This window comes from Carassius gibelio, chromosome B3, assembly GCF_023724105.1.
Source record: "Carassius gibelio isolate Cgi1373 ecotype wild population from Czech Republic chromosome B3, carGib1.2-hapl.c, whole genome shotgun sequence".
In the NCBI taxonomy this organism is placed as follows: Eukaryota; Metazoa; Chordata; class Actinopteri; order Cypriniformes; family Cyprinidae; genus Carassius; species Carassius gibelio.
In genome coordinates, this window is record NC_068398.1 from 846666 (window position 1) to 918376 (window position 71711).

General features: G+C 42.0%; 3 protein-coding genes and 1 non-coding gene across 15 annotated transcripts in view; 2 read left to right on the plus strand and 2 right to left on the minus strand.

Annotated features, from left to right (window-relative positions):
• Nucleotides 1-5910: 5910 nt before the first annotated feature.
• On the minus strand, nt 5911-30595 carry LOC127952182 (E3 ubiquitin-protein ligase TRIM35-like). The gene is made up of 6 exons (XM_052550575.1): nt 29967-30595; nt 27037-27132; nt 26571-26801; nt 26462-26484; nt 26270-26391; nt 5911-6971 (listed from the first exon to the last, which is right to left on the minus strand). Exons 1-6 carry the CDS (start codon nt 30360-30362, stop codon nt 6481-6483), a joined length of 1359 nt encoding a protein of 452 aa, XP_052406535.1. The 5' UTR covers nt 30363-30595; the 3' UTR covers nt 5911-6480.
• Nucleotides 30596-57716: 27121 nt separating this feature from the next.
• Nucleotides 57717-66320, minus strand: LOC127952184 (polymerase delta-interacting protein 3-like). 4 transcript variants are annotated; one of them, XM_052550580.1, is made up of 10 exons: nt 66174-66320; nt 65579-65687; nt 65186-65511; nt 65035-65085; nt 64854-64943; nt 59547-59732; nt 58453-58530; nt 58240-58369; nt 58075-58141; nt 57717-57993 (listed from the first exon to the last, which is right to left on the minus strand). In XM_052550580.1, exons 1-10 carry the CDS (start codon nt 66240-66242, stop codon nt 57795-57797), a joined length of 1305 nt encoding a protein of 434 aa, XP_052406540.1. In that variant the 5' UTR covers nt 66243-66320; the 3' UTR covers nt 57717-57794. The 4 variants fall into 4 exon arrangements, with proteins under 4 accessions (XP_052406540.1, XP_052406539.1, XP_052406537.1 ...); XM_052550579.1 differs by having other exon boundaries at nt 65035-65082; nt 65579-65709; nt 66175-66309; XM_052550577.1 differs by having other exon boundaries at nt 65579-65709; nt 66175-66307.
• A 4904-nt stretch (nt 66321-71224) lies between these two features.
• On the plus strand, nt 71225-71378 carry LOC127953956 (U12 minor spliceosomal RNA). The gene has a single exon (XR_008153383.1). It is a non-coding gene; the product is annotated as a U12 minor spliceosomal RNA (small nuclear RNA).
• Nucleotides 71379-71478: 100 nt separating this feature from the next.
• Nucleotides 71479-71711, plus strand: part of fam234b (family with sequence similarity 234 member B) — a 76385-nt gene continuing 76152 nt past the window's right edge. For 2 of the 9 annotated variants that reach the window (XM_052550509.1, XM_052550512.1), the window contains exon 1: nt 71495-71711. This exon is cut by the window's right edge and continues 171 nt beyond it. The gene's annotated coding sequence lies outside the window, so the exon portion shown is untranslated. The other 7 variants (XM_052550505.1, XM_052550504.1, XM_052550511.1 and 4 more) reach the window with 7 other exon arrangements.

Genomic DNA, 71711 nt, shown 5'->3' on the forward strand with positions numbered 1-71711 from the left:
CTTATTGTAAAATACCAATCACTCAGAGAGAGTTCTCTACTGTTATTGGTTCAGTCCCTTCTCCATCAGCTGCTCAGTTTGGTCAGGAGACCAGCTCTAGGAAGAGTCCTGGTGGCTTCAAACTTCTACTGTATGGGTGACAGAGACTACATGCTGCTTTTATTTTTATTTCCTGATCTCTTCTCCTGATGTGTGGCTTGAGGCAAACCTGTTTCTGAACTCTTCAGGCCGTTCTTCTGACCCCAGGGCTTGGTTTTTGGTTCACCATTACGGTGCATGAAGTGTAGATTGATGCAGGAACAGAAAGCCATTTAAAGCTGTTTCAAGTTCAAGTTCAAGTCTGCTTTATTGTCAATTTCCACATGTACAGTACATACATACAGAGAATCGAAATTGCGTTACTCTCAAACCCCGGTGCATACAGTTAACATTAACATTAAAGCCAAAAAAAAAAAAATAACTAGATCAAATATAAAATGTAGATACAACTATACAATAAGGGAATGATATAAAAAAAGACATATAATAAAATTAGAAATAAAGTAAAATAAAGCAGCGCAAGGCAAATGACAGATATAGTGCAAATCAATGAAGTGAACAACAGTGCAGTTAAAAGATTTTTTAGTGCAAAAAAAATCACTTATTAAAAATATCTTATTAAGTCTGGTTAAAGTGACAAGTGACCAAGAGCAGTTATTTAACTGACTGATGAGGTAGTGGAATGACGTCAGTTCCATGCCGAATGAGGTAGTGAGCATACCAATGCTGCACAAGTGACTAATGCAAGCCATCACATAATAATTAGTGTGAGTGGAGGGGGGGGGGGGGGGTGGGTGGGTGGGTGGGGTTCATAGTTCAGTGGTGCCTGGGGAAAAAGAGGGGAGGGGGGGCAGGTTCGGGAGGGAGTTCAGCTTCCTGACAGCCTGGTGGATGAAGCTGTCCTTCAGTCTGCTGGTCCTGGCCTGGAGACTCCGCAGTCTCCTCCCTGATGGTAGCAGGCTGAAGAAGCCGTGTGATGGGTGGGTGGGATCACCTGCAATGCAGAGGGCTTTACGGGTGAGACGGGTTCCATAAATATCTTGGAGGGAGGGGAGAGAGACACCAATGATCTTCTCAGCTGCTCTCACTATGCGTTGCAGAGTCTTTCGGCAGGACGCGTTGCAGGTGCCATACCACACAGTGATGCAGCTCGTCAGGATGCTCTCGATGGTCCCTCTGTAGAAGGTGTACATGATGGGGGGGTGGGGCTCTGGCTCTCCTCAGTTTGCGGAGGAAGTAGAGACGCTGTTGTGATTTCTTGGCCAGTGCTGCGGTGTTTTCGCAGGAGAGGTCCTCTGTGATTTGCACACCAAGGAACTTGGTGCTGCTCACTCTCTCCACAGTAGCACCGTTGATGGTCAGAGGAACGTGCTGAGTGTGTGTTCTCCTGAGGTCTACAACAATCTCCTTTGTCTTCTTCACGTTCAGAGACAGATTGTTGTCACTGCACCACTTGGCCAGGCGGCTCACCTCACTCCTGTAGTTTATCTCATCTTTGTTGCTAATGAGACCCACCACAGTCGTGTCATCTGCAAACTTAATAAAGATGTTGGAGTTGTGTGACGGTGTGCAGTCATGGGTCAGCAGAGTGAAGAGGAGGGGGCTCAGCACACATCCTTGGGGGGCCCCAGTGTTCAGTGTGATGGTGCTGGATGTGTTGCTGCCGACCCGTACTGCCTGAGATCTTCCAGTCAGAGTCCAACAGCCAGTTGCACAGCGAAGTGTTGAGCCCCAGCTGACTCAGCTTGTAGATGAGCTGTTGAGGGATGCTTGTGTTGAATGCTGAACTGAAGTCTATGAACAGCATTCTGACATATGAGTCCTTTTTGTCCAGATGGGTGAGTGCTGAGTGGACGGCAGTGGCAATGGCATCATCGGTCGACCGGTTGGACCGATATGCAAACTGGAAGGGGTCCAGGGAGGGGGGGAGGGCAGACTTGTTGTGGTGCATGACTAGCCGTTCAAAGCACTTCATGAGAATGGGGGTAGGTTTCTTTGGGACTGGGATGATGGTGGTGGTTTTAAAACATGTGGGAACAACAGCCTGACTCAGTGATATGTTGAAAATGTCTGTGAAGACATCAGTGAGTTCTGCTGCACAGACTTTCAGTACATGCCCAGGGATGTTGTCTGGACCCTGAGCTTTGCATGCATTGATCCTGCTGAAGGATCTCCTCACGCTGTCTGGGGTCAGCGTCATCACCTGGTCGCCGGGAGGAGGTGGAGTCTTCTGTGCAGTGGTGCTGTTTTGTTGCTCAAAGCGAGCGAAGAAGGTGTTCAGCTCGTTCAGCAGAGAGATGTTGTTGTCACAGGTCCGTGGTGAGGGCTTGTAGTCCGTAATGGTCTGTATCCCCTGCCACAGGTTCCTAGTGTCTCTGCTGACGGGACAGGTTGGCCCTAGCTGTTCTCAGGCCCACCTCATCTCCAACTCTGAAGGCAGTGTTCCGTGTCTTCAGGAGTCTGTAGACCTCCCCTGTCATCCATGGCTTCTGATTGGCCCGGACAGTGATGGTTTTTGTGACCGTTAAATTATCAATACATTTATTGATGTAGGCAGTTACAGTCTCTGAGTACTCCTGGAAGTTAGTGGTGTTATTGCATGTGGCAGCCTGTTTAAACATGTCCCAGTCAGTTGTATTGAAGAAGTCCTGAAGAATCTCTGATGATCCTTCTGGCCACACTTTAATCTGTTTGTAAACTGGTTTGGCGCGTTTTTCCTCCCGCGACGAGAGCTCTGTCCGCTCGATAGCACGTCAGCTGGTCGAGCTGAATAGCACCATCTGGAACGCTGTTGCTGAGCCATGTTTCCGTAAACACAAAAACACAACAGTCTCTTACAGTCCTCTGAGTTGAGCGTAGTAAACGAATGTAGTCCAGTTTATTATCCAACGAGCGTACGTTAGCCAGTACGATGGTGGGGATAGATGGCTTGTGTGGGTTAGCCGTTAGCCTAGCCCGGATACCTCCACGCTTCCCCCTCTTCTGCTTCCTCTCACGCCGCTTGTGGCGCCTCCGCTGTGGGCGAGATGCAGTAGTGGGGGTCGGTGATGGTGAAGGCCTCCGTAGCAGATCGAGATCCCGCAGCTGTTCCTCGTGCGCGGAGTTTAACTGTAAAAATGCGGTCCTGCCGACATCGAGCAGAAACTCGCGACTTTATTTGCGCGTACAGACAGGTAGACGCGAAGACAACGTACAAAAACACTGCGACTCACAAGACAAAAAAACACGAAAACACCGTTCTGTCGGGACAGAGAGAAGCCGCTGCGCGTGAACGCGCCGCCATCTTGGTTATCTAACATAAGGAAGCAACATACCAATATTATTTCACGTTTAGACAGACTCTTTAGTGCTGCTTCACAATTTTATTCATAAAACAGCTTAATTGCTGAAGAACTGCATTATCTCCTCAACAAGGAGCTTGTAACATCATGATTTCTAATGCACTTAAAGCCACAGCTTCACTATTAATAGAGAAACACGACAAACCGGTGGTAATTCATACATTCACAGACTCTCTCTGTCTCGTAAATGAAACACAGTACACATGTGCAATACTATAATACTTTACTTCAGTTACACTTCTTTACACAAGAACAGTGCTCAGGGGTAACAAATGCTGAAAAATACTGTAATAATTGATAGTAAATACTTCAGTATTTTTTAACCATACTATAGTAAAGTGTATTATACTATCCTCTGAGTCTGTATCTGGTCAGTGTTCTTCTCAGTTTCTGATCTGACACTGTGTACAGATACTCTGTCATACTCTACTCTCTCTTTAGGGTCAAATAGCATTGCACTTCACTCTGTTGTTGTTGTGTTTGTAGTTCTGTTTGATTTGTGCAGTAATCTGACTGATTCTGATGTGATTCAGAGCATCAGTAGATGTTAGTGCAGCATCAGGACTGAAGCTCTGGATCAGCTGCTTTCTTTCCTCATCTCTTGGTGTTGCAGGGCTTTATAATGATATGATTGGTGGTGACTGAGTTTCAGGTGTTTCCAGAATTTAATTACCCCTTTTAGTATCTTCATGATTAGAGCATATTTGTCTAATTCTGCTCTGCATGCGTTATTTGTTGTATTCTGGTGCACGTGTAATATATTTGTACACAGTTCTGCATGCAGGGTCTCAGTTGGAAGGTTTTCCCATTTGGTGAAATCTTGATTTGGATTGGTCAGTGGACCCCACACCTCACTGCCATAGAGGACAATTCTTTTTTTTTTTATTGTTCTTTATTTTATTTATTGGACATGGACAATGCAAACAAACATAGTGTCAAAGCAAGCTTGTCACTGAAGTGCTGCATAAAAAGTTTATAGCAAATGCTAATTTTCAACTCCTGTCCCTGGTTGGGCTTTTAAACACAATACAATTTACATACTTAACCATTTCAGTTACAACAATATAACATAATATATAAACAACTCCCGTCCCTGGTTATACATAATAAAATTTACCCATGAAATTTACCCGTAAAATTTACATACTACTAGCATTCATAAAAAATGTGTACACCTTTGGTTTGTTTTTAAACAGTTCTTTAGCCTGGAAGTAAACACTTTAAAGTCCAGTACAGTCTTGATGTCAGATGGAAATGAGTTCTAAAGTTTAGAGCTCTTCACAGAGAAGGTCGTCGTTCCAAAGCTGGTCCTACATTATGGTATTTTACAGTCATGATTTGAGAAACCCCTAGTGAATCGAGTGCTGCTTTGTCTCTCAATAAATGAGCTTAGTGGCTCAGCTGCTAAATGATTAATGCACTTGTAAATTGGTTTTTCATCCATAATTTTTATTGTTCGGTTGAATACAGAACCTATGCATTTGCTTGCAGTGGGAGTGGCTTGAGCCCATGCTGTCATGCAGTACGATATATCAAAAACAATCATAGCAGGCCTGGTTCGGTATGAAGCTTCTTATCAATTTTAAACAGTTGAGATTACTTTGTATTGTTTTTAAAATTTTCTTTATATGCTTGTCAAATTTTAGTTGAGGAATCTTCAAAAGATTGTACAAAATATGAATTTAATTCATCAGCCATAATGGCACTATCAGTTACACTATTACCCATTCATGTTAAGTTCTGTAATCTTTTTGTGTTTATTTGATGTATTAGTCAGATTATTTAAATGCCTCCAAAGTGATTTTTTGTTGCCTTGAACACTATCAATTATATGAGTGTAATATGTCACTTTTGCTTTCCGCAGCTCAAATACGACTTTATTCCTTAAACTTCTGTAAGTCGGGAGATCAGTATTAAGTTTAGATCTTAAAGATGTTTTCAGAGGTAAATCTCGCTTTTTTGTGTGTTTTGTATTTCATTATTTATCCTGAGCACCGTGAAATCTTTTTGTTTAGATTTTATTTGCTTTGTAAATTTTTCCATTAGATTTGTAAGAGATGTGGTCATAGAATTACAACACTCCTCTCCATCGTCTAGTGTCATCGTTTGTTCCCAGTTTATGTTTTTAAGTTTTCTTTCAAATTGCACAATTCTACTTTTTGGAATAATGTATTGTGTTTTTCGATGAACAAGTTTACAGTTTCGTCAGTTTCCTGCAGCCGAATGTAAATGTGTTCTGCTGTAAACCATCTGATCTGTGAGGTGTGAAAGTGGTCAGTTTTCTTTGTTGAAGGGGTATGAAGTTTTGGATTTCCAATCCCTCGGGAAAAAGCTTTTGTGTAAAAGATGCTTATTGTAATCAGTTAAGAGAAAGGGTTGATAGTAAATGGAGGTTTATCTCTCTGTTCCCAAAGAAGTGACTCCTTCCTGGAGACTTTTATATAAACCCCAATACCAAAGAGAAGTGGAGGATCATACATCGTATAGTGGCCACTAATACTGAATACTGAATACATCCGCTTCATCACTGTTAATGTTTGACTTCATCTCACATCTTTAATAACATCCTCACAGAAAACCAACACAGATAACATCAGGAGCAGAACTGAGGAGCTAAGGCAAAACACAGGACTTCAACACTAGAAAACTGAAACAATCCAAACCAGAGAAACTAATGAATAATTAAATCAGGAAACAGAAACACGGGGAAACTAAACCCAAACAGAACATAACCATCATCTGAATAATGACGCGATATACTCTCTTCTGAAGATCTGCTTCATATCTGACATTAGGAACAAATTAATTCAGTTTCCAACACTGATGCTGTTATTTTCCTGTTTATTAATATAAAGCTGCTTTGAATTAAACTGAATTATATAAAGTTCTTTAGAAATAAAAGTGACTTGAATATTTAGTTTGAGAAACAAAGAAAAAATCAGGGTTTCCAGACATTTGACCACAGTTTAAAACCTAACAATCATGACAAACTTTTAATGTTTCAATCTGAAAATGAGACTGAAATCATGAAATCACACATTGTTAGTTTATACAAGTGATTATTAATATTTGTTGTGTAACTGACTCTAATCCTTTATCATCAACTACTGATCGATAAGATCCTCAGAGAGGAAGAACACCAGAAGAAAGGGAAGAGTGTGTGAGTGAAGGAGGTTGTGAATGTGTGTAGATGTGTGTTAGTTACAGGATCAGAGAATGACACTGTTCCTCTGTCATAGTCCAGATTCACTCTCACACAATCAAGTTTACGTTTAACACAAACACCAGAACCTGGAGACCCTCCTAATGCACTATAGCATACACACCAGACATCAGTGTTACAGAAATCCCATCCCTTCCTCTGGTTTGATGCTGTAGTTACTCCAAGACTCCAGTATTGACTCTGTTTAACCTCCACATCCCAGCAGTGTGTTCCTGAGTTAAAACCCTCTGAACCCAGAACACAGGGATAAGAGTCAAATCTCTCTGGATTATCAGGAACAGATTGATAACCGCTGTATGTCACACTGGTCAGATCCTCAGACAGAACGAGACAAGGATGAGCCGTGTTTGGATCCAGAATCACAGGAGCTGATGACACACAATCAACAGATCATGATCAAGAGTGAACACAACACAGATGATTATGAATTATGAGACTCTCATCACTGTCAGTCATTCTCTGTCTGATTGATTCATCAAGACTGAACGTTCAGACAGAAACAGTGAGGGACACAAACTGAATTCAATTCAATTCAATTCAAGTTTATTTGTATAGCGCTTTTTACAAAATAAATCGTTACAAAGCAACTTTACAGAAAATTATGTTTCTACAATATTTAGTAGTAGCTAGTAGTTTGTGCACATTTGACAGGATTGTGCACATTTGACACAATAATCTTCCTGTTTTACCAAGGAACTGTGAGTAAAGACTATATCCTTTGGAAATATTTCACCCGAGCTCCAACAAGCGCGCCATCGTTGTGGTACCACAAAACTGAGCCTTATAAGTAGAAAAAAAAAACCCCGGGGTAATGTTCAGTTATTTTATTTGATAATAAGGACCTGTTGAAAGGGAAATTCACATGTTTCTGAAAATTTATATAAATACATTTTGAGTTGAACATTCAATCTTTGTGGTCTGATATTTAATTGTGTTCCATTGGTGTGATTCTTTTATTTTTATTTATTTATTTATTTGGCAAATAAGGGTTATAGTGTTTAAGTACATGTGCATGGGAGTTTTATGCTCACAAGGAAAAAAACAAAAGCAAATGCAGTATAGCTATATTTAAGCTAACCAGGCCTCTCTACACTCTAGCCAGAGTCAAATACCCAAAGGTTTTATTTTCTGTGTATACATTCTGATTTTATATTCTAGTAATCCCTCATCAATTCATTTCCCCATGCACATGATAAATCCCTAAAAAGTGAAATTGAGGAGGAGGGTTACATGTGGGGGCTCGTCCGGGATGTTGTTTACTGTTGTTTTATTTTTGTGAGCATGTTCTAAGAGAAATAGGAAAGTCTGTGTTAAATGAGGTAGCTTAAAAGCCCTATAGCCACTTGTGTTAAAGAGATTTTTTTAAGAGTTTTTTTATTATTATGTGTATGTAAAGCTAATATAACATGGAGTCAGAACAGATTATCAAATGCTGTGAAGACAAAGGTATTGATGCAAGGAAAGCATTTGTGCTTAGTAAGGTTTCTCTTGGTGTTACTGATGAGACTGTGTATAAGGTACTGGATGAGGCTAAAGTTTTCGGTCCCTGTAAAATAAGAGGACGGTGTATAGAACACGTCAGTAAAAGCCAGTTAGTTTTAGTCGAAACTATTAATGATATGAATAAGACTGACATACCTGAACAGTTACTAGCTGGAGATGAGTTTGGACCTTGGTTAGTGAATGTTACAGAGACCCAGAGTGTTCATGTAACTAGTGAAAGAGACTTCCAGTCCAAGTTGCTGTCATTCTTAGAAAATGAAGGGAAGACACTAGCTGATGTCTCATGCTTACTAACCTCTGCTTCTGCTCCACCCACCGCTCCAGACCTGAACACAAAGCTGGTGAATGCAATCTCCTCACTAGTTGAAAAATGTCAAGCCACTCCTGTGGATGGACCGGGCTATCGCAAGCTACGCATGTTCTCAGGTATGAAACCCACTCCACATGGAGAAGAGGAGTATGATGCTTGGGCGGAACAGACCACCCACATGTTAGATGAGTGGCAGTGTTCTGATGTTGTTAAGAGACAGAGAGTAGCTGAGAGTCTTAAAGGGCCAGCAGCCGATATTGTCAGAGGTTTGAGAGTCACTAATCCTCAGGCCACTGCCAATGACTACCCTAAAGCTCTTGAAACAGCTTTTGGAACCACAGACAGTGCAGCTGATCTCATGGTGAGGTTTCGTAATACATTCCAGCAAGACGGTGAGAAATTATCAGCCTACTTACTCAGATTAGACAAGCTATTGCATGAAGTCCATCGTAAAGGCGGAATTGAAGTGATTGACATGAACCGAGCACGCATTGATCAAGTTGCTAAAGGCTCTCTGCCTCATGACCTCGTAGCCCTTCGCATAAGACTGACTTACAAACTCAAGCCTCCTCCCAGCTTTACTGAATTGCTTTGGGAGGTAAGAGAAGAAGAGGAGATGATCCTTGAAAGACCGAATGTACAGAAAGTCACAGCTTTAGCTATTAGTAAGCGCGCAGAGTGTGCTTCAGCCTCAGTTGCACCTGTTTTGCCAGAGCCTGCGCCAGTCCTGCAAGATACTGCAATAGAGAGTCTAAGGAAAGAATTTCAAGGTCTCAAGACTGATGTTGCATGCCTCCTTTCTGCCTCTGTGACTGCATCGGCAAGTGTGGCACAGCAGGTAGACCAGAACCCTAGCCAAAAAGCTACTGGAAACTCATATGCACGAGTGAAGGAGAGAGCTCCCAAACCTCAGTATCGTGCTGATGTCTTCTGCTACAGATGTGGTGAAGATGGACATTTCCAGCGGGAGTGTCCAAACCCAGAAAATCTCAGAAAAGTTAACAAGCGTCTCTTGAAATTAAAACAGCCGATGGGAAACTTTCTAGGGGCTCAGTAGAGGAATGGCCTGACGCTCCGGAGAAGATACGTTCCACAAAGTGTCACACGCTACCAGAAAAGCAGGCTAACCTGCCAGAGGGTTTAGTTGGACCTAGCTCTATTGTCTCAGTACAAATTGAGGGCATTTACGCCAAAGCTTTACTTGATAGCGGGTCCCAAGTTACCTTACTGTATCGCTCCTTTTATGACAAGTATCTGAACCACATGCCTTTGATCCCTATTGAGTGCCTGGAGATTTGGGGCCTCAGTGCAAAGGAGTATCCATATAATGGTTACATGTGCTTGAAGCTTGAGTTTACTGGAGATGTAGTTGGAGTAGCTGAGACCATAGAAACACTTGTGCTTGTGTGTCCAGATCCGGTCATGACAGGGGATGTTTCCATTGTGGTTGGCACAAACACCTCTATAGTTTGAAAACTGTTCCATGCATGCAAAACACATGGAGGAGACAATTTTCTTAACACCCTGTCTGTTCATCCAGTAATAAAAGAAGCTTATGAGAAGTTTCGGGAAACTCCTGACGACACATCTGAGACAAAAAGAGGAACAATCTGGTTCACACGAGACAAGCCTTTCACTCTGCCACCTGGCTGTGTTGCCACAGTCGTTGGTATTCCAAAGTTTCCTGGAGGTCTCTCTAGCCAAGCTGTTCTTATAGACCATCCAGAGGAGGATTGTTTTCCTGAAGAGCTTCTAGTCATGCCTGTTGTTGAAAAGTCCACTGCTGTCCAATGTCGTCGCATCACAGTCACCATGAGAAATGTGTCCAGTCATACTGTGACATTAAAACGGGGAATTCCTATTGCTCATCTATTTCCTGTAGATGTAATAAATACAGTCCTTGAAAAGGAGGGCTCTAAGCTGCCAACACCTCAATTGTCCCCATCCTCTTTCAACTTTTGTGACTCCCTTGTGCCTCCTGAGTGGAAGGAGCGACTGTGTCAAAAGATGATGGAGAGAAAAGAGGTTTTCTCCTGCAGTGAGTTTGATGTGGGTTGTGCAAAGAGTACACAACACAGCATTCGTGTGACAGATGATAGACCTTTCAGAGAACGTTCTAGACGGTTACCACCAGGTGATTTGGAGGATGTGAGGAAGCATCTAAATGATCTCAAAGAGGCATGAATCATTTCAGACTCTAGAAGCCCCTATGCTTCTCCAATAGTTGTGGTCCGCAAGAAAAATGGCACCATTCGTATGTGTGTGGACTATAGGACGTTAAACAGGAGAACGATTACGGACCAGTATACAGTCCCTCGTGTGGAAGATGCTTTGTCCTGCCTAGGTGGTAGCCAGTGGTTTAGTGTGCTTGACCTCAGAAGTGGCTATTATCAGATCCCTTTAGCTGCTGCTGATAAAGAAAAGACAGCCTTCATTTGCCCAGCAGGGTTTTATCAGTTTGAGCGAATGCCACAGGGGATTTGTGGGGTCACGGCCACATTTCAACGAATTATGGAAAGGACTGTGGGTGATATGAACCTACTGGAAGTGCTGGTTTATCTGGATGACGTGATCGTTTTTGGGAGAACGTTAGAGGAACATGAGCAGCGCCTTCTTAAAGTCCTTGACAGATTGAAGGAAGAAGGATTAAAGATATCATTGGATAAATGTCAGTTCTGCTGCTCTTCTGTTACCTACCTTGGCCACATTGTGTCTAGAAATGGCATTGCTACAGACCCGGCAAAGATTGAGGCTGTGAAATCATGGCCTCGCCCAGAAAATATCACTGCTCTTCGTTCCTTCCTTGGTTTCTGTGGGTATTACAGACGTTTTGTAAAAGATTTCTCCCGAGTCTGTTATCCACTCAACCAGTTGCTTCAGGGTTGTATTGTGGCTGGAAAGAGAGGGAAAGGGGCAGATAAAAATAAAGACATCAAAGAGCAGAGGAAAGCACAAGTAGTCACAGCCACAAAAGATTGGTACCATCCTTCTGAGACTTTTGGGGCTAGGTGGGACAAGGACTGTGAGAAGGCTTTTGAGGCTTTGAAGAGAAGTCTTACAGAGGCACCTGTGCTGGCAATCGCCAACCCAAAACTGCCATATGTACTGCATGTTGATGCAAGCAGAGAAGGATTGGGAGGTGTCCTCTGGATCAGGATCAGGGAGAAGGTTTGCGCCCAGTTGCTTTTGTCAGCAGAAGCCTCTGTCCAGCAGAAAAGAACTATCCCACGCATAAGCTTGAGTTCCTGGCTTTGAAATGGGCTGTTGTCAACAAGTTGCATGATTATCTCTATAGAGTCAAATTTGAGGTTCATACTGATAACAATCCATTAACGTATGTCTTAACTACAGCTAAATTGGACGCTACAGGGCATCGATGGTTGGCAGAATTGTCAACATATGATTTTAGTCTGAAGTATCGGCCTGGAAAACATAACGTTGATGCGGATGCATTGTCACGCCGTCCTCATGCAATTCTCAATGCTTCTCATGAGGAGAAGGAGACACTGCTTGCCACCACAGTCAAAGCTGTCTGTCACATGTCCAAAGTCAGAGTACCTCACTGTCGCCAGTGCAGAGCTGTAGATCTCATTGGCTTATCAAAAGATGCAGTGCCCAGAGCTTATTGCAACTTGTCATTTCTGAATACTCAGCAGTTGCCCAAATTGAGCGCAGCAGAAATCTCAAATTCACAGCAGAAAGACCCGTGCATTGGAGAAGTGTGGCGTGCTATAATTCAGAGAAGTGCCAATCATGCCAACAAAGAGAAACATCCTGATGTGTCTCTGTTGTTAAAAGAGTGGGAGAAGCTAATTGTCAGAGACTCTGTGTTGTATAGAACGAGCCATCCACCAAACAAACCAGCTCGACAGCAGCTGTTGCTCCCACAAGAGTTCAGAACAACTGTGCTTCAGTCGTTGCATGACAAATCAGGCCATTTGGGGTTTGACAAGACATACGGCTTGATACGAGAGAGGTTTTACTGGGCACGCATGAAAGTTCAGATTGAAAGCTACTGTAAGAGCTGTCCAAGGTGTATTCAGAGAAAGACGCTGCCTAAGAGAGTTGCTGAGTTGTCACATCTTAACAGTGATGGACCGATGGATCTTGTCTGTATGGATTTTCTGACGATTGAGCCTGACTCCAGAAATATCTGTAATGTGCTCGTAGTTACAGATCATCACACGAGATATGCTCAAGCTTTTGCAACTAGGGATCAAAAGGCATCGACTGTCGCTAAGGTTCTATGGGAACAGTACTTTGTCCACTATGGTTTGCCAAGAAGGGTGCACTCAGATCAAGGCAGGGATTTCGAAAGTCGCCTTATCCATGAACTGTTGAGCATGCTTGGCATAAAAAAATCCAGAACCACTCCCTACCACCCTCAGGGTGATCCACAGCCTGAGCGTTTTAACAGAACTCTTCTTGACATGCTTGGAACTTTGGAAACACAAGACAAATGTAAATGGAGTAAACACCTCAGCCATCTTGTACATGCGTACAATTGTACAGTGAATGAGTCAACAGGCTATTCTCCATATTTTCTAATGTTTGGACGGGAAGCCAGGCTGCCAGTAGACGTGACATTCGGCGTCTCAATCCTACTTGAGGTATGTCAAAAACATGAAACGTGAGCTCCAGGCTGCCTATCAGTTGGCTGGGAGTATGGCAGAGAAGAAAAATGAAGGAAACAAGAAACGCTATGATCAGAGAGTTCGTTTCTGTACATTAGATTCCGGGGACAGGGTCTTGATCCGAAACCTAGGTTTACAAGGAAAGCACAAGCTTGCTGATCGGTGGAAAGATACTCCTTACGTTGTGGAGAGTCAACTGTCTGGCTTACCCGTGTTCAAACTGAAGCCAGAAAGTGGACATGGCACTGAAAAGATACTGCACCGCAATCACATTCTGCCGATAGGAAAGGAAGTGCAGCTGCAGCCTGAGATCAACAAGGAGCCCTCAAAACGAAGGAGAGCAAGCAGACGGCTCAAAGAAAAGAGAAAAGAGAACTACGATTCTCCTTGCTTACCAGCACCTGAACAGGATGATAAGATGGAGGGAACATCTGACTCTGAAGATGATGAGATGGGTGTATGGCATGATTATGTACCACGAGAGTTGCCAGGATCAGAATCTCAAAACATTGATCATGGTGAGCCTTTCGATCTGGATTTGGATCTGGCTGTTTTGACAAGTAACCCAGAAATAGATGAGACAGCTGAAGAACCTGCTGCAGTGGAGGAGGATGACCATTTGGTACAAAATGTGACTGAAGAAATTGTGAATCGAGAAAGAGACACTGAAATACAGACATCAGACGAAATAGCTGAGAGACTAGACAGTGTAACAGAAAGCTCTGACAAGACAACTCGACCTCAAAGACTAAAGAAAGCTCCAATCAGACTAACTTATGACTTGCTAGGGAACCCAACATCAGTGGCAGTTGGTACACATAGTGCTACCGTAGTTGAGATTAATGACAAGAAAGAGGTCTCATCTCCTATTAAGAGATACAAAAGTTTTCTTTACAAGTGGATATGTTAAAGAGACTGTTAATAATATGCCTGACACAATCTTTAGACAAAAAAAAAAAAGTTAATTTTTTTTTGTACCAGATATAGGGTGTTAGACATGTCATGAGGGCATGACCATTTTTTTTGTGGGGGGAGAATGTAGCACCCTGCAAAATTTTCATATTGTTTATTGTGTTCTGTTAACAGAACTGGGCCAGTTCAATTGTTCTTGGTGTGTAATATTTTTTTTTATTTGTTTGTTTGTTACAAGTATTTGATATTAATTCATATTTGTTATTGAGTTATACAATTGTAAGGGGTTGAAATATCCTCTTGTGACAGGATTAGCAAAGCCCGTCCTATTGGATTGGTTGCTATACACACTGATTATCCTATCACTGCGTAGTGATCACATATAAATATAGTGGTGAGGTGGTATGACATCATGAGACACGCCCCTTGTTGCTGCGTCATTTGTAGTTGGATCGTGTTGGATAAACCTTGCGGCTGGTGCTTGGTTGACGTGGTCTCTCTTAACGGGTAAGTGAATCTACCGAATGAATTTCATTAGTGCAAGCTTGAGGTTGTGACGATCCAATTTGTTTGTAGTCTAAAGCAAGCGGGAGGGAGCCTTTAATAGTCCAGATGTTCTGCCTGACGCTACATAGTTTGCCCCATTGTTTGCTGTTTTGCCGACCGAGTGAGCCCACGGGTGCGAGGAACATTTGCATGCCTAATCAGTTGGGCTTTGAGAGATCGCACGGATACAATTATCACGAATCGGAGTGCCTTGTCCCCCTTGTGCACTTATTTAAGTATTACGGTCTGGACATCTGACTCAGGTAGTATATTTTTAAAGCTAGAATACATTGATTTAGTTGTTGTTTTTGTTTATAATTAAATTTCATTTACAGGTAGACTTGTTGCGTCTGCAGGCAATTTTTAACTTCTTACTGTGGGGGGGCTTCGTGGGAAGTTTCGTCCAGAGGCGCTGTTGCTTTGCCGGTTCTTTAACATTGTTGTGTTTCCTTGTGTTCTGTTATTTGAGCAATGTTTGTAAAATGGTTGTTTTATTTTCTTTGTTTTGTTTAATGTTTTCTTTTGACTGATTTATTGTTTTGGTATTTTCTTTAACACTCTATTGTATTTTGGTTTATTTTGTGTATACAAGTGTTTTACTTTCCTCTTGTTTTTGCTTTGGTTGTATTATGTGATAGCTAAGGGTGTCCCAATATTTATTTGCTGTATGCCTCGGTTGAGAGTTATATCAGTGATTTGTCTACCCTCAAGTGTAACATCATCTTGTTGTTACAGGAGCTGAGTGCCGAAGGCGGGGTGGATTTTGGTGGTGGTGCTACTTCACGAGTGCTGTGTGTGTGTGTGTGTGTGTGTGTGTGTGCGCGTGTGTGTGTTTCCACACAGGTGTAACAAAAGTGTGCGGTGTTGTGGAAGCCTATTAGTGCCCTTATTCCCAGTTGTTACGCCTCGGCTCCTGCATCCTCTTCCTACAGTTTGAGGTTATTGGCCACCCATATCACATTCATTGAATTATTATTTTTTTTTCTTTTTGTTGCATAAAATTTTATTTTTAATAAAATTTCATAATTGTTTTACCCACGTCTTCTGCCAATTTATTGCACACGAACCTTTGTTGCCTACGGGCAAGGTATTATCTCTGGCACCGTGCCAGGGTGGCGTAGTCGCTCCATCTATTCTGACAACCCTCTGTGTCCTGCCACATTCTGGCGTAGTCGGCAGGGTTGTGCTCATTTGGGTGAAGACGTGGGTATTTAGTGGTGTTTGTGTTTTGTTTTTCTTAAAGTGATTGGAGTATTGTTTCTGTGTGTTCTATAGTTTTTTTTTTAGGCAAAGCGACAGCGTCTGCTGGATCGTGGTGAGCAGCATTCCCCTTTTTGGTAATATTATCCTTCCTGGTAAGTCGTGATTAGAAAAAATGGAGGAAGAACTTCGAGAACTTAGGGAATTAGTAGTCCAGTTGAAGGCAGACAATGAACGGTTGCGCCAGGAAAGCGCTATTGCATTGCCTGGCCCTAGTACCTCTCGTGTGCCCGATCTTGAGCCGGTTGTGCCTCCTCCAGTCGTTTCGGGTGCCAATCCATCCGAAAGATTTGTGTTTGTACCCCGTGACCGGAAGTGTCCCCGATTCAATGGTAGGTCTGGTATTGGCATCAATGAATGGATTGAGGAGGCACAGGCTTGTATTCGGGCTCGTCATTTGTCAATTGGGGAGCAGGCGTTTTTTTCTATTTGACCATTTAGAGGGGGAAGCTCGAGACGAGATCCGGTATCGTTCGGAGGTTGAACGAGGGGATCCCGAAAATATTTTTTCCGCTTTACGCGAAGTTTTTGGCTGCTCACAGTCCCACGTAGCACTGCAGGAGGCGTTCTTTTCCAGACGACAGTTAGAGGGGGAGAGTCTATTGGAGTTTTCGCTCGCTCTGATGGGTCTTATGGAAAAAGTAAAGCAGCGGTTTCCTGGGGCTGTTTTAAATGCTCCCATATTACTGCGTGACCAGTTTGTCGAGCATGTCGTCGATAATGCCCTCCGGCGCGAACTTAAGCAGTTAGTTCGCCGTCAACCAAATACCACGCTATTAGAAGTACGTAGTGAGGCGATCCGGTGGGAACAGGAGGGTTTGCCTGGGGCTGCGAGGGCTCGTAGCCAGTCTGTCCCATTTTCGTATGGGATTCAATATGGTGTCCAGGGGGGGCAACGTTCTGTTACAAATGAGTCTTCGTCGTCTGAATTGAGCGAATTACGAGACATGTTAAAAGCACAACAAAATCAGTTGAATCAGCTGACTCAAAGCTTTGCCCAATTACAAGGCGCGCGTTCACGTAGTCACTCTCCGCGCTACGGACCGGTGATTTGTAGGCGGTACCATCAACCTGGCCATTTTGCCAGGGAATGTAATTTATCACTGCCTGGCACTTTGACCTCTGGTTCTTTGTCTTCTGATCCCTCGCATTCTGATCCTACTGCGTCATCTGTAGCAAGAGGGCCACGTCATTCAAACCAGCCGTCGGGAAACTAGTGCCCGCCGGGCTGTTGAGCCACAGCTCGGCTGGGGTAATTAGGGGCTCGATGTCTCATTTAATGTCTGGTTGCCCACAATTAGTGGTTAAGATTGGGGGAGTAGGGGTGCCTTGTTTGATTGACACCGGCTCTATGGTGTCTACTATAACCGAGAGCTGTTTCTTAAGCCATTTTGAACCGTGGGGTCAAGAGCGTCTAAAACTTTGTCAATGGCTCCAACTACGGGCGGCTAATGGACTCGCCATTCCGTATCTTGGTTATATGGAATTGGATGTTGAATTGTGTGGTAAAATAGTGCCAGAGTGTGGGATATTGGTAGTAAAGGATCCACCTGGGGACGCGTGTGCTCAAGTCCCAGGAATACTGGGAATGAATGTGTTGAGCCGGTGTTACCGGGAACTGTTTGGTCAATATGGTCAAGCCTTGTTTGACTCTCCACCGGTAGTAGAGGTTCCTGATTTTGTGATGCAGGCTTTGCAACAGTGCCATAAAGGTACATGTCAGCCAGTACTTGGACAGGTAGGTAGAGTAAAGGTGCGAGGGCGTCATCAGTGTCGTATTCCAGGTGGCACCATGAAGATTGTGGCTGCCACCTGCTCTGAACAGTACTCTCAGGGTACAGTGCTATTTGAACCACTTGAGTCTGGACTCCCAGCCGGACTCTTAGCCTCGCCTGCACTGGTGCCATCAGTTCGAGGTACAGTCTACATTCCAGTTGTAAATGTAGGGTTGTTGGATGTGTTACTCTATCCAAATACAGTGCTGGGTTCCCTTCATGGTGTGTATGTTGTGAGTTTGCCTCCAGAGGTCACTGAAGTGAAGGAGACGGTTGCAATGGTAGGTGCCCAAGAGTGTGTGCTAGAACCTTCGCTACAGCAGCGGATTGATTCTGTTGATTTATCAGCCCTCGAGATTAAGGAGCAGGATGAGGTTAGGACCCTGTTGCAGAGGTATCAGTCTGTGTTTTCAGCCCATGACAGTGACTTGGGCTGTACTAACCTGATCTCTCATGATATTCCCCTTACAGATGACGTTCCGGTTCGGCAGCGGTACAGGCGCTTGCCACCCTCAGAATATGATGTGGTGAAAACGCACATTAACCAGCTGCTTGAAGCCCAGGTGATCAGAGAAAGCTGTAGCCCGTATGCCTCTCCTATCGTCCTTGTGAAAAAGAAAGATGGTAGTCTACGCATGTGCGTGGACTACCGTCAATTGAATTCAAAGACTAGGAAGGACGCATTCCCGCTGCCTCGCATTGAGGAAACTTTAGATGCATTGACCGGGGCCCGCTGGTTTTCCACTTTGGATTTGGCCAGCGGGTACAACCAAGTTCCAGTTACTGAGGGGGATAAGTCCAAAACTGCCTTCTGTACCCCATTTGGGTTATTTGAGTGGAACAGGATGCCGTTTGGGCTTTGTAATGCTCCCAGCACTTTCCAGCGGTTGATGGAGAGATTGTTTGGGGACCAGCAGCATCGGTCCTTGACGACATTGTGGTTTTTTCCTCCTCAATGACTCAACACCTGGAATGGCTGGAGGTGGTCTTGGGTCGATTGAAGTGGGAAGGTCTTAAAGCTAAGCTGGAGAAGTGTGTGTTTTTCCAAGAACAGGTGAAGTATTTGGGTCATGTGGTGTCCTCCCAGGGGGTAGCCACAGATCCAAGTAAAGTAGAGGTAGTGGCCAGTTGGGCCCGTCCGGCAAACGTTACAGAGCTCCGTTCTTTTCTAGGGTTTGCCAGCTATTACCGCCGCTTTGTGGAGGGGTTTGCCAAGTTGGCGGCCCCCTTGCATAAGCTGGTGGCAGAGTTTACTGGGGGCAAGCATAAAAAGGCAACGGGTCAAGGGTTTGCCAGTGCTTGGACCGAACAGTGTCAGGAGAGTTTTGACATTTTACGGGAGAAGCTTACCACTTCCCCTGTTCTGGCATTTGCTGACTTTTCCTTGCCCTTTATTCTTGAGATAGACGCAAGTTTTCGAGGGTTGGGTGCTGTTCTGTCTCAGGAACAAGGGGGAAAAGTTCGACCCATTTCTTTCGCAAGTCGTGGCCTGCGACCGACTGAGCGCAACTCTGCAAACTATAGCTCTATGAAATTAGAGTTTTTAGCACTCAAGTGGGCGATGACTGACAAATTCAGAGAGTATTTATTGGGACAGAAATGCATTGTTTTCACGGATAACAATCCTTTGAGCCATTTAGCATCAGCAAAGCTGGGGGCCACAGAACAGCGTTGGGCTGCCCAGCTTGCTGTTTTTGACTTTGAAATTCGGTACAGGCCCGGTAAGAGTAATAATAATGCCGATGCCCTTTCAAGGCAAGCTCCAACTGATAGTGGGGGAGTGGGGCAGTTGGTACCAGTCACCATGATTCCTGCATCAATCCAACAAGCTGCAGGAATAGAGCCTATGTATCAGGCAACACAAGCTGCCCTTAAAGTTTTCCCAGGCCATTCTATTGCTGATCTCAGGGCACTGCAGGAGGCTGATGCAGACATTGGGGGGATAGGTTGTTTTTGGCGCCGCAAAAACTTTCCAGGTCCAGATGAACGGAAGTTATGCTCTAAGAGTAGTTTGACATTACTCCGCCAGTGGGACCGACTGGTGGAACGAGAAGGAGTTCTGTATCGTCGGATCCTTCGCCCTGATGGAAGAGAGGAAGTCCTTCAAGTTCTTTTGCCAGCTGCGCTGAGACCTGATGTCTTGAGGTGGTTGCATCAGGAGCATGGACACCAGGGCATTGAACGCACGACCGAGTTGGTCCGGCAGCGGTGCTACTGGCCAGGTATGTCCAGTGAGGTAGCTAGATGGTGTAAGGAATGTGAACGTTGCCATTCCGCTAAAAATGTGCAGCCAGTGGCCTCTAGTTTTATGGGACACTTGTTGGCCTCTAGGCCAAACGAGATCTTGGCTGTTGATTTTACCGTGTTGGAGCCGACCAGTTTAGGGTTGGAGAATGTGTTGGTGCTCACAGATGTGTTTACCAAAAATACTCTGGCGGTTCCTACACGGGATCAGCGGGCGGAAACAGTAGCCCAAGTGTTAGTGGTGGAGTGGTTTTGTAAGTTTGGTGTCCCTGGTCGTATACATTCTGACCAGGGGCGCAACTTTGAATCTTCACTAATACAGCAGCTTTGTCATCTGTATGGGGTGGAGAAGTTGAGAACGACTCCCTACCACCCAGCAGGAAATGGCCAGTGTGAAAGGTTTAATAGGACTTTGCACAACCTTTTGCGCACTTTGCCTCCAAGTAAGCGGGATTGGGCTGCATGTCTTCCGCAAGTCCTGTTTAGTTATAATACAACCCCTTATCAATCAACCGGTGAGTCACCATACTATCTGATGTTCGGTCAAGAGCCTCGGTTACCCGTTGACTTCCTGTTAGGGAGGGTCGAGGGGATGGCGGCGGGAAAGGTGCATGAGTGGGTTGTAGAGCATCAAACTCGGTTGCAGGTGGCTTTTGAAGGAGCACGCAAACATTTGAGAGTCGCTGCGGAACGCCGTAAAGCAAGGCATGACTCATAAGTGCGAGATACACCACTGGAGGAGGGTCAACTGGTTTATCTCCGCGATTTTGGCGTGAGAGGTCGGTCAAAAATCCGGGACTTGTGGAGCCCAGTGGTGTATCAAGTGGTGAAAGCCCCAAAGAAGGGGGGTTCTGTTTACTCCATTGCCCCTGTGGACGATTTGGATAAGGTAAGGCAGGTACATCGTTCCTTGTTGAAAATCAGGATTCCTCAGGACATTGGCGATCAGGGCCCGGTTGTTGAGTCTGCACCGCCTCCGGAAGAGCAGGTACTCGAGGAGTCGGAGGGGGGAGATCTGTGGGTTTTAGTGTCAGAGACCCCATCGATAGGTGAGGTTAGTGTTCCAGTAGTCTTGGACCAGTTACCACCTCCCAGTGGTGAGATGGCTGTGGCAGCCCCTCTTAGTTTGGGTCAGTCGCTTGCGGGTGAGTCAATTCAAAGGCCACAGGGTTTACCTAATGATGAGGCAGTGCGGCGCAGTAGTCGAACTACAGCAGGTCAACATTCCAACATCCACCGCCTTCCACGGTCGGCGGGGGTGGTGGATAATGAAGATGGGGCATCTAGAGGCATTTCAGTAATATTTAGACCCTGGAGATAGGTTTTGTCCATCGTCGGGGCGACGATGCAGAAGCGGGGGGGAGATTGTGACAGGATTAGCAAAGCCCGTCCTATTGGATTGGTTGCTATACACACTGATTATCCTATCACTGCGTAGTGATCACATATAAATATAGTGGTGAGGTGGTATGACATCATGAGACACGCCCCTTGTTGCTGCGTCATTTGTAGTTGGATCGTGTTGGATAAACCTTGTGGCTGGTGCTTGGTTGACGTGGTCTCTCTTAACGGGTAAGTGAATCTACTGAATGAATTTCATTAGTGCAAGTTTGAGGTTGTGACGATCCAATTTGTTTGTAGTCTAAAGCAAGCGGGAGGGAGCCTTTAATAGTCCAGATGTTCTGCCTGACGCTACATAGTTTGCCCCATTGTTTGCTGTTTTGCCGACCGAGTGAGCCCACGGGTGCGAGGAACATTTGCATACCTAATCAGTTGGGCTTTGAGAGATCGCACGGATACAATTATCACGAATCGGAGTGCCTTGTCCCCCTTGTGCACTTATTTAAGTATTACGGTCTGGACATCTGACTCAGGTAGTATATTTTTAAAGCTAGAATACATTGATTTAGTTGTTGTTTTTGTTTATAATTAAATTTCATTTACAGGTAGACTTGTTGCGTCTGCAGGCAATTTTTAACTTCTTACTGTGGGGGGGCTTCGTGGGAAGTTTCGTCCAGAGGCGCTGTTGCTTTGCCGGTTCTTTAATATTGTTGTGTTTCCTTGTGTTCTGTTATTTGAGCAATGTTTGTAAAATGGTTGTTTTATTTTCTTTGTTTTGTTTAATGTTTTCTTTTGACTGATTTATTGTTTTGGTATTTTCTTTAACACTCTATTGTATTTTGGTTTATTTTGTGTATACAAGTGTTTTACTTTCCTCTTGTTTTTGCTTTGGTTGTATTATGTGATAGCTAAGGGTGTCCCAATATTTATTTGCTGTATGCCTCGGTTGCGAGTTATATCAGTGATTTGTCTACCCTCAAGTGTAACATCATCTTGTTGTTACAGGAGCTGAGTGCCGAAGGCGGGGTGGATTTTGGTGGTGGTGCTACTTCACGAGTGCTGTGTGTGTGTGTGTGTGTGCGCGTGTGTGTGTTTCCACACAGGTGTAACAAAAGTGTGCGGTGTTGTGGAAGCCTATTAGTGCCCTTATTCCCAGTTGTTACGCCTCGGCTCCTGCATCCTCTTCCTACAGTTTGAGGTTATTGGCCACCCATATCACATTCATTGAATTATTATTATTTTTTTCTTTTTGTTGCATAAAATTTTATTTTTAATAAAATTTCATAATTGTTTTACCCACGTCTTCTGCCAATTTATTGCACACGAACCTGTGTTGCCTACGGGCAAGGTATTATCTCTGGCACCGTGCCAGGGTGGCGTAGTCGCTCCATCTATTCTGACAACCCTCTGTGTCCTGCCACACTCTGTTGTGATTAACCGTTGAACCCTCTGTCATTTTATTTTGCATTGGGTGGCTAGGTGTCAGTTTTGTTTATTATCCAATCAGTGCCATCCGGAGAGCAGTTTGGCAACCTACCGGATTTTTGAGGGGGCGGGACAAAAAAAAAAACCGGGGAGAGACGGAAAGAGGGGATGAAAAAAAAAAATTAGGAGAGCTATGAGCTAATTGCAAGTTCTGCACGATTGATTACTGTTAATCAAAGTTAAGAGCCAGGGGATTTATTTATTTATTTATTGTCATTGTGTTACCCTGTTAAAACGGGAGAGTGAGCTTTGTTTTGGAGCTGGTAAAATCGGCCACAGAGACTCTACTGAAGAGGTAACGCCATAGCCATGTGTGAACTGTTACTGCATAGCCATGTGCGTCGGATGCGGCCATACATGTGGCTGTAAGAGATGTGCTCATGATTCGCGCTGATTCCGGAGGTGTCTTGTGTTTGCACACGGACGGGACGGAGGTTCAGGACAGCTTCATTGCGTATCTTACCACGGGACAGAACGGTTTGGTAATCTTGCTGTTTTACCAAGGAACTGTGAGTAAAGACTATATCCTTTGGAAATATTTCACCCGCGCTCCAACAACTGCGCCATCATTGTGGTACCACAAAACTGAGCCTTATAAGTAGAAAAAAAAAACCCCGGGGTAATGTTCAGTTATTTTATTTGATAATAAGGACCTGTTGAAAGGGAAATTCACATGTTTCTGAAAATTTGTATAAATACATTTTGAGTTGAACATTCAATCTTTGTGGTCTGATATTTAATTGTGTTCCATTGGTGTGATTCTTTTATTTTTATTTATTTATTTATTTGGCAAATAAGGGTTATAGTGTTTAAGTACATGTGCATAGGAGTTTTATGCTCACAAGGAAAAAAACAAAAGCAAATGCAGTATAGCTATATTTAAGCTAACCAGGCCTCTCTACATTCTAGCCAGAGTCAAATACCCAAAGGTTTTATTTTCTGTGTATACATTCTGATTTTATATTATAGTAATCCCTCATCAATTCATTTCCCCATGCACATGATAAATCCCTAAAAAGTGAAATTGAGGAGGAGGGTTACAATAATAATACAGAAATAATGATTATATCTTTATGCTTATCCTCACTGTTTCTCTTGTTTGAATCATAGAGCTTTTACTAAATACTATCTATTATGATGATGATGATGATGATGATGATTGTTATTATTATAATTATTATTATTATTAATTAATTAATTAACACTAGATAGTATTCCTCCATAATGTAGTGAAATAATAATAATAATAATAAATGTAATTAAAATTCACAACAACACTCTCTCTCACACACACACACACACACACACACACACACACACACACACTTTCATTTGTTCATTTAGCAGACACTTTAAAAAAAGTGACTCACAAATGATGAGAATAGAATCAATCAAAAACAACAAAAAGAGCAATGATATATAAGAGCTATAACAAGTCTCAGTTAGATTAACACAGTACACGTAGCATGGGCTTTTAAATATTATAATAAATAGAAAACTGATAGAATAGAAAAAGAATAGAGCAAGCTAGTGTTAGAGGTCTTTTTTTGCTTTTGTTAATTTTATAATAAATGAAAAGAAAACAGTTAGAATAGAAAAGGAATAAAATGAACAGAGAAGCTTTAAAAAAAAAACTAAAAAAACAAGTAGTTAGTGAATGAATGGAGTGCCAGTCTAAAAGGGACACGTTTTTATAAAGAATAGAATTAGAATAGAGTGTGCTAGAGTTGGAGGGAAGCGGGGCGTCATGACCTCATAAAGAAGCCATTTAGGGGAAGTCGTGGCCTAATGGTTAGAGGGTTGGACTCCCAATCGAAGGGTTGTGGGTTCTAGTCTCGGGCCGGCAGGAATTGTGGGTGGGGGGAGTGCATGAACAGCTCTCTCTCCACCTTCAATACCACGACTGAGGTGCCCTTGAGCAAGGCATCGAACCCCCAACTGCTCCCCGGGCGCCGCAGCATAAATGATGAACAATGCTCCGGGTGTGTGTGTGTGTGTGTGTGTGTGTGTGTGTACTCTGTGTGTGTTCACTGCTCTGTGTGTGTGCACTTCGGATGGGTTAAATGCAGAGCACAAATTCTGAGTATGGGTCACCATACTTGGCTGAATGTCACGTCACTTTTTTTTTTTTTTTTTAGTTTTTAACTGTGTGTGCACTTGGATGGGTTTAATGCAGAACACAAATTACAAGTGTGGGTTACATTATAATACTCCATTATTCTCCAGATTTTGTAATTGTAGTTTTAATGTTCAATTCAACTTAATTTACTAATTATACATCAGATGTTTATTTATTTATTTATTTTTTGACCCGCGAATTGCGATGCAAGGATGGATAAAATGATTAAGTGATTTATGTTACACAGTAATAATTTTATAACATCACATCTGACGAGGAGGTTGCATTTTAACAGAGTAAGGGTTTTATCTCATTTGCAATATATATTTTATAACAAATTTAATTTATAGTGATGTATACCGGTTACTTACATGCCGTGCGAGTTTAAACGGGCTGAAACTTTTCTCTCAGAAAACATTTCTTTGACTCGCAGTGAAGGTACGGAGGTTTTAAAAGAGAGAAACAAGGTTGTTTAATCAATTATAAATGTGCTCAAGGACTGTCGATCAGACCCTTGAGAGGTTTTATGATTCAGCTTATTATAATAATTTGTTAAGACTGTCTAATAATATAGTTTCTGTTCATAACCATGTCCTGCGTAATGAGTTTGAATTATTATCATCAAACCGGACGTACAGAGTCCCAAGATTGAAGAAAGTTAGGCTGAAACATTCTTGTGTGCATCAGGCAATCCTAGAAGAAACTTCATAAAAATCTAGAGTATTGTGAACAGATGTATAAGTGTAGCAGGAGCGTGAGGTATAATGTGACCGAGTTTATATTTAATGTGAATTTAACATTGAAAGTTAATGTGAATAAAAACATTAGTGAGGCTACTAATCATAACACTTTTTATTGTGGAGAAAGAGAGTAAAGAATATTTTCACTGACTGTCTGGAGTTCAAGAACTCTCAAAAACTCCCATTAAAATCAGTATAAAATTAATATCTTACAGATTCATACAAACATCTGCACTTTGTTATTTCTGAAGAGATAATTCACCAGAAAGAGTTATTCAGTCTGCGAGCGAGTGAAGAAAACACTGTTTCAGCGATGACTTTCAGCCTCTGATTGGTCGATGCTTTCATAATCTCAACAATCTTGGTTATAATGTGTAGTACTGTAAAAACATGTCTGTCTCTGGCTCAATCCCTTTCAGCGAACGAACACAGATTTTAATTGATGCAGCTAATGATATGACACACTGAACATTATAATCACGCCGGTGTGATTGTATTAAATGTAGAAAATATGTATTGGTTATTTTTTTTCTTTTGGAAGAGATGCGTTTTCAGCTGATTCTTGGAGAATATTGTTATTCTCGCTCTCTTATTCTCTGTATATATAAATCTAATTCAAAATATTAATAAATAATTAAATAAATAATTATTAATAAAATATAAACAGCAGTAATCATATGGGAAAAGTGAGCTGCTGATTTTGGTGCAGTAGATGATCTGAGCTGCTGAAATCTGTCAATATTGCATCATTTCCAGTGTGTGTGTATGAAGCTCAGATCTTCTGCAGTCAGACTCACTGTTCTGGACGATGTCCTGCATCTTCTTCCAGACTCTGAAGGACAGGTTCCCCAAGTAACGTGGCACATGAATCAAAGCTCCAGAAGGAGTCTGTGGATCCGGCTGTGATGAGATCTGGACTCTGGAAGAACATTCAGGATCAGAACTGAAGTGACTCTGGATCAGAAGCAGAGAGAGAGAAGATCACTCACCTTTCCATCGAGACCGGAAACTCCTGCAGAACAAACACAGCGAACATTGATCAATCTATCAATCAATCAACCATACATCAATCAATCAATGGATGATCTGAAATCAGACCTTCAGAAAGCAGACGTCACTGTCTTTCATCTTCTCCTCCGTGTCTTTGATTGTGTGTGAAAGAGCTGAGATGTGTCTGTTCATCTCCTCCAGCTTCTCCTTCATCATCTGCTTCTTCTGCTCCTCTTCCTCTCTCAGTGCAGTGATTGTAGCTTCTTCTTCATCTCTGAGAAACTGATGAAGCTTCTCAAACTGCTGTTTAATCTGACGCTCTGTGTGCTCAGCTTGAGACTGAAATCAAACCACATTCACTTCAATCGTCTCCATCAACACACATCAACACAATCACATCATTCAGATCTGAGAGAAACTCAGAGACAGACATATAACAGATCCAGAAGAAGATTGATGATCCTCATTTACACAAATAACCAACTGGAGTCCATTATATTAAATATATCAGATCATAACTGTATATAGTGATCTACAGCTGTAATGAAAATTACTCTGGATTCTGTTTCCTCACCTTGATGTGTTCAGCTGTTTTCTCTAACTCTTCTTTTGTTTTTTCATTGTGTTGAAGTTTCTCCTGTAAGGACTTCAGTGCTGTATTGAGCTCCTCCTAGAATTAAATAAAAATGCATAAAACACAAGATTACAGTGACAATAAAAGAGTAGAGCGTGTGGTTAGACTGAGGATGGACAGCAAAAGCCTAATTTTGAGTGTATTTCCCACATTATAGGAGTTGAAAAATAGATAAAATTATAAGTGAATTACTCCCTAATTATAAGTTCAGAAATATAATTATTTAAGATAACTCTGAGATAATTTAAGGCAACTGGAACTAAATTTTTTAAGTTTATGTAAACTTAAAACATTTAAAAACATCACTTAAATGTTTTTGTGTAATCTGTTACAAAATATTTTTTGAGTTCTGTGAACTTATCAGGGTTTACAGTGCACTGTAGGCTTTTGCTGTCCATCCTCAGTCTAACCACAGGCTCTACTCTTCACCACAACGGTAACACTACAAATCCAACATAACATAAACCTTTGTAAAATCTAATATAACACAACATTTATGTATTAACTTATGTCCCTCTATGTTAATCTTGTGTAAAAACACACAAAATAACACTTAATTTCTAAATTTATTTTCTTTGTTTTCTGATGCAAAGCATGCTGGGAACTAGAAAACACAATCATTTTAGGTTTACCTCACTACAACAAATTTTTGAGTTAACAGAACTTATTTAAATTAAGTCCAATGAACTTTCGTTATTATTTGAGTGCAATTAACTAATTTCATTTGATTAATTTCACTGTTCGGTTTTACAGTGTGTACAAAGAAAGAACAGTGTATCTGTTTGTAAACAAAAACATTTCATTCTAGCTTCATGCATTCTTTTTTAAACACTTTAATGTGGGTAACTTACAAGAAAAAAAGTTGATAGATGCAGGCTATGCACACTTTAACTACACAGAAATCCTTACAAAATTCCAATGAGACAACAGATGAGGAAATTCTGCTAAAGAGCAATTGATGAAATGGCTGAGAAGAACATATTTAAGTGTAGGTATTATTATGGTTTTTATGACCTAGATGTACATTTTACCAGTTGTTACCTACAGTTTATACAAACATTATGGTCATCGACCAGTGATTGATATCTCAAACATAATAATAGCGGTTAGACGTTGCATTTCGGTTGAAAATGTAAATCGGGTTGACGTCTAAATCCAATGACTGTTTGACGTCAAGCTCCAATGTTGGGCAGAAGCTGAATTTTGACTGGAATTACCCCCCCCCCCCCCCCCAAAATAAAAATTAAATAAATACGGTGAAATGCATGGCAGTACACGTATTACCAGCTTCACTTATTACTAACCAGTTTGACTTTATTTCTGTCAGACATCTACAGAAGTTATTTTTGAGAATTAACAGAGGTTTAGATGTTGATGTTTTATTTGAAAATGTTTGGTCACCATTATTGTGATCAGTGTTTGCTTTAGTTGGGTAGTTTGACTCTTGGCTTAGTAAGTTTGTGGTTCCTGTAATAGTGTTTACCAAAACACATAATTTGTTATAAAAGGAGCCAAACAAAGATAAGGTGATAGTTTTCATCATCATGAAGAAAAATGCTTGAGGAAAGTTATTTTTATAGTCATTGACCCAAAGTGGTTATTTACAATATTGAAGAGACAATACTTTCTTCCCTCAGATCAGACATTCTGATTTTTTATTTTTAAATACATTTTGGGAGAAAAAGCTTTCGAGACACATAGACATCAACAATCAGCGTATGAATCTCAACAATGGTGACATGCTTAATGCAGCAATGCATCCTGGGAGCCACCATAGTATAAAACACGGCTCCGAGCATGCATTGCTGCATGAAGCATGTCACCATTGTTGAGATTCATACGCTGATTGTTGATGTCTGTGTGTGTCAGCATAGGTTAAGTTTTTTGAGCTCATGTTTGTTAAAAGATTTTAACTGATTGTTATAATACTGCTGGATCTCATGTGGTAGAAACACAGGGTTTGTAATACGAATGTACTAATTAAAAAACATTAGTGAATCAGGTTTTTTCATGATGATTATAAAACCATTAACAGGTAACAGCCAAGGTAGCTTTCTTTGATGCTGCAAATGTGCTTGACAAACAAACTGTCACAATAGCCAAAACATATAATAAGTGTTAAGAGCTCAACTAATGGAAACACTAATCACTGTTATGGTGTTTAACTGTTACGCTGTTATGGAAATTAAACACATTAGAGTTAAACCCCTGTTAATTTTCAATAAGAGCTTTTGTAGATGTCTGACAGAAATAAAGTTAGTCTGCTTAGTAATACATGAAGCTGGTAATGCTGTTTGTGGAGTTGTTTAATCCTCCTCTGATGAGATCTTGAGATATTTAATGTGCTGCCATGCATTTCATCCTTTGTTGCAGTGTGGTGCTTATTCCAAACAAAACTCAACGTCTGTCTGATGTCGGAGTTTGACGTCAAACAAAGTTGGGTTTAGATGTCAACCCGACTTTAATTTTCAACCAAAATATGAAGTCTGCATGACGTTGGATTAGTTGGAGTCCAACGTCTTCCTGACGTCACATTGATGTACTGTGCCTGCTGGGTGGTGTTTCTTTTTCTTCTTCACTTGTGTATTTTTAACATTTTGTACAGAAGATGCATACTAGCACCCTCTACCATAAAACAAAGAAAACACAGATTCTAGGAGTATAGCTCAAATATATTTAGACTTTTTGTAAGTATAAGTCAAGTATACTTAAACGTAATTTTAAGTATATTTCTGAGAAGTACATAAAGAGCATTTCTGAGAAGTACATAAAAAGTAAACTAAAAGTATACTTTCCTATTTTTAGTTTAATAGAAGTAGAAGCACACTTGAATAAACTTATTTTTGTAAGGGAAAAGCCACTTTTCTCACCTTATATGATGAAACCACTTCATCGATGGGTCTGAATTTATGATTGTCATGTTGTTTTGAATCTCTGCAAACTACACATGCAGGCTGTTTGTCCTCCAGACAGAAGAGTTTGAGTTTCTCACGGTGTAAACTACAGATCTCCTCAGATCCTGATGAACAAACCTCATTTCTCTCCTTCAGGAACGACTCACACAAGTTTTTTAACACAAGATTAACTGGAGGCTGTTCTTTTGAGGATCTTCTTCTGCAGACGGGACACTCCTGAGTTTTCTTGGTTCTCCAGAACTGTTGAAGACACTCTTTACAGACACTGTGACTACATGATAAAACAACAGGATTCTTGAAGATATCCTGACATACAGGACACGAAAAATCCTCTTCAGATAGAGAAGCCATTTTCACTCTTTGATCTAATCTTTACTTTCACTTTCTGAACGACAGTTTGAAAAACAAATCCCCTTGAGAATCACAAATATCTAATATCTATTCAGAACCAAACTTCACAAACATCCTTCTGTAAAGTGTTTCTCTTGGTTCTTCACTGATGGCTGGTTCTTTATTGTTTTTGTCAGTAGAGAAGAGAGTCAGTGTGAGAGAAGCAGAAATAACACGTCAGTCTCTTCCTGGTAAGAGCTGTGAGAGGGAGGAGCTTATGATCACATGACTGTGTTTAAACAAGTCTGACAGGAACATCAGGATTTCAAAATGAACTTCCATTGAAATGTTAAAACAAACTGCTTTAAATTGTTGGATAAAATACAAAAGAACACTGAAAATACACAAATATTAACAATAACCCCCCTAAACCCTTACATTCAGGCCTGGATGAAGAATAAAGCGGCCCCTAGGAACTCTGTCTTGTAAGGATGCAATCACTCCTCCATGGACAGTTGACATGCTAGTAGAAGGCCAACATTTTTTATTTTATAATCGACTCTGGCGCAGATGGCACTATAATATCCAAGAAAGAGTGAGTGAAGTGACATTCAGCCAAGTATGGTGACCCATACTCAGAATTCGTGCTCTGCATTTAACCCATCCAAAGTGCCCACACACTGTGAACACACTCCCGGAGCAGTGAGCATCATTTATGCTGTGGCACCCGGGGAGCAGTTGGGGGTTCGGTGCTTTGCTCAAGGACACCTCAGTCGTGGTGTTGCCAGCCCGAGGCTTGAAACCACAACCCTAGGGTTAGGAGTCCAACTTTCTAACAACTAGGCCACAAAGAGAAAAGCTATTAAAGCCTGAGAAATAAGATACCACCGAGCCAAACAAATGTCATACTGAACAATCCTGTTGGCAAACTGGGTCGAATGGGCCAGACGAGATCAAACATAAGCATTATATATTTTTATACATACAGTCATGGCCAAAAATATTGGCACCCTTGGTAAATGTTATCAAAAAAAGGCTGTGAAAATGAATCTGCATTGTTAATCCTTTTGATTTTGTATTTTTAAAAAATTCAAAAAAATCTAACCTTTCATTGAATAATAAGAATTTAAAATGGAGGGAAATATCATTATGAAATTAATGTTTTTCTCTAATTCACACTGGACACAATTAAAGACACCCTTTTATTTAATGCTCTTTAAAAAATTCCTTTTGGAGTAATAACAGCTCTGTGTTTTCTCCTATAATGCCTGATGACGTTAGAGAACACCTGACAAGATATCAGAGACCATTCCTTCATCCAGAAGGTTCAGGTCAGAGGACTGGAATGGTCGCAGAAGATTGGTTTTGAGTACATTTCTGTGTTGTTTTTGAGGTTTGTGTTTGAGTTATTGTACGGTTGGAAGATCCAAACATGGCCCATAATAAAATGTCTAACAGAGTCAGTCACTTACTGATTTTTTATCTGTTGGTATTTGATAGAATCAAAGATGCCATGTGTCTAAACAAGATGTCCAGGAACTCCAGCAGAAATATAGGCCCATTTTTCTAATGTTTCATCTCACCACAGAAGCCAGTCTCATTTAAAGTTCCAGTCGTGTCTGATAACTGAATATGCTTTAGTTAGGGTTTAGTTAGGGTTTAGTATGCTTTAGTTAGGGTTTTGGATGAGCTAGGAGAGTTTTTCTTGAAACCCTACCAAACAACATGTGGTGATGTAGGTGCTGTTTGACATTTTTTTTAAAAAAGGTCTTCTGAGCCCGAGACTCAACTGTTTTCTGCAATTCTCCAGCTGTGATCCTTGAAGAGTCTTTAGCTACTCAAACTCTCCTTCTCAAAAGTTTCAGTGCATTAGGACGATATAGAGACACATATCCTCTTCCAGGCAGAATTATAACATTTTCTGTCGATTGGAAACTCTTCATTATTGCCCTGATGATGGAAATGGGAATTTTCATTGCTCTAGCTCTTTTTTTTTTAAAAGCCACTTCACTAATTTGTTTAAGCTCAATTATCTTTTGCTGCACATAAGAAATACAATCTTTTTTTTTTTTTTTTTTTATTGTGATGGATGATTAAGGCCATTTGGGCGTGGTTTTCCTTCATATTTATATTTCTGTGTATCAGGAAGCCATAGCTGAATAATTTCATGTTCATAATCACCCTGGAGTGCTCAAAATTGTAAATATGAAAGGGAACATACTTGATACTTCTGAGATATTTTCTTTAGAATTTCTAGGTGCTAATGATTGTTGTGTTTTTGTGAATTAACACACACAGAACCAAACCACAAAATAAAACCCAGGCCTGGTCCTCTCTCGTCCTTCACTGTCATTACTCCTCCCTTTATCCTTCAGGAGCTCCTCCGTGGAATGACTCGTCCAGTTGCCCTCACATCAATAGTCATAAAGGTCTTTGAGGGACTGGTTAAAAATGTCATCTGCTCCTCCATACCGGATACTTTGGACCCTCTTCAGTTTGACTATCGCCCAAACAGATCCACTGATGATGCCATCTCTCACATCCTGCACTCTTCTCTCACACACATTGACAGCAATAACAGGAACTATGTAAGGCTGCTATTCATCGACTATAGCTCAGCTTTTATAGTCCTCATAAATCTAGCTTCTAAACTCATAGACCTCTGCCTGGATTCTTCACTCTACAAATGAATTCTTGATTTGCTCTGTGGTGAAACTAGGCCAGTACACCTCCAACTCCATCACCTTGAACATAGGAGCCCCACAGGGCTGTGTCCTGAGTTCCCTGCTCTTCTCTCTCTACACACATGACTGCATGTCTTCGCACAGCTCCACATCTATAATCAAATTTGCAAATAAAAATCTTGAATCTTGAACTTGAGACTGGTGAGTCGTGCAGGTGTCGCTTATTTCAAGTCTGCTTTATTGTCAGTTTCCACATGTACAGTACATACATACAGAGAATCAAAATTGCGTTACTCTCAGACCCTGGTGTATACAGATAACATTAACATTAAAGCCTAAAAAATAACTAGATCAAATATAAAATGTAGATACAACTATAAAATAAGGGAATGATAAAAAAGACATATAATAAAATTTAAAATAAAGATAAAAATAAAGTTAAATAAAGCAGCGCAAGGTAAATGACAGATATAGTGAAAATCAATTAAGTGAACAACAGTGCAGTTAAAAGATTTTTTAGTGCAAAAAATCACTTATTAAGAATATCTTATTAAGTCTGATTAAAGTGACAAGTGACCAAGAGCAGTTATTTAACTGACTTATGAGGTAGTGGAATGACGTCAGTTCCATGCCGAATGAGGTAGTGAGTGGTGAGTGAGCAGACCAATGCTGCACAAGTGACTAGTGCATGCCATCATATAATTAGTTGGAGGGGGGGGGGGGGGGGGGTTCATAGTTCAGTGGTGCCTGGGGAAGAAGAGGGGAGGGGGGGGACAAGTTCGGGAGCGAGTTAAGCTTCCTGACAGCCTGGTGGATGAAGCTGTCCTTCAGTCTGCTGGTCCTGGCCTGGAGACTCCGCAGTCTCCTCCCTGATGGTAGCAGGCTGAAAAAGCTGTGTGATGGGTGAGTGGGATCACCTGTGATGCAGAGGGCTTTGCGGGTGAGACGTGTTCCATAAATGTCCTGGAGGGAGGGGAGAGAGACACCAATGATCTTCTCAGCTGCTCTCACTATGCGTTGCAGAGTCTTTCGGCAGGACGCGTTGCAGGCTCCATACCACACAGTGATGCAGCTCGACAGAATGCATTTACATTTACATTTAATCATTTAGCAGATGCTTTTATCCAAAGCGACTTACAAATGAGAACAATAGAAGCAGTCAGGTCAACAAGAGAACAACAACAGAATACAAGTGCCATGACAAGTCTCAGTTAGTCTAGTATAGAATGCATAGCCAGGTGTATATAATTTTTTTTTTTTTTTTTTATTAAATGAAAAAGACAAGAAAAGAAAAAGTACTGGTGTTAGTAGGTTAAGTGCAGGCGAAAAAGATGAGTCTTTAGATGTTTCTTGAAAATGAGTAAAGACTCAGCTGTACGAATTGAGATTGGGAGGTCATTCCACCAGCTGGGCACAGTCCAGGAAAAGGTCCGTGAGAGTGATTTTGAATTTCTTTGGGATGGCACCACAAGGCGTTGTTCACTTGCAGAGCGCAAACTTCTGGAGGGCACATAAGATTTAACCAGTGAGTTTAGGTAAGTTGGTGCCGTGCCAGTGGTCGTCTTGTAGGCAAGCATCAGTACCTTGAATTTGATGCGAGCAGCTACTGGTAGCCAGTGTAACCTGATGAGGAGAGGAGTAACATGAGCATTTTTTGGCTCATTGAAGACAACCCTCACTGCTGCATTCTGGATCATTTGCAGAAGCTTGACAGTACATGCAGGAAGAGCCAGGAGAGCATTACAATAGTCCAGTCTGGAGAGAACAAGAGCTTGGACAAGAAGTTGGGTTGCTTGCTCTGACAGGAAGGGTCTAATCTTCCTAATGTTGTATAAGGCAAACCTGCAGGACCGGGTCGTTGTAGCAATGTGGTCAGTGAAGCTTAATTGATGATCCATCACAACTCCTAGGTTTCTGGCTGTCCTCGAAGGAGTTATGGTTGACGAGCCCAGCTGTATAGAGAAGTTGTGATTTATCAATGGGTTAGCTGGAATCACCAGTAGTTCAGTCTTTGTAAGGTTAAGCTGAAGGTGATGGTCATTCATCCAGCTAGAAATGTCACTCAGAAAGACTGAAATGCGAGCAGCTACCGTCGGGTCATCAGGCTGGAATGAGAAGTAGAGTTGGGTGTCATCAGCATAGCAGTGATAAGAAAAGCCATGCTTCTGAATGACAGATCCTAAAGATGTCATGTAGATGGAGAAGAGAAGTGGTCCAAGTACTGAGCCTTGAGGAACCTCAGTAGCAAGGTGGTGTGACTTAGAAACCTCACCCCTCCAAGACACACTGAAGGATCTGTCAGAGAGGTAGGACTTAACCCACAGGAGAGCAGTTCCAGAGATTCCCATCTTTCTGAGGGTGGACAGGAGAATCTGGTGATTAACAGTGTCAAAAGCAAGTAGACAGGTCCAGTAAGATGAGTACCGAGGATTTTGAAGCTGCTCTTGCTAGTCGCAGGGCTTAAGTAACCGAGAGCAGAGCAGTCTCAGTTGAGTGGCCAATTTTGAAGCCAGATTGGTTGCTGTCCAGGAGGTTGTTCTGTCCAAGGAACATAGAAAGCTGGTTGAACACAGCCCGCTCAAGTGTCTTTGCAATGAATGGAAGAAGGGATACCGGTCTGTAGTTTTCAAGAAGCGCTGGATTTAGAGATGGTTTCTTGAGAAGTGGGCTTACCCGAGCCTGCTTGAATGCTAAGGGAAATGTTCCAGATTGAAGAGAGGAGTTGATAATGTGAGTAAATGAAGGTATGACTGAAGAAGAGATCGCTTGAAGGAGGTGAGTGGGGATAGGATCAAGTGGACAAGTAGTAGGATGATTGGACAGGAGAATTTTGGAGACGTCCATCTCTGAGAGTGGGGAGAAGGAGGATAAAGAGTGTGCATCAGTTATTGTGAAGTTTTCCTCAGTCTGTGGTGTGGAGAATTGTTCACTGATGGATCTTGTCTTATTTGTGAAGAAAGCTGCAAAGTCGTCCGCTGTAAGAGTCGATGGAGGAGGTGGAGGCGGCGGATTAAGAAGAGAAGAGAAAGTCTTGAATAGTGTCCGAGCGTCACAGCAGCTGTTAATTTTGTTGTGGTAGTAGGATGTTTTAGCTGTAAAGACATTTGCAGAGAAGGAAGAGAGGAGAGATTGATACACACTGAGGTCCGTAGAGTTTTTTGATTTCTGCCATTTCCTCTCTGCAGCCCTGAGTTTAGAGCGATGTTCACGGAGAACCTCGGACAGCCAGGGGGCAGATGGGGCAGTGCATGCTGGTCTAGACAACAGTGGGCAAAAATTGTCCAAGCAAGATGTTAAAGTGGAGCAAAGAGTGTCCGTAGCACTGATCGTGTCCAGAGCAGAAAACTGAGAGAATGGTGGAAGAGAGGATGAAACCACAGCAGATAGGCGAGATGGAGAGAGTGAGCGTAGGTTCCGTCGAAAGGTGACCTGCGTTGGAGTGTGTGCCACTTCAGGAGTAAGTGCTAGGTTAGCAGTAATGAGGAAGTGATCAGAGGTGTGCAGTGGAGCAACTGAAGAGGTCTCCACAGAGCAACCACGCGTGTAGATGAGGTCAAGTTGGTTGCCCGATTTGTGAGTCGCTGTAGTGGACACTAGCTTGAGATCAAATGAGGTGAGCAGAGTTTTGAAGTCAGCAGCCTGGGGTTTATCTAAGTGGACGTTGAAGTCACCAAGCAGTACCAGAGGAGTACCATCTTCAGGAAAGTTTGAAAGCAGCACATCCAACTCCTCCAAGAAGTTTCCCAGTTGACCTGGAGGACGATAAATGACCACAAAGTGGATTTTAACAGGGTGGGTTACAGTAATGGCATGTGATTCAAATGAACCAGTACCTGTAGGTGATGGCTGAAGTTCAAATTTCCATTCTTTGGATATAAGGAGACCCGTACCTCCACCCCTCCCAGTGGTACGAGGAGTGTGGGAACAAGTGAAATTAGTAGAGAGGGCTGCAGGGGTGGCAGTATCTTAAGGTTTGATCCAAGTCTCTGTCAGTGCCATGAGGTTGAGACCAGAATGGGTAGCAATAGAGGAAATGAAGTCTGCTTTGTTAACTGCAGACTGGCAGTTCCAGAGACCAACTGGAATAGAGAGCATAGTAGTAGAGGTCAGAGGGACAGCCCGTAGGTTTGTCAGACAGGCCTCCCTGTGACGTACATAGAGTGCTCTCCGAGTGTTAGTAGTGATAGTAGAGATCTGAAAGAGATCTGATAGTGACTACAAGTGTAAGATATATTTGAGAACAAACTATACAAAGAGTGGAAAAAAAGAGAAAAGCAATACTCAGGTGCCCTGTCGGTGTCCTTGCTCGGTGGAGTCGTGCAGGTAGAGTCGATTGTCTTTACACTCATCGGTCTTCACACGAGGAGGGTTCACACGAGGGTTGCCGCGACCGCTGCAGCGGTGAAACCTAGTGCTTTGTATTAGCCTGATTACCTGTGATTGAAGTCAGCTGGACACGCCTCACTATTTAGCAGATCGAAACCAGGCAGTCCCGCGATAGGCAAACGCAAAACCAAGCGCCACTTTCAGCACGTATTAACCACGGTAAGACACACACAATTTAAACCAAAAAACTTTCCTAGCAATGATGATCACACTAGTCTGATGAGAAAACAAGACAAAACACTCACAAGCTGCTGTCCTTCTATGTTGCTCGACTGTTTCGATGGTGCCTCTGTAGAAGGTGTACATGATGGGGGGTGGGACTCTGGCTCTTCTCAGTTTGCGGAGGAAGTAGAGAAGTAGAGACAGGCTGTTGTGATTTCTTGGCCAGTGCTGCGGTGTTTTCAGTCCAGGAGAGGTCCTCTGTGATGTGCACACCCAGGAACTTGGTGCTGCCGACTCTCTCCACAGTCGCACCGTTGATGGTCAGAGGAACGTGCTGAGTGTGTGCTCTTCTGAAGTCTACAACAATCTCCTTTGTCTTCTCCGCGTTCAGAGAGATATTGTTGTCACTGCACCACTTGGCCAGGCGGCTCGCCTCACTTCTGTAGTCAGGTAAGTGCAACAGGACGGTAGTCATTAAAGCAGGATGGAGATGGCTTCTTCGGGACTGGGATGATGGTGGTAGTTTTAAAGCATGTGGGAACAACAGCCTGACTCAGTGAGATGTTAAAAATGTCTGTGAAGACATCAGTGAGTTCTGCTGCACAGACTTTCAGTACACGCCCAGGGATGTTGTCAGGACCCGGAGCTTTGCTGGCATTGATCCTGCTGAAGGATCTCCTCACGCTGTCTGGGGTCAGCATCATCACCTGGTCACCGGGAGGAGGTGGAGTCTTCTGTGCAGTGGTGCTGTTTTGTTGCTCAAAGCGAGCGAAGAAGGTGTTCAGCTCATTTAGCAGAGAGATGTTGTTGTCACAGGTCCGTGGTGGGGGCTTGTAGTCCATAATGGTCTGTATCCCCTGCCACAGGTTCCTAGTGTCTCTGCTGTCGCTGAATTGGTGAGCTATCCTCCTGGAGTGCTGTCTCTTAGCCTCTCTAATGCCACGGGACAGGTTGGCCGAAGCTGTTCTCAGGCCCAACTCATCTCCAGCTCTGAAGGCAGCATTCCGTGTCTTCAGGAGTCTGTAGACCTCCCCTGTCATCCATGGCTTCTGGTTGGCCCGGACAGTGATGGTTTTTGTGACCGTTACATCATCAATACACTTATTGATGTAGCCAGTAACAGTCTCTGAGTACTCCTGGAGGTCAGTGGTGTTATTGCATTTGGCAGCCTGTTTAAACATGTCCCAGTAGCATTAGCATAACAGTGATGTGGTCTGAGGCTCCGAGGTGGGGGAGGGGGAGGGCTTTGTAAGCTCCTCTCTGTGTGGTGTAAACAAAGTCCAAGATGTTATTACCTCGTGTTGGAAAGTTGATGTGCTGGTGTATTTTTGGAAACACACTCTTAAGGTCAGCATGGTTGAAATCCCCAGCTATGATGAGAAAAGCATCCGGGTGTGCTGTCTGCTGCGCACTGATGTGCTGGTACAGTTCATTAAGTGCGTCGTTCCTGTTGCTGATGATGTTGAATGGGGGAATGTACACTGAAATGAGCAGTATAGCAGTATATTCCCTCGGCAGATAGAACGGCCGGCACTTAATAATCATAAACTCCACCAGGGGTGAGCAGTGTTTGCTGATCACAACAGTATCGCGGCACCACGCGTCATTGATGTAAACACAAAGCCCGCCGGCATGGGTTTTTCCTCCCGCGACGAGAGCTCTGTCCGCTCGATAGCACGTCAGCTGGTCGAGCTGAATAGTGCCGTCTTGAACGCTTTTGCTGAGCCATGTTTCCGTGCAGGGGCGTCGCACCCGTGGGGTATGTGGGGGTTTTAACACCCACACTTTTCCCGGTGAGAGGGTTCGACACCCGCACATTTTCTGCAGTTTTTCCGCAGTTTTGCACAAACGCCTTACTACAGTCGATCCTCCGTTTCTCTGACCGCTCTGTGTCTGCGCTCGCCGCGGCTGCCTCCTCCCCCCTCCCTCTCAAACTTGACACCGGCTTTGAGTGTGATCGGCTGATGATTGGCTGTTCTGCCTTAAGTCCCGCCTCTCTTGGGGTGTTATCGGTCAGCTCGTGCCGAGGAGGCGGGAACTTATGGTTATTTACATCTCCCTTTTCCAGGTACTTTGAATGAGTGTATATGCTTTAGAGGTTTTTAAATAAGCTTGATATGTGTTTGGGAAGATGTTCTGTTAATCGTTTTGTTGACATGTCAAATGTTTTCGGTATTATATTTCGTTTTTTAGACTAATGCTAATTGCTATTATTGGGATATTGTTTGCATACCTGTTGAAGAACTATGAAATTAAAGTGTATATTATTTTAATGTTTAAAAACAGTAAATTGTTACATTATTTATACCACCAGAGAAAAAGCTTTGTGTGGGCGTTTTTTTCTCTCCTTTTCTTATTTTGCCTTTTTTTTCTCCCCTTTTCTGATTTTTTTTTCTTTTCTTTTTTTTTTTTATGTAGGAATATTTTTTTCCCAGCCAAACGCTGCAAGCCGGAAATCCTGCACAGTGCCAGAGAACTTTAAGCCCTGCATTTTGTACCCCTCTGTCAAAGTGTTCATCATTTTTATTGTTTATAAACAAACCACATCCATCCCCCACACTTTTGAAAAGCTTGCTACGCCCCTGTTTCCGTGAACACAAAAACACAACTCTTACAGTCGTACAGTCCTCTGAGTTGAGCGTAGTAATCGAATGTAGTCCAGTTTATTGTCCAACGAGCGTACGTTAGCCAGTACGATGGTGGGGATGGATGGCTTGTGTGGGTTAGCCATTAGCCTAGCCCGGATATCTCCGCGCTACCCCCTCTTCTGCTTCCACTCACGCCGCTTGTGGCGCCTCCGCTGCGTGCGCGATGCAGTAGTGGTCAGAAGAGGATCTATGACTTCTGGAAGCGTCTCGTTTAGGAGCTTACAGTAGATGGTATAGATATATAAATATATATTAAATACTTGAATGCATATGTGGTGAGAGGAGACCACATTGTAAATATGCTGCAACGCAGAATGGAGAGATCAGAATTTATCAAACGACTGAACAAAAACATAATTCACAAAACTTTATTCTGACATTTTAATATCCATGCTGATAATGAAAAAGATGCATTGGGGTCAGCATTTAAAGACATTCTGAACTCTATTGGTGTTAGACAACACGTTTCAGGACCTACTCATTGTCGAAATCATACTCTAGATTTAATACTGTCACATGGAATTGATGTTGATAGTGTTGAAATTATTCAGCCAAGTGATGATATCTCAGATCATTATTTAGTTCTGTGTAAACTTCATATAGCCAAAATTGTAAATTCTACTTCTTGTTACAAGTATGAAAGAACCATCACTTCTAACACAAAAGATTGCTTTTTAAGTTATCTTCCTGATTTATCCAAATTCCTTAGCATTTCCAAAACCTCAGAACAACTTGATGATGTAACAGAAACTATGGACTCTCTCTTTTCTAGCACTTTAAATTGCTCCTTTACGCTTAAGGAAGGTTAAGGAAAACAGTTTGACACCATGGTATAATGAGCATACTCGCATCCTAAAGAGAGCAGCCCGAAAAATGGAGCGCAGCTGGAGGAAAACAAAACTAGAGGTATTTCGTATTGCTTGGCGGGAAAGTAACATATCCTACAGAAAAGCATTAAAAACTGCTAGATCCGATTATTTTTCTTCTCTTTTAGAAGAAAACAAACACAACCCCAGGTATTTATTCAATTAATTAACGAAAAATAAAGCCTCAACAAGTGTTGACATTTCCCAACACCACAGCAGTAATGACTTTATGAACTATTTTACTTCTTAAATCGATACTATTAGAGATAAAATTGCAACCATTCAGCCATCAGCTACAGTATCACATCAGACAGTGCACTATAGACCCCCTGAGGAACAGTTCCACTCATTCTCTACTATAGGAGAGGAAGAATTGTATAAACTTGTTAAATCATCTAAACTTACAATCACCTTTATTTAAATAGTGCTTTAAACAAAATACATTGCGCCAAAGCACTGAACAACATTCATTTGGAAAACAGTGTCTCAATAATGCAAAATGATAGTTAAAGGCAGTTCATCATTGAATTCAGTTATGTAATCTCTGTTCAGTTGAAATAGTGTCTGTTTTAATTTGCAATCAAGTCAATGATATCGCTGTAGATGAAGTGACCCCAACTAAGCAAGCCAGAGGCGACAGCGGCAAGGAACCGAAACTCCATCGGTGACAGAATGGAGAAAAAAACCTTGGGAGAAACCAGGCTCAGTTGGGGGGCCAGTTCTCCTCTGACCAGACGAAACCAGTAGTTCAATTCCAGACTGCAGCAAAGTCAGATTGTGCAGAAGAATCATCTGTTTCCTGTGGTCTTGTCCTGGTTGTCCTCTGAGACAAGGTCTTTACAGGGGATCTGTATCTGGGCTCTAGTTGTCCTGGTCTCCGCTGTCTTTCAGGGATGTAGAGGTCCTTTCTAGGTGCTGATCCACCATCTGGTCTGGATACGTACTGGATCCGGGTGACTGCAGTGACCCTCTGATCTGGACACAGACTGGATCTGGTGGCCACGGTGACCTCGGAACAAGAGAGAAACAGACAAATATTAGCGTAGATGCCATTCTTCTAATGATGTAGAAAGTACGGTGTTATGTGAAGTGTTCCGGTTCCAGTTTACCTAATTAATGCAGCCTAAAAATCCTTTAACGGATTTGGATATTAAAAGCATATTAGTATGTTATGTGTATGCCAGGTTAAAGAGATGGGTCTTTAATCTAGATTTAAACTGCAAGAGTGTGTCTGCCTCCCGAACAATGTTAGGTAGGTTATTCCAGAGTTTAGGCGCCAAATAGGAAAAGGATCTGCCGCCCGCAGTTGATTTTGATATTCTAGGTATTATCAAATTGCCTGAGTCTTGAGAACGTAGCGGACGTAGAGGATTATAATGTAAAAGGAGCTCATTCAAATACTGAGGTGCTAAACCATTCAGGGCTTTATAAGTAATAAGCAATATTTTAAAATCTATACGATGTTTGATAGGGAGCCAGTGCAGTGTGGACAGGACTGGGCTAATATGGTCATACTTCCTGGTTCTAGTCAGAACTCTTGCTGCTGCATTTTGGACTAGCTGTAGTTTGTTTACCAAGCGTGCAGAACAACCACCCAATAAAGCATTACAATAGTCTAACCTTGAAGTCATAAATGCATGAATTAACATTTCTGCATTTGACATTGAGAGCATAGGCCGTAATTTAGATATATTTTTGAGATGGAAAAATGCAGTTTTACAAATGCTAGAAACGTGGCTTTCTAAGGAAAGATTGTGATCAAGTAGCACACCTAGGTTCCTAACTGATGACGAAGAATTGACAGAGCAACCATCAAGTCTTAGACAGTGTTCTAGGTTATTACAAGCAGAGTTTTTAGGTCCTATGATTAACACCTCTGTTTTTTTTCAGAATTTAGCAATAAGAAGTTACTCGTCATCCAGTTTTTTATATCGACTATGCATTCCATTAGTTTTTCAAATTGGTGTGTTTCACCGGGCCGCGAAGAAATATAGAGCTGAGTATCATCAGCATAACAGTGAAAGCTAACACCATGTTTCCGGAACTGGAAACACTTCCCATAACACCCTATGTACTTGCTACATCATTAGAAGAATGGCATCTACGTTAATATTAGTCTGTTTCTCTCTTATTCCGAGGTCACCGTAGCCACCAGATCCAGTCTGTGTCCAGATCAGAGGGTCACTGCAGTCACCCGGATCTAGTACGTATCCAGACCAGATGGTGGATCAGCACCTAGAAAGCACCTCTACATCCCTGAAAGACAGCGGAGACCAGGACAACTAGAGCCCAGATACAATCCCCTGTAAAGACCTTGTCTCAGAGGACCACCAGGACAAGACCACAGGAAACAGATGATTCAATCTGACTTTGCTGCAGTCTGGAATTGAACTACTGGTTTCATCTGGTCAGAGGAGAACTGGCCCCCCAACTGAGCCTGGTTTCTCCCAAGGTTTTTTTCTCCATTCTGTCACCGATGGATTTTTGGTTCCTTGCCGCTGTCGCCTCTGGCTTGACACTATTTAACTGAACAGAGATGACATCACTGAATTCAATGATGAACTGCCTTTAACTATCATTTTGCATTATTGACACACTGTTTTCCTAATGAATGTTGTTCAGTTGCTTTGACGCAATGTATTTTGTTTAAAGCGCTATATAAATGGTGACTTTGACTTTGACATCACTTCTAAACTGGTTAGGACAACATTCTTTTCTAGCCTTGATGCTGCCAGAGGTTTCTGGTAGATAGTGTTTGACGAAACCAGCAAGATGTTGACTATTTTCATAATCCCCTTCAAGAGGCAGTGCTTTTGTTGCTTGCCATTCGGCATAACTAGTGCTCCAAAGATATTTCAGAAACTCATGATTGAGCAGCTTCGGAGCATCAAGGGAGTATGCTGCAACATGGACAACATCTTGGTTTACAGTCGTACATGTGAAGTACATGACCATAGACTTGAAGTATATGCATTTTGGTCAGAAGGAAATATGGGTTTTATGGGACATTGTTGTCAAATTAAGAGGTAACTTGTCAATTTAATAATTTTTGATTCATGCGCCTTTGAACTTGGAAACAGTGCATTAACATGAGCAACACAAACACAGACGCTGCCTTTAGGTTAATTTTGTCATTTGACAACATGTTAAAGACCCTTTTCTCATCAAAAAGTGTTTACAAACAGATATTTGTGACATTTGAAGTATCGATATAGAATTTATGCTTTAAAGTTAAACGAAAAAAGATTATGTCGACACATAAGAAACGTTGTATTTTTTGAGCAATGACTAGTGAGTATCCAACACAAATGAGAGTTCAATGAATCTTAGCTGTGTCCAGATGACTGGTTCCTTTGCAGGTTCGTGGAGGGTTTGGGATCCGGAGCGAAGGAGAACAATGGATGGAGATCTTTGGGGAATAGGAGGTAAGGATAAACCGGCAAATAGCATAAAGAGAGTCTGGTAAAGTTCAAAGTAGTGAATGGTAGACCAGATGATGAGTGGCTGTGGGGGTTGAATTCTAATGGATTTCTGTGAGATGTGTGTGTCGCCTTCTTTAAGGCTCCACCTGGAAAGAAAGAAAGAAAGACATCATGTTTACAGCTGTGATGACAAGGGCTTATCAGCATCGACTGAACGCTGTATTTTCAAAAGTTTGTGACATATTTAAAGATAGCGGCATAGAATCTTTAAAATATGTCCAAGAGTTTTACACACCGGTCTGTTATTGTGACGACATTTCCATGCCTTAAAATAAGATGATGAATGAATCAAACTGTGATTGGTTGTTTGACATGTCAGTCAAGCAGCCTCATGGGCGGGGCTTGGCCAATGAAAGCTGCCATGAAGTCTGAAGTTCTGGCTGCTGTAGCAGAAATGAGTCGAACCAGACAAATTAAAGAGTCTATCAGAGCTGTGTGCATTGAAACGAGAGCCGAACTCCTCAGGAAGTCATAAATCAGTTCTAGTGCCACAAGAACCAAGCAAGATAACCAACCAACCAACTTGTTCACACAACAGCTTTCAACATTAACACCAATAGAACAATTATTGACAATTTTAATTCGAAGAAGAGATTGTCAAATTTATTGTTCGTGATTGAAATGCAACGCTGGACATCACATGTAAACCCAGGAGATCAAGTTAAATACTTGCATTGACTTCCCCCAGCCAGCAGAACCAGACTGAAATTCCTAAGGGGGAAGGGCTTTAAACCTTTGTCTTCACAGAAAAGTCCCTTTGCCAGAGAATGGCAAAGAAACTGCTTTTTGTACATTATATATGGACCAGAATGAACTCAAAAAGACTTATAAACGAATCATTCCATTGCTTAACTCCATATTCATTTATGTGTAACCCACACATTTGACTATCATGTATAATCACTTATTGTGTATGTCTTTTGATAACTATAGGATACATAGTCATGACTAGTATTGATATAATCGAATTTTCTTGCTTGATATTGTCCTGACAATCATTTATTTGTAAAATATATCATAATTGTGTTATAGGAATCATGTCCAAAATTAGACCCTGTGAGTCAAGAACCACATGCTTGGTAAGATAAACAAATGATTTATGGTCCCCTGAGCCAAGACCATATCTGATTGGTCAAGGCAACATTTGAGGGGTGGCCCACAAGGAAGTTTAAATACTTTGGACACCATGAAATTTTGCTTTTAGTCTAGCATTGCTTGTGCTATCAGTCATGCGGGCTTTTAGTCTGCTTTTAGTCCCTAGCTGCTGGTATTAGCCATGTCGGCTTTTAGTTCTAGCCTTGCTCGTGCTATCAGTCATGCCTGCTCTTAGCTTTTAGCTTGTAGCTTTGCTACCTAGCTTTAGCTTGTAGCATCTAGCCATGCGGTTAGACATCATTGTTCTTTGAGCGCGGTTCCAGCGTGCCTGCCTGCTGCTACTATGCCACGATGAGAAGGAACACAACCTAGTCTCGTCAAACTTTATTTCTTTTCTTTTCCGTTTGAGAGTTTCGTGTTCTGAGTTAAGTTTTGTAACGTCCGTTCAACTTCAACCAGCGCACACGACTCTGCAACGCCAACGCCCAACAACCACGGGCTTCCCAAGACGTCACTTCAGAGACTGAACTTCCAGCTGTAAGGTCCAGACACTCGGCCCAAGGAAGGTATCCGGTGCTGGATGAAGGTTTCCTGCGTGTTCTGTCTTTCAGCGCATAGAGTTATTCATTTTAGGTTAAGCTCAAATCTGACTCCATTTTATTATTTAATCTGACTCCATTTTCTTATGACCTCGAATTTAGGTTGAAATGCAAATTGGTTGTATGCCTTTTTAATTAATATTCTTCTGACATTTGATTATTCTAGTTAACTCTATTTTTATATTAACTCATTCATTCGGGTGCTCATGTTGCTAACAAGGATACAACGTAATCTACTAGTCAATAATTACAGAGTAAGACAGAATAGAATCAAAATGTAACAATTTATTTACAGTCAGGTAGATATGTATTTTGCCAATTACACATCCAATTGAAACACATCAAATCATATCAATACAAAACATCAAATTCTCAAAGATGAATCTAAAAGTAAAATATGCATACCTGACCTTAGAAAATACATAGTATGAAGTGAAGAGACACACAACACACTACAGGCTTTCTGGCTACAGAATCGTCCTGATCCTTTTGCTGCAATCCTTTAAATATCTCAGACCAAGACAAACATCCCCCGAGATGAAGACAGGAACTAACAATTGGAATTTGCATTACCTCAGGTCCCAAGCCTGGGTGGTTTTACAACTCAATGGGAAAAGCGTGTAATTTACATGGAGGGCCCTAGGAAAGGACACTCCCATCACAGTAATCAAGATATCTCCTGACTCTTCAGATCTGTATCATCTTCGAATCTACTTTTGTAAGATTGAGACCATTGTACCAGTTGCACTGAGACATTTCCATTGATACTAGACATGAGTGTTAGATCACTTGCATTGATATTTTTATGTAATCATTTTGAGCAGACTGAGTAGAAGGAAGAATGGGTGAAGGGATCTAAAATGAAACAAATGGCCAGAAGGGGAGGAGGTCTCCTGCTCCTCCACTCTGTGGGGTGTCTCGAAGATACTCGTGTATGTTTGTATTGTCTGTTTCTCAGGAGATCAAAGTATCTCAGGTTCTTTCGTCCTTACACAGCCAATCAACGACCTCGGGATAGCCCTTTCACCGAGGCTCCTTCTTCACAGGAGATGCAAGTAACTTTACCTCCAGACTGTGACCTTTACTGGTGTATCTAATATAATTTTAACCTCATTGAGGAACTCAATGCGAGCGCTAATTAAGTGATTGATGGCTGTTCATGTCTATGCAATTTAACGTATTGCTGTTAACTTGGGATTCCACATTTCCATTCTCTTAAACTCATCTTTCCCTAACTTTCGACCTTCCTGCAACTTGTGTGAATGTGTGTGTGCGTGCGTTTATGTGTTAGATTAGTTTATATGTCTTAGATTTATCTAATAAAGCCTTATTCATATTGAAAAGAGAAGTATCTTGTGTTTTGTGCTTACAAGTTAATGTCTTAAACTGCCGATCTTGTTACTGTGCTAATTGATAGTGTTTTCACTATTGTTTGGATATTAGTATCCAGCGCAGGTTTGATGTTAAACAGCTAGTTCACTGAATCGCAGGGCGTCTCCGTGAACAGCCGTGAAACAGTGATTCTGTTCAAATTCCCTTTAAAATCTTAAATGATTCCCTTTGAGCTAAATTGACCTGTTTCCGTTACACTGCACAAGACTAGATTAGGGTTAATGTTAGAGCTAAACTCTGTAGGACATCGTCACTCCAGGACTGACATTGCCTGTTATAGATAATTATTAAAAAGAAAAACTTACCCTGGGATTGCTTGATGCCTCCATCATGATGCTACATGCTACATTTACAAACCTTGATGAGGTCCCCTAATTAAGCTCCTAATTAGGATGATGTGCTTCAATCTAGTGGCAGTGTATTATCCAGCTGGAGTTCTACTTTTGTAAGATTGAGACCATTGTACCAGTTGCACTGAGACATTTCCAATGGTACTAGACATGCATGTTAGTTCACTTGCATTGATATTTTCATGTAATCATTTTGAGCAGACTGAGTAGAAGGAAGAATGGGTGAAGGGATCTAAAAATGAAACAAATGGCCAGAAGGGGAGGAGGTCTCCTGCTCCTCCACTCTGTGGGGTGTCTCGAAGATCCCCGTGTATGTTTGTATTGTCTGTTTCTCAGGAGATCAAAGTATCTCAGGTTCTTTCGTCCTTACAGTTCCTCCGTTTGACCCCCAATGGGTCACATTCAGATGAATCCAATGGGGTCACCGTTAGATGATTGTTTATCTTCGAGATGTTATCTCAAAATTGTCTGTAAGCAGCTTTAGAAACCTTCTGAGGGCTGTAAACATCTGCAGAACACTCAGTCTCTGAGTTTGGCAGGTGGATGAATGTCTCCAGGGTTTCTACCTGTGGTTGAGCTCAGCATGTGAGCACAGTTCAGTGGGTCAATCTGAGCCTTTACGACTTGTTCAGTTAACGTGTCCTTCCTTTGTGGAGAAACCTCTGCTCCTTATGGCACCTTCTCTAGGACGGTAGTCTGACCCATCTTCGTGAATCCTCTCAACTCCAGCGGTGCAGTTTGTAAGCAGACTTCAGTAGGTGAAGGTGTTCTCCTTGCTTACACACTGATTTGTGTGGGACACCTGAAAAGCATCTTAGTAGCCATCCAATGACTGTATTCTGATCAGCTTAATGTCATCACCCATGGAGTAAGAAAGAAAACTCATAAGTTAATATAAGAGCAATAAAACAAAAAAGAAACCTGATGAATTCATGTCAGCCAGTGCAAGTGGTACATCTGATGTTAAAAGTGGTCCTATGTAAACATACATTTTGGTATGAATGACTCAAAGGAAATGCAGCAAGAGATCAGTATAATTTAAGCATTAATTTAGAGGTATGCAATCAATAAACAAGTCATATAATGACAATAATAACATTCAATCACAATTATGAAGGTATATACAATAATCACACTGTTAATTCAGGAATTTTCTATTGCAAGTCACTTTAGAAGATGTTTTAGAAGGTTTTTAAGAAGTGACTTAGAATACGATTAAAACATTTTTCTACAATGTAAATCCTAAATTCCTTGTAACAGGTGTGTGTGTGTGTGTGTGTGTGTGTGTGAGAATGGGTATCTGATATAAAGGTTAAGTCACAGTTGATGGTTTGGTAAAGTGTTTAATTTTATAATTGACTGATAGAGATGAAGTGCAGGCACTTCATATTTTATAATTTTAATAATGTTTATTGTCATTAGTGATGTGTTGGGAAACCAGGGGCCCTCTGGCTTGTCAACCACCCTTATGACAATCTAAAAGATTCAAAATTTTAAATTGTAAAGGCTTGTCGGCCTCTGTGTTAAAAAATTTGCACCATCGATCTGTGACTTGTCGTACAAATGTGGTACAGTGTTGTTCCACTAGTTTTTTTAGACAGTTGCAGATAGTAGATATGTTGTATCTTTTGGGAATGTAATTAATTCTATTGTCCTGTGTGTGTGAGGCTATGTGGTTCTGTCAGTGTGATGATGGACAATAGATCTTTAGTGGAGTACCACGTTTGTGATCTAAGCCATCATTGTCTTCTGATTGTAGTGTACAGACTGGATAGTCTAGATGAGGTGATGATGCAATGGGTGAAATGTGTGTGCTATGGTCATGTCTGGGAGATGAATGGAGTCTTATCTATAGCAATCTGTGTTGCAAAATTTTAGTTCCGGTTCTAATCCGGGAGGCCATGTAGATATTTGTGTGGTGATGTTCTCCTGTGAGGTGTGAATGGCCCCTTCAAGTGTCTTCACATTCATCTCCCGCATTTCAGGTTATGTAACAATTCTGTTGTCCTGGCTTGGTGCAGAGGGGACAAGACACCCTCCTGGTATCTGTCCTCCAAAGAATTGCAGTGGTCAACCTGAGACAGAAACAGATACAAAGATAACCACAGTTAATTTTGAACTTTTCATCAGTTTCATGTTCAGGCATGTGGAATTATTTTAACTACATTCATCCTCATGTACTGCAGTTTTAATCCAGATGTCACATGAAACGGAGTTTGGTTGGTCCGATCTGAATCACTGCTCCTGTTTCAGTGCAGTTTGAGTGTGTAACACCTGATGCTGCTCTTGCAGTAGAGCCCTCACAGTCTGCTGTGTCATGAGCATTAGAGACCCCAGTTCTACTGGGGACATTTTCTAGATTAATTGGTGTTTTTATCACCCATGTCTTCATGCATTCCAATGGACCAATGTCCATGGCTTTAGTTGCTGTTGCTCTCATTACAGTCAGATCTGTGGGCAGAAATGTGTTCACCTGTTTCTGTGTTGTCTGTTTGACAATTGTTGTTTTATGGTGTTGTTCACACATGCAGATCTCTGTGGCACATAAAAACTTCTTGTATTTTACACCCCCCTCTCATTATTTTTCAAGTCAATTTAAAAGATTAAAAGATCAAATGGTGTTTTGTGGCTGTATACGACTGTGGCTTTGTGTAAATGCTGTCATGCTCCAAACAAAGGGAAGGAAGTTTTACAATTGTTATGTAAATTTGGTCCTGTTGCTGTAACAGGTAATAGCCTCTAAGAGCGAGTGTGAGGTGAGATCTGGCTCAAAATACTTCCATAAAATGTTTTTATTATTACAAGATTAGTTGCAAAATCAGAGTTTCCATTTCCAAATAATGTTAGCCATTCTCTCTGATCAGATCAAATTTTTAGTTGGTGCTCCTCAGTGAAGGATGAATTGGTTTGCTATCGCTTGTGCCACACTATTGAAATGAAATCACACTTCCTCCCTTTTGGCACTGTGAAGCAAATCAATCTGCCACATGGTTTAAGTTCTCACATGTGAGGAGAGCATTTTCATTGAGAGATTTATGAAATCACACTGTGGCCACATGGCTATTCTATGCTCCTCTACATGGTTTAACTGCAGCTATACAGAAAATAGCAGAGTGTACCACTCAGGAGACAAACAAATTCAACACGGACACACATGCAACTTGAAATTGCGATGCAATTCCAGTATTAAAGTTATTCCAATTTTACACAAGACACATGGTCTAGAATGCATGTAGCATCTACAACCTTAAACCTAAGTGTTTACACACTTACAGTAAAGCAGTCATGTGTTTTTTAAAGAATAAACTCAACTAAGCTATGTGTACATTTAGTAGCACAAACAACTATAATGTGTTTTCTATGCTCACAATGTTCAGCACAATTATAAATTTGAAAATGCAAGCAAGATTATTGAAATTTGGATGTTTCCATATTAAACTCATTGCTATTAAACTGCTAACCCACTAGTAAGTGAAGTCAGTAGCTGAAGGCCTTGCATTAACAATGCAGTCAACTCACTAAGAGTGTTACCTGAGGTAGACTTGTTACATGTCAAACCCTGATCTTTTCCTTTAGAAAGTGATATCCTACGTTTCTGAAAATAAGGTGGAGGTCTACCCCTTCCCAGTGACCAGCATTTTTCCTCTGTATGGCCTATTTTCTGACAGGAAGAACAAAACCTGCTATCTTTGCCACAGGTTTGTTTGCTGTGTTCTCCTGAAGTTTGAGGATTTTTATGAATCTCTAATGCTTTTTTTACACCTTGCGCACTGGTCCACGACTCTACGCTATTATGGTGCTGAATCTCCTTAAGAACTGAAATCGGCACACTATCTTGAGCAGTGGCACAGGCTTCCTCTGAACTAAAAGTTCTAGATTCATCACAGCAAGTCACCTCCTCCAAGAAGTGGACATGCTTTTCAGCCCCATTGCTTTTAGAATAATTCCCTTCTGTCATCCACTGTGCCGATGCAATGGTTTGGAGCTTTGATTTCCATCTGTTTTCTATCCTTGAGCCCCAATCTACAATCGCTCTGAATGTGTTTTCGGCTGAATCTGCTCCGTTTAACAATGCATTTTGGACTGGAGTGCCAGCATTGTTCTTTATGAGTTGTAACAATGGTTCGTGATCACGGGTTGCATTTTCTAGACCGGAATATTCTTTGTATGTCGTCCACAGACGTTCGGCGAATGTTTCAAACGGTTCATTGCTTTCCTGCTTAATTTGTAGTATCCTGCTCCAATCTGCGCTTGTTGGACCCCTTATATCTAGCAATGCCTGTTTTAATTGTTCAAAGATACTTTCATCAGTTTCGTTATTGTTTCGCTTGATTATGTCTCCAGATTTCATTTGAGGGGTTAATTTAGATCGGAGTTCTTCAGGAATGGTTAAGAGTGTGATTTGCCATACATCCCTAGTTTTCAATTTATACACTGTGGCTTGTAGCATCAGTGTTTCCCAATAGGGTTGGAATGGCCCTCTTCTGGGCATCATTCCCACAATCTGTTTGTGTGTTGTACACTCTTCGCATGTTAATGGGCGGCTAATCGTGGTTATTTCATCGTTTGTATTTGTTATGGTTTTGAGTACAGCAATTTTAACTGATTTGGATGGTTTTTCGCTGGATTTTGCTCTGGTTTTAATCGGACTTCGCTGATTTTGTTCTCCGTGTCTCTGAACGGGATCTCGGTTTCTCTGAGAATCTAATGCGGCAACATCATCATCGTCACTATCGCTGTTTCTATCATAATCAAAGGTTTCATCCAGTGCCGCTTGCTTAACTGCAGCCACTGGGAAGCCTGCATTATTACAGCAGTCTTCAAGAGCTGATATATAATTATTGCCGGTATGGAGTTTCTTTTGAAGCTCTTCGAGTTTTCTTGACATCATCTCACTCTGTCTTGCCCAACCTTGTCTTTCGAATGTAAATGCCTCTATCTGTGCTCTTAGTTTTTGCAATTCTTCAGAGCGCCCTTTTTCAATTTCTTTGATGCTTGTTATTGTTCGTTTGTTTTCAGCTATTGTCTCGAGGTCATTTTTACGAAGCAGGTAGACGATAGCAGTTGGGATATTCTTATATTTCGATTTAGATGCAAATGTTTTGCCCTCGGCCAAAAACCAAGCTACAATTTCATTGTTTTTCCATTTAAGATTGAATCCTTTATCGTTTAAACTAAGAAGTGTGTCTTTTATTTGTAATGCCTGAATTTCCATGATCTCCTGATCTACACTGTCACTGTATTGTCCCTGAAAAGCCATGTTTCCCGGTTAATTCTCCCCCACCGGATTTCTACGTCTCCGGTCTAACAATGGGTATGTCGACCCGTTCTAAAAATGTGTCTGTATGTGAAATGCAAAAAGCTTTCCCTCAACACTTCTAATAAGAAAAATGAATGAACTTACCACAGCAGTTGTAGACAGGGAAGAAGCTCAAACCTTATATCTTCAGAGAGAATCAATTTGAAATTAGCGCTGGAAAGACGTCACTCGCATAATTAGGGAGATCACATCGGGGTCACCACTTTGTAAGGTCCAGACACTCGGCCCAAGGAAGGTATCCGGTGCTGGATGAAGGTTTCCTGCATGTTCTGTCTTTCAGCGCGTAGAGTTATTCATTTTAGGTTAAGCTCAAATCTGACTCCATTTTATTATTTAATCTGACTCCATTTTAGTATGACCTCGAATTTAGGTTGAAATGCAAATTGGTTGTATGCCTTTTTAATTAATATTCTTCTGACATTTGATTATTCTAGTTAACTCTATTTTTATATTAACTCATTCATTCGGGTGCTCATGTTGCTAACAAGGATACAACGTAATCTACTAGTCAATAATTACAGAGTAAGACAGAATAGAATCAAAATGTAACAATTTATTTACAGTCAGGTAGATATGTATTTTGCCAATTACACATCCAATTGAAACACATCAAATCATATCAATACAAAACATCAAATTCTCAAAGATGAATCTAAAAGTAAAATATGCATACCTGACCTTAGAAAATACATAGTATGAAGTGAAGAGACACACAACACACTACGGGCTTTCTGGCTACAGAATCGTCCTGATCCTTTTGCTGCAATCCTTTAAATATCTCAGACCAAGACAAACATCCCCCGAGATGAAGACAGGAACTAACAATTGGAATTTGCATTACCTCAGGTCCCAAGCCTGGGTGGTTTTACAACTCAATGGGAAAAGCGTGTAATTTACATGGAGGGCCCCAGGAAAGGACACTCCCATCACAGTAATCAAGATATCTCCTGACTCTTCAGATCTGTATCATCTTCGAATCTACTTTTGTAAGATTGAGACCATTGTACCAGTTGCACTGAGACATTTCCATTGATACTAGACATGAGTGTTAGATCACTTGCATTGATATTGTAATCATTTTGAGCAGACTGAGTAGAAGGAAGAATGGGTGAAGGGATCTAAAATGAAACAAATGGCCAGAAGGGGAGGAGGTCTCCTGCTCCTCCACTCTGTGGGGTGTCTCGAAGATACTCGTGTATGTTTGTATTGTCTGTTTCTCAGGAGATCAAAGTATCTCAGGTTCTTTCGTCCTTACACAGCCAATCAACGACCTCGGGATAGCCCTTTCACCGAGGCTCCTTCTTCACAGGAGATGCAAGTAACTTTACCTCCAGACTGTGACCTTTACTGGTGTATCTAATATAATTTTAACCTCATTGAGGAACTCAATGCGAGCGCTAATTAAGTGATTGATGGCTGTTCATGTCTATGCAATTTAACGTATTGCTGTTAACTTGGGATTCCACATTTCCATTCTCTTAAACTCATCTTTCCCTAACTTTCGACCTTCCTGCAACTTGTGTGAATGTGTGTGTGCGTGCGTTTATGTGTTAGATTAGTTTATATGTCTTAGATTTATCTAATAAAGCCTTATTCATATTGAAAAGAGAAGTATCTTGTGTTTTGTGCTTACAAGTTAATGTCTTAAACTGCCGATCTTGTTACTGTGCTAATTGATAGTGTTTTCACTATTGTTTGGATATTAGTATCCAGCGCAGGTTTGATGTTAAACAGCTAGTTCACTGAATCGCAGGGCGTCTCCGTGAACAGCCGTGAAACAGTGATTCTGTTCAAATTCCCTTTAAAATCTTAAATGATTCCCTTTGAGCTAAATTGACCTGTTTCCGTTACACTGCACAAGACTAGATTAGGGTTAATGTTAGAGCTAAACTCTGTAGGACATCGTCACTCCAGGACTGACATTGCCTGTTATAGATAATTATTAAAAAGAAAAACTTACCCTGGGATTGCTTGATGCCTCCATCATGATGCTACATGCTACATTTACAAACCTTGATGAGGTCCCCTAATTAAGCTCCTAATTAGGATGATGTGCTTCAATCTAGTGGCAGTGTATTATCCAGCTGGAGTTCAGGAACAATGTACAGTGAGAGAAACACAAGATTTATCTTGATTCTCGATTCTTGACTCTTATTCTGAATCAAGGACTATTCTGAAAAAATAAGGACTCAGTTCACTTCGAACGACTCCGCATCAGTGTGGAAAAGTCTAAAGAAGATCACCAATTACAAGACACCACCCTCCAGCACTGTAGAGAATCAACGACTGGCAGACGATCTGAACGAGTTTTACTGCAGGTTTGAAAGAACACCCATCACCTGCCCTGAACGCCTCCCCACACAACCATTCACACCATTCACAGCTCCTGCAACCAGCCCTGAATGCCTCTCCAAACTACCGTTCACACCATTAACAGCTCCTGCAACCCATCCTGAACACCTCTCCAATCAAGCACTCTCACCATTCTCACCTCCTGCATCCCCCCTCTCCCCCACACCTGCAATTCAGATCAGCGAGGATGCAGTGCGCCAGGTCTTCCGGAAGCAGAAAAGGAAAAAAGCACCAGGCCCAGATTGTGTTACACCAGCCTGTCTGAAATCCTGTGCTGACCAGCTGGCCCCCATCTTCACACAGATCTTCAACAGATCGCTGGAGCTGTGCGAAGTCCCTTCATGCCTCAAACGTTCCACCATCATCCCCATCCCTAAGAAACCCAAAATTACAGGACTAAATGACTACAGGCCTGTGGCTCTAACGTCTGTAGTCATGAAGTCATTTGAGAAACTGGTGCTGGCCCACCTGAAGGACATCACTGGATCCTTGCTGGATCCTCTTCAGTTTGCCTACAGAGCAAACAGGTCTGTGGACGATGCAGTAAACATTGGACTGCATTATGTTCTGCAACACCTAGACAGACCGGGGACTTATGTGAGGATCCTGTTTGTGGACTTCAGCTCGGCCTTCAACACGATCATCTCAAACCTCCTCCTGCCCAAACTAAATCAGCTCTCCGTGCCCACCTCCGTCTGTCAGTGGATCAACAGCTTCCTGACAGACAGGCAGCAGCTAGTGAGGTTGGGAAAATACACATCCAGCACCCGCACAATCAGCACCGGAGCTCCCCAGGGCTGTGTCCTCTCCCCACTGCTCTTCTCCCTGTACACTAATGATTGCACATCTAAGGACCCCTCTGTCAAGCTCCTGAAGTTTGCAGATGACACCACACTCATCGGCCTCATTCAGGACGGTGACGAGTCTGCTTACAGACAGGAGGTAAAAGAGCTGGCTGTCTGGTGCACTCTCAACAACCTGGAGCTTAACACGCTCAAAACAGTGGAGATGATCGTGGACTTCAGGAGAAACCCCCCTGCACTCCCCCCACTGGTGCATGTACAGTTCTCTCTCAACCTTCAATACCACGACTGAGGAGGCCTTGAGCAAGGCACTGAACCCCCAACTGCTCCCCGGGCGCCGCAGCATAAATGATGAACACTGCTCCAGGTGTGTGTGTGTGTGCACTTCGGATGGGTTAAATGCAGAGCACCATACTTGGCTGAATGTCACGTCACTTTCACTTTCAAAAGGGCTGTCAAAATCACTCTGGACCCCTCACATCCAGCACACCCCCTCTTTGAACTGTTGCCATCTGGTCGACGCTACAGAGCACTGAGCACTAGAACGACCAGACACAGGACCAGTTTCTTCCCTCAGGCAATCCATCTTATGAACAGCTGATAATAACGGCGAACACACTACACTTTATATTTGTATACACATACACTTATTTATCTAACACACATACTTAGCGTAAACGTACATTTTTTGCACATAATATACATGTACATACATAACTGCTCATTGTAATACACCTACCATACATTGTCAATTTGTATTTTGTCATTCCTTACCCACCTATCTGTATTTTATTTATTTTTTTATTCCTTATTGTGTTTTTTGTTCTGTCGCTGTCATTCTGTTGCACTGCGGAGCTTGTCATGAAAACAAATTCCTCGTATGTGTGAACATATCTGGCAATAAAAACTCATTCTGATTCTGATTCTTAATTAATTTTCTATGTGGCTGTTAAGAACTTAAATTCAAATAAATCAACAAACAAAACTACTTGTTTTATTGCAAGTCTTGTCGTTTTATTAAGATGGCAAAAAGTCACTGGAAATCTATTTATTTAGACCTCATGAGCATCTAATTTGTTGTTTTTGAGTTTCTTCTGCTCACCAAAACTGCATTTATTTCTCAAAACCACAGTAAGAAATGGTCACTTTTCATCAATTTAATGCATCAGCTGTGAATGCTAGTGTAAATGTGACCGTCAACAGAAGGAAAGCGAGGAATAACGAGAGACACACGGCTGATTATAAAGAAGGATCTTTACTGAAGAAAAGAGAGAGTTAAAAGTGAAGCAGTGTGGACGCTCGTGGAAACAGGCGTCAGATCTTGATGCGGAAGGCGGTGGAGTGAGGGTCTCTGGACTCTGCTCCGCTGGAGCCGCTCTGACCGGACGACTTGAACAGAGCCTTCAGGACGGTCTGAGGGTCCACCTCCGGCCCTGGAGACGTCTTGGAGCCCGAGCGAGACGACGAGTCCTTCTGCGCTGGAGCCACTGCGCCGGGCGAGTCGCTCAGCCTCCTGACACACACACACAGAGAGAGAGAGAGTCACCTTCTTCATCCTCATCCTCATCATCACACTGATGGAGGGGCGACTCACAGGAGGATGGGCTGCTCTGACGTGATCACGCTGCCCTGCATGTGCAGGTTACACTTCATCGGCTGACCTGGAACACACACACACACACACACACAGATCAGTGTAGCTGATACAGGCACATTTACTTCAGTGTTGTACTGAAGAAGGTGAGTGTGTGTGTCTCACCGTCCAGACAGCGGTTGTTGTACTTCCTGTAAGCGCTGACTGCATCCTCCTTACGCACAAACACCACCTCAGCCACGCCAGCCTTCACCAGCCGCGCCCGCTTCAGCGCCCCGCACACACAGAACAGCTCCTGCACACACACACACAGATTAAACACACACACACACTCAGTGAGACGAGCGAGTGTGTGACGAGCCGCAGGCCTGAACTCACCACTATATCCTCCTCCGTCACTCGAGGGTGAAGGTTGTTGACCGTGATCTTTGTGCCCTCCAGAGGACTGGAGACAGGCTGACACACACACACACACACACACACACACACACACACACACACACACAGAGAGGTTAGCTGTACAGGTCTGATTGATGTGGAGTGAGAGGAGCTAAAGACACGTTTATAGTCCTGATAATGACTCATTGTGTTGTATAATGTGCGTGTACCTGTGCAGGTGCGTGTGTGTGTGTGTGTACCTGTGCAGGTGCGTGTGTGTGTGTGTGTACCTGTGCAGGTGCGTGTGTGTGTGTGTGTACCTGTGCAGGTGTGTGTGTGTGTGTACCTGTGCAGGTGTGTGTGTGTGTGTGTGTGTGTGTGTACCTGTGCAGGTGTGTGTGTGTGTGTGTGTGTGTGTGTACCTGTGCAGGTGTGTGTGTGTGTGTGTACCTGTGCAAGTGTGTGTACCTTTGCAGGTGTGTGTGTGTACCTGTGCAGGTGTGTGTGTGTACCTGTGCAGGTGTGTGTGTACCTGTGCAGGTGTGTGTGTGTGTGTGTGTGTGTACCTGTGCAGGTGTGTGTGTGTGTGTGTGTGTACCTGTGCAGGTGTGTGTGTGTGTGTGTGTACCTGTGCAGGTGTGTGTGTGTGTGTGTACCTGTGCAGGTGTGTGTGTGTGTGTGTGTGTGTGTGTACCTGTGCAGGTGCGTGTGTGTGTGTGTACCTGTGCAGGTGTGTGTGTGTGTACCTGTGCAGGTGTGTGTGTGTGTACCTGTGCAGGTGTGTGTGTGTGTGTGTACCTGTGCAGGTGTGTGTGTGTGTGTGTACCTGTGCAAGTGTGTGTACCTTTGCAGGTGTGTGTGTGTACCTGTGCAGGTGTGTGTGTGTGTACCTGTGCAGGTGTGTGTGTGTGTACCTGTGCAGGTGTGTGTGGGTGTGTGTGTGTGTGTGTGTGTGTACCTGTGCAGGTGTGTGAGTGTGTGTGTACCTGTGCAGGTGTGTGTGTGTACCTGTGCAAGTGTGTGTACCTTTGCAGGTGTGTGTGTGTACCTGTGCAGGTGTGTGTGGGTGTGTGTGTGTGTGTGAGTGTGTGTACCTGTGCAGGTGTGTGTGTGGGGCCGCTGGTGTCTCTGCTGGTCTGGTGTGTGCTGACGGTGGTTCTGCAGACAGGCTGTAGGCTCTGTGTGGGGGGGCGAGCGGGTGGCACTGAGACTGAAGGAGGAGTGTAAGAGTCGTTCTTCACCACCTTAGTGATGGGAGTCGAGAGAGAGATGGGCCCCGCCTACAGAGAGAGAGAGAGAGAGAGAGAGAGAGAGAGAGAGAGAGAGAGAGAGAGAGAGAGAGAGAGAGAGAGAGAGAGAGAGAGAGAGAGAGAGAGAGAGAGAGAGAGAGAGAGAGAGAGAGAGAGAGAGAGAGAAAATCAGATGAGAGCAACTCAAAGGGCCACATCTCTCAAACTGAGACACTTCCAGACCGAGAGCTGTCTGAAGATCCTCACAGACTAAACCTCACAGAAGCAGAGGAGATCACCACACATCAAGCAGCAACAAATAACCAACGATCAGTAATATTTACATCAGGAAGAATATATTGAATGTTTTTTTTTTCTCTGGCAGTGTCAATGAGGATGCTCATTCTGGTCTTCTTGTACTGTTCGTGCACATATTTGGATCAGTATTTTAATATAGTGGACATTTTGATCAATATTTGTATATAGTTCACAGAAAAACTCTCAAAAACAAACAGAGACAGTTTTTTCAGTTATCTGTTTACATTCTAGAATCAGCAATGGCCGCTGCAGCACATAGGCCCCGCCCCTTTGTGTCCCCTCAGAAGAGCTCAGAGCATTCGAGACAGCTCCACAGACAGAAACAGATCAAGCACAGTCCTGAAACACTGTTTGCTGACTCAACCTGCTCTTCTACACCGAGAACAGCTCCTCATGGCCAACACTTCACCTTCACCACAAAGAGAGGCATCTGCAAAGGCAGACAGATCCTGGTATCCAAAGATGCTGAAGGAAATGAGGAATCAAGAATTTTATCTCTTAACTTATACCACAACGGCACTGTCATGATCCAAGGCTCAGAGCCTGCCCTCCTAGCATTTTCAGCTGACTTTTTACAAATTAAACAGCAGACATGTCTTAATACAAATCTCGTACAAGACCATATAGATATGAACACAAACTCTTCTCCCGTAAAAGACACACAGAAGAAGACAACTGCAACAGCCTTAACTCAATCTCCCATGTCAAGAATGAAGGAGAAATGTTCACTTCTGGAAATCGATATGGTGGATCTAAGAGAATTAATCATGTCCAATTTGAAAGACAACAGCGACTTGGAGCAGCTTACAAAGGACATGATGAATTTAAAACAAGAGACAGAATATCTGCTGAGAAACAAAGAGCAGATGTCAAAGGAACTTCACCAAGCCAGAGAAGAGCTGAAGGAACTCAAAGGAACTTTCAGAAGACAAATCACAGAAATCAAAACAGAAATGCAGGAAGAACTGTCTGTCTTGAAATCTGAACTTGGAAAGAAAGATGAACTTATGAACAACTGCTTCATGATTTATCTCCCAAAGGATCCGATGCTAAACACTTGACCGGTCTGGACGGTCAGCAATCATCTGCAGTGGACGAGCCTCAGTCTTCATCAGCTCCTCACAACTCCAGCCAAGCAGAAGCCCTTCTTCTCATCGACTCCAACGGGAAATACATCAACCAGAAACTCTTGTTTCCACACATGAAAGCACAGAAAATGTGGTGCCCGAACACTAGCGAGGCTAATCCAGTCTGTCCTGCCACAGAGTAATCTCTACCTCTGTGCTGTTTATCTTCCTCCTCATGATTCTCCCTACTACCAAGAAGAGAGCTTTCTCCAGCTGCAAAGAGACGTCCTGCACTTTCAGGCCAAAGGAAGTGTTCTTGTATGTGGTGACCTAAACGCAAGGACTGGGAGAGAAATTGATTATGTAAACACCACAGATAATGCTCACATTTTTGGGGACATTGTATCTCAGTCAACACCAGTCATTACTCCGAGAACCAGTTATGACAATGTCATCAACATAAATGGGAAGCAGATGTTAAAGCTTTGTAAAAGTCATAAATGGCATAAAGCTCTGTAATACTGAAAATACTGGATGACTTTTTGTCCTCAGATTTCACTCCAGATACTAATGGAATAAACTCAGCAACATCCAAACTTAATTACATATTTCAAACTTTGGCCACTATATCTAACATTAAACAACCAAACAAACATAGAATAAACAAACCAAAAATTAAAAAGAATATGTGGTTTGATAATGAATGCAAATGTCTCAGAAAAGACCTTCGACGACTTGCTAACAAAAAGCATAAAGATCCGGCCAATCAGACGCTACGCCTCGCCTACTCCAGCTGCTTAAAAAATTATAAAAAACTCATTTGTAACAAAAGAGATCAATATTATGAAGCTAAAATTGATGAAATCGATCAATCAATAGACCAAAACAATTTCTGGAATCTCTTTAAAAAATTCCCAAATCAGACCCATTCCTCCAGAGCGGCACAGTCTGGAGCTCTTACTTTAAAACTCTTTACCAAACACTAGAACCAGACCTCAACCAGCCCCAAACTAAAACACAGAGAAAACTAGACCATCTAAAGAAAACCATCAAAAATTACCAAAATCCACTGGACATGATTATAACAACATCAGAAATATCAGAGCACATTAAACAGCTCAAATTAAAGAAGGCATGTGGACAGGACAACATCAGTAATGAGATGCTCAAACTCAGCAGTCCTTCCATAACTCAAGCTCTGGCTAAATTATTCAATCTGATCTTATGTTCTGGTGACTTCCCTGAGGCCTGGTCTGAAGGACTGATCACACCCATATATAAGAACGGAGATAAACTGGATCCCAGTAATGACCGGGGCATCTGTGTGGGCAGTAGTCTAGCTAAGCTCTTCTGTAATATAATAAACAGCCGCATAGTGACACAACATCCCAAATAAATCACAAATTGGCTTTTTACCAAAACAACGTACATCTGACCACATCTATTCTCTCCACACTCTAATTAACAAAAATCTAAAGGACAAACAAAGAAAAATATTTACATGTTTCATTGATTTAAAAAAAGCTTTCGATTCTATTTGGCATGACGGACCAAAAACTGATTGCGTATTTTAAGCTGATTATTGAAACTGATTATGGCCGGTCAACCGATCCCTAATATTTACAAATCATTTATATCCTAAATATCCTAAACCAGCGGCATAACGAGATGTAAATATAGACTAGAAATACATGTCCTTGCTCTGTCCTCCGTCCATGACACGGACTCACTGCAGTTTGATCTGAACAGCTCTGAACACCAGCGGATGTCAGATGCATGATGGGATAGTATTAACAAGTCACAATATACTATAATACAGTAATTAGGTAATAACATTACTGCTTTTATGATCATCTCGTCTCAGTTGTAGATTTGACTGATAAATGAGAAAGAACTATATTAACTCTATTGATTCTATTGCTCTAGACAGTAATCCACATATGAAGTATGTCCACATGAACGAGCAGGAGATTCACAGCTTCATCTCGAGACACACAGAACTACCCCAACACTAACGCACATATAGGCCTATATTATTAAGATCAGTATTGAGAATAAATACTCCTTTTATACAACAATAAAGAAAGAATAAAAATATTTTCCATTTCTGAAGTGATCACCTTTTGACTCCCGGACAGAGGCACCTTGCTTAAAATTCGATTCCTGTATAAACATGACAGCAACCTTTATATCAAACATGTGTAAAGCGTCCACAGCGGAGCATCATGGGAGGCAGATTGAGCACGAAGTGATTTTCAGATGCAAGGGAAAACAAACATACACTGGAACATAGTTAACAGATAGCATAGATTAGCACAGACTACGCTCCTGAGTATATCATGGCATTTTTAACACACAGGAACACACTGTAACTGATTAATCGCTGCTAAACAATAAATTACATTTGTGAGAGTTGTATTTCATTACATTTAGAAATAATAACGGCTGGTATAATAATGTTATTAGGGATGCACCGGTTGACCGGCCATAAAGCAGGTACATTATACGCGATCGGTTCTTGGTCTTTTTTCGGCTGATTTTTCCAGAAGTGCGTCTGCGTGCACAGACGACAGTGTAATCATTCACTATCACTATCATCTCGTTCGTGAGGAAGTATTTCTAAATCTGTGCGCAGGATCAGCGCTGGAAGTGTTACACATCTGAGGCACAGAGAACAGGAAGTGAACGGCCGACTGCACAAAATAAGAGTCCCTTCCTGCTCACTGAACCTGTGTGAGTGCAGCAGAGACCGTGAAGAGATGTTCAGATCAGCTCCTCGTGTGCGGGATGAGAAACTACAGACTAAACTGGGACAAAACTGACATGCTTTTTAGTGAAGTATAACTTGCAAACACGTTTGAGAAGCCAGAAGTAAACGTCAGTTCTGTATAGGATTATTTTTATATATATGGAACCTGAAGATTTTTATATATATATATATATGTTATGATGAGTAGACTGTAGCCTAAGACTTTCCTTTTTCTTTCATTCTACAATAACATTCATTTTGCAGCCCGTCCTGGTGTTAGTGTCAAATGATTTTAACACGCCACGGCCTGCAGTATCACCCATTCTGGGTGTCTACCTACTATATATTAGCCTGGTGATACCAGACTCTGCTACTTCACTTTGCTTCGTAGACAGAGTCTGGAATGGCATAATAGAGAAGTGTTTTCTCTCTCGCTAGGGGGCGCTTGTCTGAAGTTTAAAATCATTGGTTACCCGTAAGCCAATCAGATACGTTTAGTTATGACGTATGTTATGCGCCTGTACAGCCGCATCGAAGCACAGACATCATGCATCGAACTCAAATCTATGATTGAACTTCCACTGTAAACCTGTTGTTCAACACTCTTCTTGTTCTGGCTTCAGTTTGAAAAAGAGTTGAATGTTCTCCATAACAGAGCGCATCCCGTGTCTCGTTTCCCATTTCCGCGGTCGTTTCGGTTTTCGATTTCTCTAACCTACAATTTAAAACTCGGTGCTTAGCATCTACGTCACGGCTCTCAGCCCGCCCTCTGCTCGTGGATTGGCCCGGCTGTTTCCAGACCGGAGGCAAACAGAAAGCTCTGACGCTGTATCAGACTGAGTACAGAAGCTAAATGAAATTGAGCGGAAGTAAGAAGTCTGACGTAGTCAAGCTAACTATACATATCTCTCTCTGAGAAATGTTGTCAGAGGAGCAGCTGACCACTTCCAGAAAACTGAATGGATCTCTTTGGGCTTCTGCTGGATGTACATATGTTCACTATTCAGATGCGTGTGTGTGTGTGTGTGTGAGTCTCACCCGTGTCTGCAGGCTGCTGGCTGTACTGATCTTCATCTGTTTGTTGGGAATCACAGCTCCATCCTCCTCCTCAGGAGCAGCAGACATGACCTACAGTCAGAAATGATGGGATGTTTCATGATACACACTCATCATGATCATCTGAAGCACTGCTGAGCGTTCAGGAGGACTCGAGTCTCACCGGAGCGGCTCCACTGATGCGGAAACCACTGGTCATTCCCACAGGCCTCTGCTGGGCACACACGCACACACACACACACACACACACACACACACTCAGTCACTGGGGTTCAGAGTCAGAGTCTTGCTATAACTGTCACTCATCTGCTCACCTGGATGGTTTTGGTGATCTTCATAAATGCTGCGCTCTGATTGGACGCCATCGGGACATTCCTCTTTAAGCTCAACCTATCGCGCGCATCCACTACTGTTGTGACCCCGCCCCCTGGCTGCAGGGCCACGCCCACTCTAGCACTCAGGGTTGTGTTGTTGATGTGAGAGACTCCCATGGTGCTCGGAGGCGGAGCCTGCTGCTGCTTGCGTGAGTTTATCAGCTGCCGCGCGTCCTGTACGGCTCCGGCTCCGCCCCCTCGACCCTGGATCCGGAGCCGAGCATCCTTCTGTCCCAGCTTCTCTCGCGCATCCTTCACCTGAAACACTGCACAGATAGAGCGATGAACAACACCAGAGTAAACCAGAGCTAGAGCTAACCTCAGGACACTTACCTGCTGCAGCTCCGCCCACTCCCAGCCGCTGCCTGACGTCACCGCTGCCAATCATCTGACGGGCGTCGAAGGACCCGCCCACTGACCCCGCCCCTCGGCCATATATGGGCTTGTAGGAGTTACCAACACATCTAAAATGTTATGAAAGTGTGTGGTTTACGATCTACAAGCAAAATCTTATAAGGGCGATATAACTCTTCTAATTAAATGATATTTACTGTGTTTCGGTAGTGACTTTTGATATTATACAATTTGCATACATACTAACTTTCTGAATAAATAAATCTTTTATGTTTTTCCAACACATGCCCTCAATAAAAGGGAATATTCCGGTCGACAGATCGATCACTGAGGGAACTCGCGTGTTGATAACAAACAGCTCTAGTTTGTGTAGAAATTAAATTAATGTACGAGGTTTGTTTGTGAAAGCAGCCGCGAAAAGAAACGCACAGGACAGCCGTTTTAACCAATCAGCGGCGAGAGAAGACGGGACATCGAGCTTAGCACCAAGAGCTACTCGACCGTGTTTAAAACGACTGAATAAAACGCCTCAGCGGTTTAAACGAATGCCGTTCCGAGTGTCTGAACAGATGTACCTCTTACTGACTCCTCTGGCGTTAAAACTGCGTTGACGAATCACTTCATCCAGAGATAGATCCGCCATATCTGCGCTTGTGTGTGGATTGGATTATCTGAGTGGAACACAGCGCGCATGCGCTACATACTTATGGGCGGATCAAAGCGGTGCGTGACGGAAAGCGGAAAGGGTCAAAATACACGCGGAACACGAGAAAACGCGAGATCTTATTTATTCACGACATATATATATATATATATATATATATATATATATATATATATATATATATATATATATATATATATATATATATATATATATATATATATATATATATAAACAACATTAACAAACATTTGAACTATTTCCGAAGTACCTATAAAACTTAAGTTTTCTTTTTATATTCATTATGTCAATGAATGTGACAAAAGCAAAACATTATATCAATGACGAAAGAAATCTAAATCAAAACAAGCAGGTTTGAATGTTTGGCACAGTTTACACCGAACTCGAATCTAATCTGGAATAACGAGACTCTACTGTACAAACACAGGTCTCTACATCTCTTACTTTACTGAGCTCCTGACGCTCAGTGCATCTTTACAAAACACTCTTTTTCATCATCTAAATGATAAAAAATTAAGAATGTAAAATGTTAATTCAGTAAGAGACAGATTACATATGAATATCCGTATCTTTTATAGATTAGTTGTGTATTATTTACAAATAATAAAGTTCTTAAAAGGAAAGTTCACCCAAAAATGGAAATATCCATGCCATTCCAAACCTACTTTGGAACATGAAAAACAAGATAATCAGAGAAATTCAAGATATTTTTGTCCAGACAGTAGAAATCAAAGGTTTAAGCTAAATGTTTTGGTAACATTCTAGTTAACCCATTTGTGCCCAATCTTTCTGAATGGTTTCATGTTAATAGTGTCCTGTGTGAACATGTTCTGCAGTATTTTCCTCAGGTTTTACTTTATTTTCTTGAAAACATATCTGAATGTGCAACAGCTAAACAGTGATGTGGATTACACTTACATTTATCAATATAACACTTGCTCAAAATGACAATTTCATTCAGAACAACAGGATTACGTACATCTTCCATTAAACAAAAAATCATATCGTTTCTATAAACTTGAGAAGATAATATAATGAATAATTAATAATTTGTAAATGGGTCAGTGACATATGTACCATAAAAAAAGTGTTTTTTCAAAAATTTCAAATAACAGGCATAAAAATGGTTGACTTTTGTTCTACTAACTCTCATCTTTATAGAAACATATGTTATTTCAAAATTTTCAATTATCAATTCAATTATTCTGATACTATTTTCTATGTATTCCATGAACATTTTCAGGTTTTATCATAAATAAAGGTATGCTATTTTCACAATTTGATAATGTCGCCATGTGTCAATGCAAACCATGTATTATCCTGCTTATTGGTGAGTACTGATCACTCATATGGCAGGAAATATTTAACCACTCTTAAATGCTGCAAGGCAATATTCAAATTTTATTGATTTATTTGATATTTAACAATAAAACAATTTTTTTTTATATATTTTATGAACCATATGAACATAGCTTTGTTTATCAAATTTCATTTCAATTCCAAAGTGGTCTGCAATATGTATTAATATAAGTAAAACAACCAATTTTTTTATATCATATGAACTGTGAACATACAGCGTAGCTGAGTGGATCCACAAATAAATCAGTTCATCTAGACTCCATTGTACATAAGCCAGTCAAACTTGGAGAGAGTAGCAAACCGACTGCCTTGCTGAGGTTGTGATAAGCCACAAACAACTTCCTGATCTTGATAATAAATGCAGTCTCGCCTATTTGGCCAGACAAAACCATTTTTGTCTCCACGTTGTTTCATGCAGTTCATCTGCAGCCCCTCCATACTTACGGCAACAATTTGTCCCACGTATGGTTTTCCCTCATACTTAATTAAGACAAACTGTCCTTGCGTGTATCCTTCAGGAAATGATGTCTGAATCCTCAGCTTGGGTCTCTTCACTTGATGCATACAGCACCTGAGTAGAAGAGCTTCAGAAGGACAGATTTAGATGTTAGTGACACGACTGTCTGCAGGGATTGCAATAACTAGCTTCTACTCCATCAAATTGGGTTTGCCCAGTTTACAAATATGTAGGGGTTATACTGACTGGGCTTGGGGCTCTCTAGTGGGCAAGCTGGATGGAGAAGAAGGCATCACCATCACTTAAGTCAAAGAAAGAGGTTTATTTGTCAGGGAAAAGTTTGTTTGCAGTGAAATGTTATCACCAGCATGTCCTAAAGTTAGCTCAATATGTTATACTCACTGGGCTCGGGAATCTGCAGTGGGCCAGCTAGGTTGGACAGAGGGCACTTCAGCAGATGGGCCACCGCTTCACAGTCAAAGGAAGAAAATCATGTATGTATTTATTATTGTAAAATGTAAATAATTGAATGGAAACTCATAATACTTACTCATCACTTGTCTTGTCACCTGGCACCTCATCAGGGAAAACATGGTCAAACTCAGGTTGGTGCAGCTTGTGACAGGTGCACATCCCTGGATTCTGGCAGAAACAGCTAAGATCTTTCCTGGAGCAAAAGACAGAACTTGGTGTGTACTGCTGATTCCAGTCACTGGACGCACTGACGGAGGCAGCATTTCATCCACGGTGCAGATCTGCTCTTCTTCAATCCACATGATGGTGACATTTTCAGAGGACTTTTGTAACTACTCATACAGATCCCTTGGTGTTTGTAGGTCACTGCCTCCGAGAACATACTTGTCTGCCTTACGCTTCAGCACTCCCTTCCCATGGGAACGCTCTGAAAAGTTCCAGGTGACCCTCTTGAATCCCCATGCATAGGGAATGCTGCTCATGAGGAAGCAGTTTGATCGATTCCGGTACTGGGTTGACACACTGAGGACATGCAGGGTGTCGATTGCATTTTCATGTCTTCTTCGGAAATCATCAATAACTGGCTTGATGTGTGCCCACACGGCACGCTCATGAGGCAAGGACTGGGAAATGGTGGCATAGCACTGTCCCCCTCTTCTTTTTCTTCACCCAGTTCTTGTCGTGATCAAGCCTCTGCTTGAAAGAGCATCACTTAGGAGCGAGATGTTGGCATGTTCCCAGCAGGCACATGTGTTGCGGTCGCTGGATCTAGCCTCTGTGACATTAAAAGGTTTATACCTTATGAACTGTCTGTTTTCACATTTTTGCATGTAGGTCTTATGAAGGTCCTTTAGTGAGGAAGTCAGCACTCGTCTTTGTCTTTTCTCTTTCCTGCCTACTGTGTCCTTCTTCCCAGGAAGCACAGTGCTATTTTCATCTAACAGCAGGAAGGATTCCACCTGAGCCTTTTTCTCATTTTTTTACTTTTTCCTGGCTGGCAAGTTGGATTTTTCTCTGACTGTTAGTTTTGTTACGTTTTGCCTCACACTTTGTTTCCTATATTTCTCAGCCCTCTCCTTTTCTTTGCTGACTTTTCTCTGGAGCCTTTTGTTCTGATCCTTCAGTCTCCTTAATGATTTATTCCGCTTCTTTATCTTTTCAGTGTGGGCTGGTGCTGGTGACGTAGGACCTGGGACTTCACCTGGGTCTACCTGGATGTCTCCTTCATATCTGGGGGAGTCATGTTGAGTAATGCATTTAAATTTCTTCTTTTGCCTCTATCTTTTGTTTGAGAATCTCTCCATATCTCCCTCAGCTTCTCTCTTCTTGACGGTGGGAGAGTCTGGATCCTAAATTTAGGCATCTCCCCTTTCTGTTTCTTTTCTTGATATCTGTTAACAGAATGGTGTGAACATTTTAACAGCTGTTCAACATTGTTTATTCTGTTCATTTCCTAACTGCGTTCCTCTTAGTTGCACTGCCTACAGTGATGATATTTTAGCTATCATGTATTTTAGCTATCATGTATTGCCAGGCTTCAAGAAATCTGCCCGGAAACAGACAGTTGTTGTTTACTTTTCTTTTCTTTTCCTCAGCAACTCCTCAAATATACATAATATACAAAACATACATTGGACTTTGTTATTTATTGTTATATATGCAGGGAATTACAATTCAGATCATATGGCGTGACAGGCAGACATGTCACAACATATGATGTTTACTGCACTCAGCACAACATGCTAGCTATAACAAAGCAGCATAGATTTACATATAATTATGACAAAATAATAACATTTCTTTTGCATTTTTATAAAAAAATGTGTCACACCAAAAGACATCTGGAAGTGGGACTTTTGTCAGAGTGCCAACAAGATCTGATTTATTGTAAAAATAAAAATGATGACTCACCTCAGGTTGAACAGTAGAAATACACTGCTAGTTCTGTACAACATTGCTGAAGAAGGTCCTCTCCTTCCCAAGGGTGTCAAAACAGTTGCCCGTTCAAATATCCCAAAATAGTGTGACACCATATGAATTTGATTTGTGTGACAAAATCTTTTTGATAAGAACTGACTCAAAACATTATGCTTGGACTTTGAAAAGAGTAGGCTCACAAATAGACATCTGTATTATTTTTCTGTATTTTTTTTGAGAAATTTTGCATTTTTTATTTTTTTATTCAAGTTCTCACCATATGAGTTTTGTTATGTTTGGTTGAAAATTCTGAAAAAAATTAGTTATGAACTGTTTTAATGTTGAAAATTTTCACATAAAGCATAATGTTCTGCACAATATTGAGAAGGTTTTTGGCAAATATATTTTGTATTCATACATGTTTGACACTGAAGACAGCAAAACTGCCATGTCACGTCACCCACCCAAATACAGACGCAAAGCTCCGCCTCCACAAAAAACCGAGACGCGGTGACGTCACGGCGCACGCCAAACACAGCGCTCGAGCCACAAACTACTCCTTTTCTCGCTCTGTACACTATGAAGTTCACTTGTGTGTGTGTGAGAGAGACAGGGTGTGTGTTTGTGTGTCATTGGTGGCCCGGGATCACTGTGTGTTTATCACTCGCTCCTCACCGTCGTCGAGCAGCAGTGCGCGCGGGAACAGGAGCGTGAGCGCGGGAAACAGCAACTCATGCCTTAAACTGATGAGTAAGGAAAATAACGACGCGGGGTGACGCCCGTGTCCTCGCTCAAACTCGCGAGAAGAATTTTTGAAAGGGCACAGGTCCGTCTGCGAGGTGACTCACCTACTTAGTGAGATGCCGAGCAGAGCCAGGATCTGCCCCGAAAACATCCTCAAACTGGTGAAAACAGACTAAAACACTAGTGATAGAGCAAATGCGTTATTTCGATGCATAATTTTTTATGTATGTTAATGTTAATTTGCAGGGGTAGTTTTGTGTTTAAAGGCCAGATTGTCTAAACAGGCCAGTAAGAGACTACTCATCCTGCTGATTAAACAAATGACTTGTTTTTCAACATAATAATAATGTACTTTGGATAAAATAAATGCAGAAGAGCAGAAAGACTTATTTAAATATCACAAATCTTACTTTTCAAAAGCGTTTGACAGGTAGTGTAGATGAAAGCAAGGGTGTTTTGTGATTTTACCTATCGAA

What these genes read in the sequence shown, in the direction of transcription:
- LOC127952182 (XM_052550575.1), bottom strand. Translation starts at nt 30,362, where the DNA reads ATGGCTTCTCTATCTGAAGAGGATTTTTCGTGTCCTGTATGTCAGGAT. An exon ending in GTGACGTCTGCTTTCTGAAG is followed by an intron (nt 26,485 to 26,570) that starts GTCTGATTTCAG and finishes TTTGTTCTGCAG; the next exon opens with GAGTTTCCGGTCTCGATGGA. An exon ending in GCAGGACATCGTCCAGAACA is followed by an intron (nt 6,972 to 26,269) that starts GTGAGTCTGACT and finishes GTGTGTCATCAG; the next exon opens with CTCCTGTGATTCTGGATCCA.
- LOC127952184 (XM_052550577.1), bottom strand. Translation starts at nt 66,242, where the DNA reads ATGGCGGATCTATCTCTGGATGAAGTGATTCGTCAACGCAGTTTTAAC. An exon ending in GCCAGAGGAGTCAGTAAGAG is followed by an intron (nt 65,710 to 66,174) that starts GTACATCTGTTC and finishes ATAACATTTTAG; the next exon opens with ATGTGTTGGTAACTCCTACA. An exon ending in GCATCAGTGGAGCCGCTCCG is followed by an intron (nt 64,944 to 65,034) that starts GTGAGACTCGAG and finishes TTCTGACTGTAG; the next exon opens with GTCATGTCTGCTGCTCCTGA.